The sequence below is a fragment of the Pongo abelii genome, chromosome 1 (genome assembly GCF_028885655.2).
Source record: "Pongo abelii isolate AG06213 chromosome 1, NHGRI_mPonAbe1-v2.0_pri, whole genome shotgun sequence".
Taxonomy (NCBI): Eukaryota; Metazoa; Chordata; class Mammalia; order Primates; family Hominidae; genus Pongo; species Pongo abelii.
Genome location: NC_071985.2, coordinates 169,927,305 through 169,999,393, shown reverse-complemented (window position 1 = coordinate 169,999,393; position 72,089 = coordinate 169,927,305). Strand labels below are relative to the sequence as shown.

General features: G+C 39.0%; 2 long non-coding RNA genes across 3 annotated transcripts; one reads left to right on the top strand and one right to left on the bottom strand.

Moving 5' to 3' along the window:
- Positions 1-35,691: 35,691 nt before the first annotated feature.
- Positions 35,692-38,649, bottom strand: LOC129060348 (uncharacterized). 2 transcript variants are annotated; one of them, XR_008526967.1, is made up of 3 exons: positions 38,556-38,649; positions 36,656-36,713; positions 35,692-35,973 (listed from the first exon to the last, which is right to left on the bottom strand). It is a non-coding gene; the product is annotated as an uncharacterized LOC129060348 (long non-coding RNA). The 2 variants fall into 2 exon arrangements; XR_008526968.1 differs by having other exon boundaries at positions 38,562-38,649.
- A 60-nt stretch (positions 38,650-38,709) lies between these two features.
- On the top strand, positions 38,710-70,384 carry LOC134760890 (uncharacterized). Its single transcript, XR_010138945.1, has 3 exons — positions 38,710-38,865; positions 67,951-68,262; positions 70,130-70,384. It is a non-coding gene; the product is annotated as an uncharacterized LOC134760890 (long non-coding RNA).
- Positions 70,385-72,089: the final 1,705 nt, after the last annotated feature.

Below are 72,089 nucleotides of genomic sequence, written 5' to 3'. Positions count from 1 at the left end.
GCAGTGCCCGTGTTGGTTTCCACACACCGTCAAATCTGCTACAAATGCAGGGGTGAATGGGAGAGAACTGTGATACCAGGTTTCCTGGTGGCTAATAGATTGTGACATGAAAGAAGGAAACCTTTATTTTAATTCAAAAAACAAAAGCCAAATAGCAAAACTTATGTACGTGCTGAACTTTTTTTTTCTTCCTCAAGTGGAAAACATTGACTTGCTAACAACTCTTGGCTGGCATCAAGGGAAAGTGGAGGTATTTGCAGATGTGGAGGAAGACATACAAAACATTTTTCAAATAAAAGGCTTGAATTATTGCACTGGGTTCATGAAGTTTCACAGGCATCTAGACACACCATTGTTTTCACCCTGGAACAAGCTGCCCTTTCTTTCAAGAAAGAAAACAACCCAATGTTTCTTACAATCAGATCTGTATGTATCAGGGAGCTATCTATATTTTGAAATTCTTTGCATTGTCTGTGGAAGGGTGTGCTGTTTAGACCTGACAATGGTAATATTGATTTTAAGATTTTTGAATTTTGGTTGTACAGAGCAAACAGTGAAAGAAAACTGCTGGCTTTCAGAACTACAACAGTGTTCTTACACAAACTTGCTTCTCTCCTGGCTGTTTTACATAGCCAAAGATCAATACTGCTCATTCAGCCAATGTTATTAACCCCATTTATCAGCTTCTCTTTAAAAAAAAAAAATTGAAAGGATCTTGCCGCCAAAGTTATGTCATCTTCCGCTCGTTCAGTTGCAGAGTGGATAATTCACTTTGTTGTGCACCCCCAACAATTGAGCCTTGTTTATGAACTTACATTTATTAAGTGAAAGTATTTGGAAACTGATGGTACATTCAAGCTTGGTTGCCATGGGCAGTAATCATGGCAGAAAGTCATGACCTCCCTGTTATGCAGCGAGTAACTAATTGAAATGATACAAATTACTCCGATTCTCTGTCTGCCAATTTAGAGCCTGGTTCTGGTCAAGGGTCAAATGAGCTCCTATTCATGAAACTATGTTTGAAGTAGCTGCTACCATAGCAAGGGGGTTTGGTGTAACCATTGCTGCTCCTTTAGACTTTACCACATACTGTGAGGAGGCAGTAAAGCAGTAAGTTCCAAAGCCTACCTTAGCCAATACATCAAAAGCTTGCTGTTGTCACTCGGTTTGTGCTACTTGTCAACAGCACTGGACATGGTTTGCTAAACTTTACTGGCCAGAAATAAATGTTGTATTCAGAAGCCACTTAGGGAATTCATCCTCTTTAGCCTGCATATTTCATCAGCTCTCTGATATGCCCTTGGCAGAGAAAACCAAATGCCATAAACTCAATATTGAATGATTTTCAACTTATCAATTCCCATCAAGTGTCATCCTTTCCAGCTTCTCTCAGCCCCAGCACACATACACATACCTGCCAAATAAATAAGATAAATTAAAAGCCTAAAAGGTATATAACATGCAAGTTCTTTCTTCAAAGCATAATTAGGATGATTATTTCTGTTTGAGAAATGACACTAAATGTTAATCTAATTGAATCTGGGAAATGTGGCAATAAAAAGTTAATAATTTACAGAGAAATTGTTCTTCAGAAAATTCTAAGTGAATGCCCCCTAACTGAATTTCAGGAATTTTGCTCAAAGGCTTATAGGGTATGTGGCAAATCCAATGGCTTACTTCAAATATGTTTTTTACACTACCAAAGCTATTTGCTTTAAAGAAGCATGCCAGCACATGTGTGTGCATGGAAGCACACAGACTTTGTCTGCAAAATACCTAGAAAAAACATGGAAAAATATCTCCTTAAGCCAGCTAAAAATATGGAGAGGAAGTTACCTGAGTGTTTAAACTTTAGCCTAAAGATTGCCTTCAGGGGATATACCTCACACCATTTCTAAAATCACGTGTCCCTATAATATAATTAATGCATAGAGAAAATGTCTCATTGATTCCCCTTGAATTCTGTCTTCTTTTTTTTAATAGCAGATATTTCACATATAATTTTTAAGGTGTATAAAATTTATAAAGCAAGAAAGTGCAAATTTAGGCTGGACATCCACTGTAACCAATCCATGCTAGCACCCCAGCTGATCCCACCTAACTTAAAATATCTCCCATCTCCAATCTCAGCAATCTCAGAGAAAGGCAGAACTTTGCTGAATCCACACCAACCCTGCCACTTACTATGAACTATGGGCAAATAAACATCTTAACACAATGTTTGGCACAGAGTGAGTGCCCTTATCAATGGTAGCTCTATTATTACAGAAAGAAAAGATTCTTGCTAAAAAATACAAACTGGAATAAAATCCAGAACTTAAAAAAAAAATTAGTTAAACATTCCCATCAATTGGGTAGCTTACTATTATAACAGATATAGAAATTCACAAATATTTCATTGCAAACATTCTAAATCTCAGAAACAAATTTCATTATTTATTTATTTGTTCATTAGACAAACGTAGGCCCTGGAAGTACAACAGTGAGCAAAACCAACATTTCCTGCCCTCATCTAGCTTATAACCTAGCAGGTGCAAAAGCCTCAAACCATGTAAATCACAAACACAGTGAATGTCGAAATAGAGAATGTTGAAATATGAGGTGTTATGGGAGTTCAGAGCATGGGAGCTAATCTGTTTAATTATGTTCTGAGTAGAGTTTTTACCACTATTAACTAGAAAAAAAAAAGAAAGAAAGAATTTGCGTTATGAGTTTTCCTCCAAAAAGCCTTTTTCAATTCTAGAGTAACTTTCCCCAGGAACTAAGCAAGGCAGGTACATTGAAGGTTCTTTCCACAGTGCCCAACCAACTCTCCAGTCTTATTTCAAGTTGGGCTACAGGCCATTCCCTGAACTTTTCTCCTCTGCTTTTCCTCAAGCCATCTCATTTCCTCTTCCAACCTGTGGTACTCTTCACTATTCTTCTATCCTAAAACATCCCAATCCTCCAGACTAATTTTCTATGCCACCTCCTCCTTTCCCAATTCCCCAAGCAAGATGTTGTCTTCCCTTCCTCTGGATTTCCCAGGCTCATGAATTGGGAACCACTGTCTATATCACTCCCTCATTATTTGACTTCTGAGTATCGTCCTTATATAGATAGATCCCTGTGTCTAATATCTCCAGATAGATTCATAAGCTGCCTGTGGACAGCAATCAGGTCTCATGCCCAAACACCTAGCATAGTGCCTTGAACATGGGGGAAATTTAATAAATGTTTGATAATTATGATGATACTCTCTCTTGTTTCAAACTTGGAGTTTTCAGATGACCACCTCAAGGAACTCAGCACTAAATCACCAGGAACAGTTAACAGTCAGTGATTCTCCTGATTCTGAAAGAAATAAACAGATGACTAGCATTAACAGAGCTACTTCACTCCTTCTAATAAAAACCACACATCAACCAAGTCAGTCATTCAGCAAATACATACTGAATCTCTATTATTTACCAGAAATTGTAGCAGAGCCTAGGGATGCAATAACTCATAAAGTCTATAGTCTTGGATGTAAGACACACATTTAAAAATGATTAAAACTACCACACCCCCAATTTTTTCTTTTTTCTTGTTTCTTTTTCTTTTCTTTTCTTTTTTTTTTTTTTTGACAGAGTCTTACTCTGTCACCCAAGTTGAAGTGCAGTGAAGGCTCACTGCAATCTCCACCTCCCAGGATCAAGCCATTCTCCTGCTGAGACCACCCGAGTAGCTAGAATTACAGGCACCTGCCACCACACCTAGCTAATTTTTGTATTTTTAGTAGAGATGGGGTTTCACCATGTTGGCCAGGCTGGTCTCAAACTCCTGACCTCAAGTGATCCACCTGCTTCGGCCTCCCAAAATGCTGGAATTACAGGCATGAGCCACCATGCCCAGTCCACACCCCAAATTTTTAAATAGACAAAAGACTTGAGCAGATATTTCACAAAATAAAATATACAAATGTCCAACAAGCCCAACATCATTAGACATCAGGAAAATTAAAATTAAAATTGTGATATACCACTGCACATGCATTACAATGGATAAATGATAGACAAGACCTAGTGTGGATGAGGATGTGGAAAAACTGAAACTCTTGTATACTGCTGGTGAGAATGTAAAATGGTACAACCACTTCAGAAAAGTTTGGCAGTTTCTTGTAAAGTTAACCATACTGTATGACACAGCAACTGCCCTCCTAGGTATTTACCCAAGAGAAATGAAAATATATATTTACCAAAGACTGCACTCAAATGCTTATAGAAGTTTTATTCATTTAACTAAAAACTGAAGCAAGCAATCCATATTTCCATTAGCAAATACATGGATAAACAAATTGTAGTATATCCATACAGTGGAATATTACTTATCTATAAAATGGGCAGACTACTAAAATACAACATGGATATATCTCAACGTTATGCTGAGCAAAAGCAGCAAGGCACAAAAGAATACACATAGTGGGATTTCATTTATATGAAATTCTAGAAAGAGCAAACTAACCAATAGTCCCAGAAAACACATGGAATTGCCTGTGGCCAGGTGTCAAAGGGAGGGATAAACTGCAAAGGGGTATGAAAGAACTTTGGTATTTGACATAAATGTTTTGTATCTTGATTGTGGCAGTGTATAAATTTTTCAAAACTCTGAATTGTATACTTAAAATGGGTGCAGTATGTTACATGTAAATTACATCATAAAACTTGATTTTTCATTTTATTTTATTTGATTTTTGGAGATTGAGTCTCACTCTGTTGCCCAGGCTGGAGTGCAGTGGCATGATCTTGGCTCACTGCAATCTCCGCCTCCCAGGCTCAAGCGATTCTTGTGTCTCAGCCTCCTGAGTAGCTGGGACTACAGGCGTGCACCACCATGCTCGGCTAATTTTTTGTATTTTAGTAGAGACAGGGTTTCACCATGTTGCCCAGGGTGGTCTTGAACTCCTGAGCTCAGGCAATCCACCTGCCTCAGCCTCCCAAAGTGCTGGGATTACAGGCATGAGCCACCATGCCCAGCCAAGATCTGATTTTTCAAAAACTATCATGAACATTGTCAAGAAGAAATACAGGATGCATTGGGAGATGAACTAGATCTTCAAGCGAGTAAAAAAGTCTAACTCTATCAATTACTTGGTTTTAGTCCGATATTATCTTTTAAAAAATAATTCCCCGTATGTGTTTCTTCCATAACTAAAATATCACCTCTGTGAGGGCATAAGAGGAAAGGAAATTTGTGTTTACTAAATATTTTCTATAAGGCTGGCATTGCACTAAAAAATTTATGGAGGATATCTCACTTAATGCTAACATTAATCCTGAAAGGTATTATTATCATCACTTTGTAGTTAATGAAACTAGGTTTCAGAGATTAAATTACTTACCCAGTTTGCAAATGGGGGAGCCAGAATTTGAACCCAAGTCTGTCTACCTCCCAAGGCCAAACTCTTTCCCATGAAGCTCCCTGAGTGGCCATGGTTGACATTTTTCTGTGACTGTGCTTCTTCTACTTTTCCTTCCCAGAACATCCCTCTACCTCTTCCTTTCCGTCTGATTTTTTTCCTCATCCTTCAAGATCCAGTGTAGGGACCCTATCCCCCCAAAATAGAGACCTTACCTTCTTCTGAAGTTCCAGACAAACAGCCACCTGTATGACTCATTTTAACATTTAATCCTAACATGCCTTATTTCAACATCTAATTATTTTATGGTCTTGTCTCCCCAGCCAGCCTGCATTTTTTTTTTTTTTTTTTTGCAGGCGGGAACTATACTTGCTGTAGTTACATATAGATGCTGAAGTCACAGTAGCTTAAATTAATTTCCCACTCATGCAAAGTCCAACAAGACATGGTGGAAGGAGTTCTCTGAAATGTTGGCTTAACATGGTCCCATAGGTCTAGCTCTCTTCATTGCACATATGCTATGTACTATCCCTGAGCTAGGTGTGTCACAGATATTAGTTCTTCTTTTAATTCTTTAAAAAAATATTTTAAAACGGATTTACCAAGGTATTATTTATATACCCCAAATTTGCCCATTTTAAGTGCATCATTCAGTAAGTTTTAGTAAGCATGCAGTTAATTGTGCAGCCATACTCCAGGATCCTGTTTTAAAACATTTTCATTATTTCAAAAAGATCCTTCATATCTATTTGTAGTCAATCCCTCTTCTCATGCTCAGCTCCAGACAACCACTAATTTACTTTCTCTATATATAGATTTGTCTTTTCTGGACACTTCATATAAATGGAATAATATAATATCTGGTCTTGTGTATCTCACTTCTTTCATTTAGCATAATGTTTTTGAGGTTCATCCATGCTGTAGCATGTATCAGTAATTTATTCATTTTCATTGCTGAATAATGTTTCATTTATTGCATGGGTATACCACAGTCTGTTTATCCAATTACCAGTTAATGGACATGTAGACTGTTCCCAATTTTTGGCTTTTATGGATAATATTAGTTCATCATATCTCTGAGATAGGTACTCTGATCTTCACTTTACAAATGAGAAAAATCAAGGCTTGGAAAAGTAATTATCTTGTGCACGGTCAAATAGCTGGTAAGTTATAGAATCCAATCTTTCTAACCCCAAAGTCCTTGCTCTAAGTCAGGGTTTTCAGATTTGGAAATTTTGCTGACCTAAATATTTTTTAAAAAACTATTTTTTAGAAATATGAGAATAAACCTAAACGTACCATCTTTTGTATTTTGTAAAGGGCATTTTTAAAAAACCAGTTACCCAGCATAGTGCCTATAGCTAACAATGTCATATTGTACAATTGAAATTTGCTAAGAGAGTAGATCTTATGTTAAGTGCTCTTACGACACAAAAAAATAAGGATAATAATAATACAGGGGGTGAGAGGAAATTTTGGAAGGTGATGGATATGTTTATGGTCTTCATAGTGGTGATGGTTTCACAGACATACACTCATCCCCAAACATATTGAGTTGCATACATTAAATGTGTATAGCTTTTTACATGTTGAGCATACCTCAATAAAGTGGTTTAAAAAATAAAATAAGATAAAAAATAAAAAACTACCATCTACCATCAGCGTTGCTTCATAAAAGAAAGGACATTTTTAATACCTAAAGTAGAAGAATAAATTTGGCTTTATAGAAAACTTGCTAAGTTGTATTTATTTTTCTCATTTTTCTGAAAGAGTTATTGAAAACAAGCTCTCATTTAGGAACCACCGTGCCTAGCCACTAGGCTACCTAATTAGTAGAACACAAAGAATATGTACTAAACTCAATTAGACAAAATACTTCGAGCCCCTTTAAAAAATATTAGATTACAAAGTCAAGGCCTTATTCACTTTATCTCAGTTATGCACAACAGATCCCTCCAAAAGGACACGTTGTTTTTACAACAGTGTAGCACGGTGAGATGGTCTCTCCTCTCCAGGAACAGAAGTTTTGAATCCCATCATACATCTAGCAACAATTCCAGTACCTTGGAGCAAAGAGTCCTGTTCCAGAGATCCAAAGACCAATCATTCAGTAACCATGCACCAGCCAGGTTAGCTTATATTTTGTTTCCCTGAGAACTAGAAAGTATGTAAAGGCCTTGGATGGTGATTCCATGGCAACGTATTTAAATCTAGATTTCATTGAAACCCAACCTTCATGGGTACTGAAAGAAATGTGAAGTCTTGCTGACATTCATTTCGTGGTTTCCATCCAGGTCCAGTGGAACAAATGCCATAATTAGGCCTCAGAAGAGAGGCCAGAGATTGACTATGAGGTCCCTCCAGTCATGCCTCCAGGCCTTACTAGACTGGGATGCTCACACTGTCTCTCTCTGCTTTGTAGCTGTTTGTGCAAGAACAAAAGGACTTCAGTCTCCCTTGCTATTAATCCAACTTCACAAGCATGAAATTTACAGACACACACAAGAATTCATCATTGAAACCTTTTCCCCTTGTCATGTTCAGCTGCTGAAAAGTGGGCACACTCTTGAAAATGAATGTTAATAAAAAAAGAAAAAAAAAAAGAATAGACAAGCTTTCTGAATCAGCTCCAGACACCGTCTACCCCCCGCCTAAACTACAGGTCAACATCTTGGGATGTAGTTTTGTAGGATGACCTTTTGGGGAAATATTTGAGTCTTTCCACAGCATCTAGTTTGGGAATATTTTGTTAAATTTTATTATCACTCCGAAAGTCAACTACTTTCCCTTAATAAATAAAATACATCCATAATGTAAGGCCAATAATTCAATCTGTAAAGTAAATGAAAAAAAAGAATAGCTTTAAAGAGTCATAAAATGAATACTATTTGATTAGCTCCAAACCAGTGGTATCAACTGGTTTTGCTCATTTAACCTGTCTCCTCATCATCATACACCCATCATTTAGCTGCAGGGTGGATGTGTTCACACTGAACTATTAATCTGTTTCAAAATGCCATAACATTTCCATGAAGAACTTCCTAATTTTTTTTTTCAGAAATTAAATGTCTGTTTAAAGTTCATTCCCTCCTGCTGTAACTAATTGAAATGAGATTTGGTTTATCTTTATGACATGGAAATGGGATTGAGTTTCATAATAATAACAATAATGATAACTCGATAGATTTTAGGAGTAGAAGTTAATAATTACAGTAATATGGGGGAGATTAGACTGGTCTATTGCCACCTAAACAGGCCCCCATTATTTGTGGAGAAGTGTGAATGGATGTTGCCTGATCTAACCACCCTGTTCCTGATTTTGTATTTGTTTTTAGCATACACTGAATTTTAGAGCAGCACCATAATTAAGAGGGGCCTCAAACAAGTATTTCCTTTACAAATCAAAGAAAGCATTAGCACACCCCTGAGATATATGTTGAACTATATTGCACTTATAATAGAAAAGACCTGATCTGGGGAAAATACAAAGAGGAGGCCCTTTCTTAGGATCTTTTTCCATCAGTATACCCAAGAGTAAGTAAACTGTAGCACTTCAGAAGTTAAAATTTCCCACAAATCATTTCATTTGACCCTCACATCAGCCTTTTGAGAATGAAGAGTATTATTATTCCCATTTTACAGATAAGGTCATTGAGGTCTACAGAGGCAAAAGACTTGTGCTAGGTCACAGAGTTAAGAAGTGTCAGACTTAACACTGAAAGCCAGATCTCTCTGTCTCCAATTTCAAATTCTTTTCCTTTATCACCCTACCAGGGATTGTGTATATTGGGCTGAGAAGTCAAGAAAGAAAATATCTTTTTATCTTTCCCTTAAACACCAACCCAAGTCAGCCTGCTACCACCACCATGAGGCTTACCTTACCCAGAAGATAAACCAATGACACCAACTTTCAATTGGTTTAAGGTTAGGAACTAATTGATTATTACTACTGTCATGTATACGGTTAACAGCCATCATTTATTGAGCACCTACTCAATGCAAGATGCTGTGAATCATATTTTGTCTTTATGGTGCAGATAATTTACATGGCTTCAGGCCCTGTGTGATTTAACCTCTACTTACCTCTCCAGACAACATCTACCTCATCCTCTTTGTCACATCATTAAAGGCCCCAAACTCTCCTTTGCTCAAGCTGTTTCTTCTACCTGGAACACCCTTTGTCATCCTAGCACACCCCACCTTACCTGCTATTTTTCAGGCCTCAGCTTAAATGACATTTCTTAGATGCCACGATTTGGTTAGACATTCCTTATGATCTGCTCTCATAGCACTCTAAGCTCTCCCTCTCCAAGCATCCACTGTACCTTATGAGAGTTTCCGGTTTAAAGTCTGCCTTTCTGCTAGATTGGAAAGCACCATGAGAGCAGTGATTGCGTCTGTCTTATTGATCAATATTTTTCAAAGTATAAATAAGAACATCAACATAATACAACAAATATGTGAGGCTCAGAAAACTTAAGCAATGTAGGTGGCTTAAAAGTAAGGATTCCAGGCCAAGCTGGGATCACACCTGTAATCCCAGCACTTTGGGATGCTGAGGCTGGCGAATCACATGAGTCCAGGAGTTCCAGAGCAGCCTGGGTAAAATAGTGAAACCCTGTCTCTACTAAAAATACAAAAATTAGCTGGGCACATGATATGGTTTGTCTCTGTGTCCCCACCCAAATCTCACCTTGAGTTCTAATAATCCCCACGTGTCAAGGGTGGGACCAGGTGGAGATAATTGAATCATGGGAGTGGTATCCCCCATGCTGTTTTTGTGATAGTGAGTGAGTTCTCACAAAATCTAATGGTTTTATAAGGAACTTCCCCCTTTGCTCAGCACTCATTCTCTCTCCTGCCACCCTGTGAAGAGGTGCCTTCTCCCATGATTGTAAGTTTCCTGAGGCCTCCCCAGCCATGCAGAACTGTGAGTCAATTAAACCTCTTTTCTTTATAATACCCAGTCTCAGGTATTTCTTCATAGCAACATGAGAACAAACTAATACAGAGTGGTGGCACATGCCTGTGGTTCCAGCTCCTCGGGAGGCTGAGGTGGGAGAATCACCTGAGCCTGGGAAGTCGAGGCTGCAGTGAGCCATGATTGTGCCACTGCACTCCAGCCTGGGTGATGAGAATGAGGCCCTGTCTCCAAAAAAAAAAAAAAAAAAAAAAAAAAAAGAAGAAGAAGAAGAAGTAAAGATTCCTTCATTCAAATGCATCTGAATGGAGCTTAAAGTAAAAATGAGGGCCGGGCGCAGTGGCTCACACCTGTAATCCCAGCACTTTGGGAGGCTGAGGTGGGCAGATCATGATGTCAGGAGTTTGAGACCAGCCTGACCAATATGGTGAAACCCCGTCTCTACTAAAAATACAAAAATTAGCCAGGTGTGGTGGCTTAAGCCTGTAGGCCCAGCTACTTGGGAGGCTGATGCAGGAGAATCACTTGAACCCAGGAGGCAGAGGTTGCAATGAGCTGAGCTCGTGCCACTGCTCTCCAGCCTGATGACAGAGCGACACTCCGTCTCACTCTGTCACCCAAGTTGGAGTGCAGTGGCATGATCTCGGCTCACTGCAATCTCCACCTCTCGGGTTCAAGTGATCCTCCTGCCTCAACCTCCCAAGTAGCTGGGGTTACGGGTGTCTGCCACCACGCCTGGCTAATTTTTGTATTTTTAGTAGAGACAGGGTTTCGCCATGTTGGTCAGGCTGGTCTCAAACTCCTGACGTCATGATTTGCCCACGTCAGCCTCCCAAAGTGCTGGGATTACAGGTGTGAGCCACCGCGTCCAGCAAAAATGAGATCCTTTAAGAAGCATACCATGATCTCCCTATTTAAGACTGTAAACCATGCTCTGTAGGCCTCCCAAACTCCTTTACTCAGCTTTATGCTTTATTTTTTTTCCACAAAACATATCACCTTCTAACATACTATTAGTTTATGTATGACTTCTACATGCATATAATTTTAGTTAAAATTTATTTATTATGACTATTATTTATTATTTGCTCTTCTCACTAGGATGTCAGCATCATCACTAGAGTAGACATTTTTGTCGTTATCAATCACTCACCGTGAACAATGCTTGCCATATGCCAGGTGCTTAATAAATATTAGTTGAACTGAATGGAGGGAATTCTTAGTGTCTAGATTTTCCTTAACACATATTAAATAAAATACATTTGTTTTAGATACCAAAGATGACAAGTTGATTCGTTGTATGAGATGGGATGTTGTGTAATCCAAATTTTCTTCTGGGCTTCCCTACTGGTCAGCTAGTAAGACTTCCTCCCACCCTTAGGCTGGTTTCTCAATTATTAATATAAAAAGGGTCATGATCCTTGTCCCTCCATCAGCAGCGAGGAGTCAAGAATTTGTCCTAGTCCTGAAGGAGACCAGCCCTTTTATAATTTTCTAATGGGAAAAAGAAATAGAAGCAGCTTATTCACCTCAGAAATTCTGCAAAAAGGACTGGAAACCTGGGGATTCAACTGGCTCGATTTGCAAAAATGTACAGAGGTGATATTTATTAAGTACTTGACACTCCAGAGAGAACACTGCTGTACAAATATGTCATGCTGCTTTGAACACAAGCAAAGCAGGAATCAGATTCTATCTCCTTGCTGTATCCCAAGCCAAGGTGACTGTTGTAGTTTCATCTCAATGTATTTATATCTCATCACCAATACTGATCACCAAGGGAGCCAGCCCTAAGCTGAGCTGTAAAGATTGTGTAGGGAGTATTGCTCAGATGCACTGTACACCATGCCTGACTTATACCAATGAGTTTCAAGGCTCATGCATTCCAGATGAGCATCATACTCTGTGATGAATAGTAAGAACAAGAATTCAGATTGCAATGAAGACAAAAAAAGTAAAGAAATGCTAAAATTATTGAGTGAGACTCTCATGTGGGAAGCTGTCCTTTCTTCTCCATCTCCAATGCAAAGACCACAATTCATTCTTATCATCTCTTACCTGAATTACTATAGCAGCCTCATCACTGTGCTCTATACCTATAATTGATCCTGTATATTGCAGACATAAGAACCTTTCTAAAATGCCTACCTGAACTCATGGCTCTCTTCAGTGGCTTCCCAGCTATCCCAGGAAAACTCCACAGCATGACCCATAAGTTCCTCCATGACCTGACCGCTGCCCATCTCTCCAGCCTCATCACCTTCCACTCCTCCACGCATACCCTATGCTCTAGCTATACTGAAGTAGTTGCCCTAATGTACTCAGTACTTTCATGTTTCTCTGACTTTGCATATGCTGTTCCCTCTGCCTAAATATTTTTCCTGTGCTTTTGCCTCCTCAACTCATTCATCATTTGAGATGTGTCTCCACTAGACAGTTTCCCTTCATATAATCCTATCCTAGTCTGAATTAGACAAATCTTTCACGCAACAAATGTTACTGCATACTTACTAGAGAAATAACAGTGTGGCAGTTCTTTAAAAATAATGGCTATAGATTCGTTGCCATTCCTCCCATTGAGAGGCAGGGTCCATGTCTCTGAAATCTGTGTAGGCTTGAGGCATGGACATGATGCTCTGTGACTTCCATGGTGAGATCTTAAAAGGTCCTGCTGCTTCCACCTAATTTATTGACATATTCACTTTGGGATGATCCATTTAGGGACACTTTCTCTCAGAACCAGCTTCCATGCTGTGAGAAGCCCAAGTCACATGGAGAGGCCACACATAGGGGCCTCTGTTCTTCAGTCCCAGTGAGCCTACCCTCTGAGTCCTCTCTGACCAGGGGCCAGAAAATTGAGTGAACATGCTCACAAACTATTCCAGCCGTCAGTCATTCAACTTTTTCCATCCGGGACCCCCAAGACATCATCTGAAGCAGGGATAAGACATTCCTGCTAGTGTAGCAAAATTCTAAGATTGTCCCCAGAATTCACCCCCCATTCATATCCTGTGTAATTCCTTCTCTTTTGAGTGGGGGGTGGGAGGACGATGACTATGATAAGATATCACTCCCATGGTTAGGTTATGCCATATGGCAAGGTGAAGGGATTTTGCAAATATCATTAAGGCTCAAATTAGATGGTTTTGAGTTGACAAATAGGAAGATTATTTTGGGTGGGCCTGGCTTAATCAGGTGAAAGTCCTTAAAAGAGGTACTGGCCCTTCCTGAGGAGAGAGATTCTTTTGCCAGCCATGGAGGCTGCCATGTTGTGCAAGGGCCACATGGCAATGAACTACTGGTAATCTCTGGAAGCTGAGAGGGGCCCCCTGCTTACAGCTGACAAGAAAGTACGGACCTCAGTCCTACAACCTAAAGGGCCTGAATTCCGCCAACAACCATGTGAGCTTGAAAAAGGTCCTCAGCTCCAGCAAGAAATGAAGCTCGGCTAACACCTTGATTGCAACATTGTGAGATCCTGAGCAGAGAAGTCAAACTGTGCCCAGACCCTTGACCAACTGAGATATTAGATATATGATATTTTACACTGCTAAATGTGTGGCAATTTATTACATAGCAATAGAAAAGTGATATACCTATTGGGCCCTGTCTGAATTCCTAATCCACAAAATCTGTGTGCATAATGAAATAGTTATTTTATGCCACAAAATTTAGGGTTGTTTATTTGGCAACTCAATAGATAACTGAAATAAGCAGTTATTGAAAAAGACAAAAGTCCCGTCCTCATTGCATTATTACCCTTTGTGAGGGGGAGAAAGACAATAAAATAAATAAGTAAAATATGGAGCATGTAAAATAGGGACAAGTGCTAGGAGACGAATGAAGCAGAAAAGAGGGGTGATGATTTCTGGGGGTGGTTTCAGTTTTCGACTGAAATGTTCAGTCTAGATATTCAAAATACTTAACTACAGATGGCCAAGAACCCCAATCAGGCAGAACAGATACTGACCATGGTACTAAAACAGGCCCCAGAGGTCCCCCGCTATGCTAGGCATTCATTGCTTAGTGTGAGGATCATGTATTTATATGTATATCCCTCAGTGCAATAGGAATAAAAAGTCCTGGTATGTAGCATCACACCTCATTCATTAATTCATTTAACTATAGGCTAATCCAATGTTAATTGAATGCCTGTTGTGTTAGGCCAGGCAGAGATGTGGAACTCCATGAGCACACCCTACTGAGCTCTAAGGTTTTATTGTGCAGCTGAGGAAGTGATACATACATGAAGAGTACTGAGCTGCAGCAGTGCTAAGTTTCATGTGTACTATTCTATTTCTCTGCCTCACCTACAATATGGTGGCTCCAGGAATAGGAAAGAGAGAGAAGCTGAGATATCAGAAATGCTTCCGGATGTGTTGGAAATGGAGCTGAATCTTGAAGGATGGGTATTTCCATTGGGGGCCTTATTCATCTTTGATTGCCCCCTAGTGCCCAGCACAGGGAATGTAAATGTGAGGAATGTGTGCCACCACTAGCCCCAACAGCAGACACAGCTAACTGATGATGGCTCTGTTGCCAGCTGAACCCAGACTCAGCCTGAGAGTCCTTCTCAATACATGTAGCCACTACTAAAGGATCAGAGATGACACAGGAAATAAAACCTGAAAGCCGTTTCTGGGAGCTCAATGCCTTGGGAGGGGTAGTTGCTAGTATTAATCAACAGTACACCTGGAGAAAAAAAAAAATCTCTAGAAGCAAAAGCTACCCTGGTGAGAAACAGGATAGTCTAGGAGGAAAGTTTTGTACCATATGGAAGCTCAGGTTTATCACTTCACCCATAAGCCTCCTTCATGCACAGAAAGACAGTCTTGGTTTGTGGTTTGAAGTCAGACTGAACGAGGTCCAAATCCTGATTTTTTCTTTTTGTTTATAATACGTATGATCTGAAGTAAGTTAATTCATCTTTTTGAATCTCAGTTTTCTCATTTATAAAATGGGAGTAATAATACCTATCTTGTATGGTTGTCCTAAGAATGTTTAAATCAAATAATCTATAACATATATAAATGTTTTTCTACAAATTTAGGCAAACAATAAATGACATAATATTTTATTAAAATAAATCCAGCTTCAGGCTGGAAAGAAATTCAACTTTGTCATCATAGGGACTCCACTTCACACCCCCATCTCCATAAGGGCACAGAATCACAGTAACTTGCCCTTCACAAGGACGAACCGTACAATCACAGTAACTTACCCTTCACAAGGACAAGCAGAGAACTTTTCTTCTGTCACTTTTCAGCCCTATCTCACAGCTTGAGGACAGCGAAAACCCAATAGCCACCTACTTGGAAGCAGGACCAGAAAAAATACAGTGGAAATTAAAACTAAACTAATATCTCAATGAACTGTCTTGCTACACTAAAAAACCTCCAACATACTCCTTGACACATGGCATATGCCAATTGTTTTTTCAGTTATTAAAATATACTTACAAGTCTCTATCATTTGCCAGACACTGTTTTTGAACAGAGGGTTTCTCAACATCGGAAATGTTGACATTTTGAACTCCATTCTTTATTGCTGGGGATGGGGAGGGATCCTGTCCTGTGGGCTGTCAGATGTTTAGCAGCATCCTCGGCATCTACCTACTAACAGCCAGTAGCAAGTCCCACCCCAGTCTTAGCAACCAAAAATGTCTCCGGACCTTACCAAATGTTGCCTGGAAAAAAACTGCCCCTGGTTTAGAACCCCTGAATGAAATAAATGCAAGAAAATTCCTACCTTTATGGACTTTACATTCTAGTGGGGGAGATAGACTATAAATAAATATAACAATTTCAGTATGAAGGGATGGAGGGGACTGATAGCTCCTTTCCCCTCTGCTTCTCTGGATAAATAAGAGCCAAGAACCATTCTGAAGACAGAAGCACAGGCATCAGTCCCTGATGAGAAGGAATTTCGTTGGTAAGCAAAAATCAGACAAATGGAAATTGAATTATCTGAAGTAACATTAGAAAGAAAAAGGATAATCATTTACATAACCATACTGAAGTATCAGTATTCTTCTCTTTTGGACATATTTCTGTGCATGAAAAGATAACCTCAGGATATCCACACACTAAAGGGAAAAATTTCTCCTCCCTTCTCTCCAGCTTTGGGCTATTATTTTGAACACTTAGGGAAGAATTTAAAGAGTGCCCCCATTCAATGAAGCTTTACATTATGAAATAAGGCAGGAGCACATAAGAATAAAGAGTTATTTGGAAAATCGCTGAAATAATTTTTATCATAATGTCACTTAAATGCAATAAAATTTGGTTTTAAACAACTAGATTTAAAAATCCCTTTATGTACATAGGTTTTGTACAATTTATAAAACCAGAGCAAATTTACAAATTAAATATAAGCAAACCACATGGCTAATGAAGTTCAAATTATATAGTGGCTGTAGTTTTGCTAAAACTAGCTTGCCATTTGAAACATCCCCAAGTTTTGTGTAGCATACCAGTAGCCCTCAATGCTATGAGATGATTCGGCTCTCCCACCTGTTTTTCTCTTAGAATTGCAATGAAACCTTTGCCCTTAGATGTGCAGTAATATAATTTGACCTTCCTATAGTGTCAACACATCATTTTCTTATTAGGTCTGCTTCTTCCATTCCTTCCTCATTAGCCCACTAAAGTCATCTAATTTAAACACAAATGCCTTTACAGAGAGGTACCACAGAGCAATATTAGGTTATAAGGTGGTAATTTGAGTGTTCAGAATATGCTTCTACTGCAGTTTTTCTCTTTCTTTCTAGGATTATCATTAAAATGGAAGCCCTAAATTTAAAAGCTCTTCTAGAAAACTCTAGGACCCCTATTAATACATCCATGGAACCCTAGACCCTAATTTGAAAGGTACTGCTATAATGGCTAAAGGCATCAGAATCAGAATGTCTATGACTCAAAATTCTGGCTCCATCACTTATGAGCCACATGATTTTGAGTGATAAATATACAATATCTCCTATGATTGCTGCATAAAACACTTTAAACAGTGCCCAGCACTTACCATATGCTCAATAAGTGTTAGCTATTTTGACTAGTGACTATTACTAAGGAACCACGTGTCACCCAAGATTGGCTCCCACTGAAATTTACAACTGAACAAAACAGTCCTGGAGCAAAACTGTGAAGTTGTTTGTCTCTGCTTCCCTTCCCCTGCCTTCTCAATGCCTCTCTTGCCCCCTAGATTTCTAAACATACAACCACCTGAGACACCAGTCTAACTCCCAGTTAACCATCAGCTCATCCTTCTGCCTCTCTTCATCCCACCTCTATTTCCTTCCAAAATAGGGTAGAATGGTTATTGGTAGACTTTCAAAAATCATTTATTGAGCAACTACTATGTGCTAGGCACTTTGAATACTAACTTTATTTAATCCTCTCAATAAGTCAGCAAAGTAGTCATTGCTGATCCTCAACTGCAGAAATCACTGCATCTCTAATGTCAAGCACAATCTCTTGGAAACAAGAAAATCTCAATCAATGTTCATTGAATGAAAGAATGTCACCTTGCCTGAGGTAATAGAGCTAGTAACTAGAAGAGATGGGCTTCAACCCCAAAATGGATTCCATGGTTTTTAATGCTCTTTCCTCTGCACCAGAGGTCAATACACTTTCTGTAAAGAGCTAGATAGTAAACATGTAGGCTTTTGGTGCCATATGGAATCTGTTACAACTGCTCAACTCTGCTACCTTAGCACAAAGCAGCCACAGACAATACGTAAACTAATGAATGTGACTGTGTTCCCATACAACCTTATGTATGAATACTAAAATCTGAATTTCACATGATGTTCACATCATGAAATATTACTCCTTTTGATTTTTCCCAAGTATTTAAAAGTGTAAAAACCATTCTTACCTCATGAGCTGTACAAACACAGTTGACTGGATTTGCCCTCGGGTCATAGTTTGTCAACCCCAGCTCTATATCAGGTTGCCTTCCAAGCTCCCAACTCTCATAAGTCCTCCCCTTGACCAGGTGGAATGAATGGAACTCAGTTAAATGGGATCAAATCTTTCAACCGCTTCTGGAGCTGTGCCATGCAGGCAATGGGCCACCTCCCAGAAAGCCTTCCTCACATATAGAAACCTGTGAATTCTCCTCAGTGCCCAGTATACACAGTGTCTTTTCTTTAACCAGACCTCTGCAAACCAAATAAGTTCTGGATTATTGCAGGATTAAATAAGGTGCAAAATAATAAAGTTGGTCTGTTCCAAGAGGGCAATTATCTAATCTGTTAATGAAAGAGCAGTCACATATCATAGCAAAATTTCATCTGGAATATTCATTACAGGCAAAATTAAGATAAGTGAAACTTGCTTTATCCCCTTATTAAGTCAGACAAATGACTACATATATTTTCCAGATAAGAGACTGTTTAGAAGAACGAACCTCTATATTTTACTAATGTAGTTTCCATTTTCTTTGGACCAAGGAAATTCAGAACTTGCCTTGCTGTAAATCGCAGTAGCTCTAGTTGTTTTTTCACTCTCCAAACGAGACATTGCCTGACATCTAACATGTGGCAAGATCTGAGAAAAGTTTCCACAAATTGGTAAAATTCTTTCTACATGAATATGTAATGTAATCTTCTTGTTAAATAAGAATAGATAATCTCCCCCAAAATGAATGCAATAAAGGGGCATAGAAAGAATAAATAATTCTAATACTGTTCTTTAATTCTGCTTGTAATTTTCCAAATTCCAGACTGATGGCAACATAGTGGGCCTATTCTACTAGACACTCTTTCAAATGTTCATGCTCGTTAGGGAAATCTACACGGACAGTAGTTCTAAAAAGCCCCAAAATGCAGTAAACTTGCATCATCTTATAGCAAAAGAAAAGGTCATTATTTTGTCATACTTGTCTATATTTGTCTCTGTTATCTATGCCTGTATTCAACAAACATTTATTGAGCACCAACTATGGGGCCAGGCATTGTGCTAGATGCAATAAGGGGTCCTATAAAAATATCATCATTGTCCTTCAGGAATCACAGTTTAATTGGAGAAGAGATGATAATGATGATGAGATTGATCATGTTAAGCACATAATTGTTGATTATGTGTCTGGCGTTGTGCTAAATGATCTTACATAATCTGATTTAATGTCCCCCATCCCAAGAACATATAAGATAGATGTTATTATTATTATCCCCATTTTACAGGGAAATAAACTGAGGTTTAGATAGGCTTACTCACTAGCCCACGATTGTATAGCTGATAAAAAGGTGGGTCTGAGATATGAACCCAAAAAACTGGCTCTGGAACTTGCTATACTGGAAGTTGTACATAAGTAACCATAATACAATGCTGAAAGTGATAGATGCTCTAGGAGAGGGACAGATAAAATACCACAAAAGTTAAAGAGAGGGAGAGGCAACTTTTGACTAAAACACTCGAGGGAAATTCCATGGAGCTGAGACAGCGAAAATTTGGAAATGGAGAGATGATTGGAAGGAGATTCCAGGCAGAGGTAACATCATGAGCAATGGCACAAAGGTGGAAAAACATAGGACACATTCAGGAAAAAGCAGGAAGTCCAGTTTGGTGCCAGCTGCCCATTATTGAATGAAGCAGGAGATTAGGGAGAAAGACAAGTGAGAAAATACTCACAGGAGGTCATTAAAAGCGAATATTTATGTGATACTTTAGACTGTACAAGATTCATGAGACAACTATTATTTTCATTTGACAAATGAAAAACCTGAGGTTCAGAGAGGCAAAGTTACCCACTCAGAAGCATGCAGTCAGAAGGTTTCACATCTCATTAATTGATTCAAAGAATACTTGTGGCAGGGCACACTGGCTCACGCCTGTAATCCTAGCACTTTGAGAAACCAAGATGGGAGGATTGCTTGAGCCCAGGAGTTTGAGACCAGTCTGAGCAACATAGGGAGACACCACGTCTACAAAAAACATTTAAAAACTAGCCAGGTGTGATGGCGCTTGCCTGTAGTCCTAGCCACTTGGAAGGCTGAAGCAGGAGGATTGCTTGAGCCCAGGAGGCTGGTGCTGCAGTGAGCCGTGTTTGTGCCACTGCGCTCCAGCCTGAGTGACAGAGGGAGACCTTGTCTCAAAATAAAAGAAAAGGAAACGGAAAAAAAAAAAAAAGATACTTATTAGGTCAGGTGCTGTGCTAGGCATCAAAGACAACCACGAACCAGGCAGACATAGTCATAGTCTTCACAACACCACAACTAGGTAAGAAAAGCACCATTATAAAGAAATTATTACAATCAAGTATGGTGTGTGCCACACGGAAGAAGTACAAGGTGTTTTGTGAGCCCAGCAGCCCAGGGAGACCGGGAAGATTTCAAGAATTAAGTGGCATTGAAGCCCTAAAGATGCAGAGGAGTTAGCTTGATAATGGGGGGTAGGGTGGGGATAAAATATGGTAGGGAATATTTCAAACAGAGCATTCCAAGTACATGCAAAGGCCCAGAGGAGAGAGAAAAATGGGGCATCTTCCAGGCAGTGAGGAGCTTAAAGGACACAGTCAAGAAAGCAAAAGCTGGAGAGGTTGGCGAATGCCAGGTTCTGAGAACAGAGGGTAGAATGGAGGTTGGAGGGTGCAGCAGGGGTGACATGGCTAGGTTTAGGTAGCAAAAGAACAGTAAAGCTATGAAAAAGAGATAGGATTAGATAGAATAGAAATGGGGCCAGATCGAAAGTGTTTGGAAGCCAAACCCAAGACTATTTGACTTGAAGATTATGGGCTCATCACTTTCCACTCTTTCTGGGGCAGCAGCAGGGAATCCCTGAGGTTTTGGAGGAGGTGAATGATAGCAATAGAGCTATGTATTGGGAAGATTAGCCTTGGGACTGCATGGAGGGGCAATGATGACTCATTCACTCTTTTATTTTTTTCATTCAATAAATACTTGCTGAGTACCTAGTATGTGCTAGGCACCATGCAATACTTTTAGGCTTGGAGACTGGAAGGATGGTGTGTCATTAGCAGAGCTGCAAACACATTTAAAAAGTCTCTTCTCTAACAATCCTTTAAGACCCAATTTGGAAGCCCTCATTCGTAGAGCTTTCCCTTCCAATACCACTTAAAACTTTCCTTCCCATAGCCACTTACTCTTTTCCATGACATCACGCAGCCTTGTTGCTGCTATCTCAGACTCATTCACTAATCAACACTACACATCTTATCTCAAGTGTTCCTCAGGACTCTTAACCTGCATTATTTTTAAGTTCTGGAGTGCCTCATGTAGTTCTGGACACATAACAAATAATTAGCTAAGAGGGCTGAATGACTGGACAAATGAATGGATGGACAAGATTTGCATGAGGACGATCTTTGAATGTTTGCTGCGATGTTATGTTTTACCATGTTGGATTCCATTCATTTCATCCCATGAAGACACTAATAGCAAACACTTCTTTTTAACTTATAAAAGTTTAAACATCAGTCCTTAACATACCATAATATCATCCCCTAGTCATTATAATTTTTGCCTTATATAAGGTGTATTGAAAGTCTTGTGGCCTGGTTTATAAACAACAGGATATTCAGTGTTGTAAAAGTGCAAGGTAATTTAGGCAAGAAATATATATCCCCAATATTTACAAAACACCTACTTTGCATCTCCTGATGACAAGCTACAACCAGCTACTTTCTACAGGGAATTGGGAGCATGCATTGAACACTTTTTATGTGCCAGTAAATGTCCTAGGAGTTGTATTTGCATGATTTCATTTGTAGGCTTCATAGTAAAACGGGATATACGCAGAGATTTCTTCTGTTCTAGTTTGTACTTGACTACTGGGTATAACTTGATTGATTAAGCAAGGAATATGTTTTTGCATCATGTGGACTTCAAATTGTCACGACACAGTTGTAACAGGGAATTGGCACCTCACCCTCTAAAAAGCTGGTATTCCAGTAGACCAACATCTGGCAGCTTTGTTAGGGAAGCTGGTTGACTTCTGTTTTGTTGTTAACCATTTGTAGTTATGAACTCTGACACTGTTTATTTTAAACGCCCAAGAACCCGTTGCTTTTGATCTGGTTTTATATTTTCTTCATAATTTGGGGCTTTCAGGTTTGTTTCTGCTCAGTTTTGATCCCTTAATTTACGATTTTTAGCCTATGATAACAAAATATACTTGTTATTCATTTCCTAGGGTTGCCGTAACAAATTACCAAGAATTTGGTGACTTAAAACAACAGAAATTTATTCTATCATAGTTCTGGGGACTCAAGGTTCAAAATTAAGGCATTGACAGGATTGGTTCCACGTGGAGGCTCTGAGGGAGAGCCCATGTCATACCCCTCTCCAGCTGCTGGAGGCTGGCTGCGAGCCTTGGCTTCCCTGGCTTATAGCTACATCAATCTAACCTCTGTCTCTGTCTTCACATGGACTTCTCCCCTGCGTCTGCATGTCTTTCCTCTTCTGTCTTTTATAGAAATGTGTGTCACTGGATTTAAGGCCCGCCCTGTTAGTACAGGATGACATCATCTCCAGATCCTTAACTTAATGACATCTGCATAAAACTCTTTTTTCCAAATAAGGTCATATTCACAGGTTCCTGGTGGGCGTATCTGTTGGGGGAAGGAGAAGGTACCATTCAACCCACTACAATACTTACAGCTATCTTTTTCAAAGCAAACTTTAATATTGAAAATCCCACAGGAAAAATTAAAATGGCTGTCATGACAAGTCTGAAACTTTCTAGCTTCTAACCCTTTTTTCTCCACTGCAAAAATTGCTTTGTAATGAAACTTTCATTATAAATGAAAATATAATTAATATAAATGAATAAATAAACCACACTTTCTTAGGATTGTAATTATAAGTGGGTTAGTATCTGTAAAGCAGTCAAAATAATACCTAACACACAATGCATTGTACGTTAGATAAATAATAAAATAAAAGTTATGTTCTAGAAGAGTAGACTGTACTATTGTTCCATTTTACAGATGAGGGACTAGGAAGTTCAGTGAGGTTCAGTTACCAGGCCAAAGAGTGAAAGGCCATGGTTCAAACTCGCATTGTCTGACTCCAAAGCCACGTTCTTTCACTGCACCACAGTCCCAGTGGGAAGCTGGGAGGAAACAGCCTGAAATTGCCATGGCTCTGTTCCAAACGGCCCTGAACCCTGGTCGGAGTTGGCCCACTGGAGAGGGGACGTTCATCAGAGAAAGTTCTGGGGGCCAAGTCAGAGGTCAGTTACTCAGAGGTCAGTTACTATGAGATTCGTCTGAAATTTGCTGAGGTATAGGAGAGATGATGGTCCGTGAGAAGAACATAAACAAAAAGGCTGGTGGAGTGAAAGAGGGATTCGATGCAAAAGAGAGAACCCGGTGAGGTCCTAGTAGTTGTGGGGAAGTAGGATTCCATGAAAATAGAGAATGTGCAGTAGCTGAAGCATTTGGGGGCCAGGGCTCCCTGCAGGACATACCTGATAACATATCCTTTATAAAGGCTGAGTGAGGAGACCCCCTACCATGTTTGAGGGATGGAGAAGGTGCTGTTTCTCATCACTCTCACAGTACAACACACAAGAATAAAAGTAAAGAAGAGAGGGAAATCAGAGAGGTTAGGTGTCAGAAAGAAATGCGAATGAAGGCCCCTTAAACACATCATCTAGGCAAAAGAGGATCATAAGTGCTTTTTTATAAACATGCACCCTCTTCTACTTTTCTAAATTTTCCAAATTTTCTAGGCACAATATACTCTCATTTTATAGTAGAAAAACTAACAATAACTTTTTTAGAAAATTTTATTTTGTATATATTTTTTGAGACAGTGTCTCTCTGCCACCCAGGCTGGAGTGCAGTGGTGTGATCATGCCTCACTGCGGCCTGGCCTTCCCAGGCTCAAGCAATCCTCCCACCTCAGCCTCCTGAGTAGCTGGGAATACAGATGCACCACTATGCCTGGCTAATTTTTGTATTTTTTGTAGAGACAGGGTTTTACCATGTTGCCCAGGCTGGTCTCAAACTCCAGGGCTCAAGCAATCCTCCTGCCTTGGCCTCCCAAAGTGCTGGGATTACATGCGTGAGCCACCGCACCTGGCAACAATAACTATTTTAAAGTCACTCTACTGAAAATCACACGTTCTTTGCAGGCCACACACTCTGATGGGAGCTCAAGCTGTATCAGCTGAGGACTGTTAGAGGTCAAAGAGATAATATGAAAAACATGTAGAAACATCAAGATAAATAATAATAGTAATAAAGCATCCATGGCATTTTAGTAAGGTGACTATGTCTGTTATGTTAGGGACTTTCATTAGGAGAAAGAGAATGTTAAATGGAATGATGGAGGAGAGGAGCGGCTAAATGAATACTTTGAATCAGTATTTATTGAAGAAGACAATGGGGAAATTCTTGTTCCAAGGACACATTTTATGGCAAAGCAGAGAATGGCCTTGTCAGAGATTCTTCAGTCTCTTAGGAGAAAGGTATGGAGCAACTTGAGGGACTCTGTGCAGTAAGTCACCAGGACCAGATGGTATTCATCCATGGGTTCTGAATGAGATAAAGTGGGAAATCACGAGTTCAGTGACAAGGATATATAAGAGATGCTTAAAAACAGCCAATAATCCCTGAAGATTGCAAAGTCATTAATGTGGTATCAAATATGTGTGTGGAATGCGTGTGTGCACACATGATCCTTGAGTACTCTGGAGCCTTTGGAGGGGCTGGGGTGGGGAGCAGGGTTGATTTTCTTCCTTTTTTAAAAAAAAAAAACCAAGAAAGACTCCTTAATGAAACAAAGGACAGAGGAACTTTAGGTAGCAGAAAGATTATCAAAAAATAAGAGGCCAAATTTAAGAGCTGTTTAATAACATTGAGCAGTTATTTTCCAGGCACTCAGGGAAACACTAGGATATAAAGACGAATAAACATGCCCTCTGTCTAATGCGAGAGTTTATAAGCTAATGACTTTGGTTATTTTCATGGTCCTGCTACTGGCTTTGATGGTAATTGGCAATATAGCACCTCTGGCACCACCAGTGGATGTAAGAAACATCTGGTAATTTTTTCTCACTAACAAAATCATAAAGAAAGTTTCAGTTTGTTTGGCAGAATCTGGGGACTTGGAAAGTAGAGACAGACTTTCACCTCTATCCCATAGGAGTCAATCTCTGGATCCTAAGAGTTATCCATTTGGTAATAATGGTAATAACAGAGTAGCTAACATTTATTGAGTGCTTACTAAGTACCAGGCTCTTGCTTGATTCTTTACCTGTATCTCTAATTTCATTCTCTAAACAGTTAATAAATAGAAGACCTAGAATTTGAACTGTAGTAGTACAATTCCAAAGTTCATGCCTTTAACCATGACTCTATACTACCTCTCTATATGTGTGTTTTATTCATAAAATGGAACTAAAAGTTTCACAAAACAATTCTTACCCTTATTGCAGATGATTCTCTTCTGTTTTATTAAAAGAATGATGCTCTCAAACCCCCAAACTGATTTCATGGCCCACCAACAGGTCACAATCCACAGAGTGTCTAGAGAAATAAGAGTAAGTAAGTAACCACATCCTTTTCGACACAGAGGAACGCAAAGCTAAATGAAAGCCCTGGTATTTAAATCTCAATGCATTCGTAAAGGTAATCAGACCACTTTTAAATTGTCTTGGACCATTTCGAGGTGCTTTTAACATGGGGGCAGCTGCTATGTTCCTTCCACTCTCCTTGTTTTAGAAGAAACTTAGAAAAGTGTTCATTTCTTCACATTGAATCGTTGGGAAAGAACCCTAAGAGTTAAAAAGCTATTTCTTACTTTGACCTGAAATCTGACAACCTGAAACTTCTACCCACTAATTCTGGTTCTACCAATTGGGACACACAGAATATTCTAATAATTTTTCTACCTAATATCCTTGAAATATTTGGAATGCATTAGTGTTCCTCTTGGCTGTTTTCCCCTTCAGCATAAACATTTCTAGATCTATTAACCACGGGTGAGTAAAAACTCAAAAGCCAATCCAAACTGGCCTAAGCAAAAAGGGGCTTCACCAGCTTATATAGTAGAAAAAGCCAAGGATTGTCCTAGCTGCTGGCACAGCTTGATCTGGGACCAAATTAATGACACCAGGAAAGACCAATCTCTCTCAGTATTATTGCCCACCATGTTTGTTCTGATCTCCCTTGGAATATGGCTGAAGCATATTCCCATGAATAAAGTCCAGCAGGAAAGTTAATTTCTTTCCCAGAAGTTTCAGCAAAAAATTCTGTTCCATCTCAGTGGCTCTGAAGAGGCCATGTGCTCAGTCTTCCAGCTCTTACTGTGGTCAAATGCACTGGATGCTTTGATTAGCCAAGCTTTAGTCACATGCCTAGCTCTGGGTTGAGAGGGCAGAGAGGCAGTCTCTAAGAGGGAGATTGCAGGGGAGGAGTCTGGGATAAAGAGAGGCTGGATAAGGAAAAGGCAATAGATGTCCATTAGAAACTGTTGCTCACATTTCAGTTGTAAACTACATCATCAAAGCAGCCTACCAAACATCAAAATAAAACACACCGGTTAGCCTTCAAAGTTCCCACAAGCTGTGGGGAGACAGATTGGGGCTGGGCAATAATGCCACAGGTATGCCCACCCATACACTGAAACGATGCCCCAGTAGAATAGTAACTCCTTATTCCTCACCTGCCATTTCCTCTATGTAGCTTTTCCTGTTTCACACCCTTCATAGAGCTCCTATTGGCACTTCTACTATATTGCAGTTATTTGTGTTGCAGGCTATGTTCTTCCTGACTGTGAGTTCCTTGAAGATGGGGATTATTTTATGAATCTCTATATTCCTCACACCTAGAAAATGCCTGACAAAGAGGCATATAATGATTGCCATGTGAATGAATTGCCCTGAGACTATCGAAGAGGATACTCCATAGCAGCTCTTTGAGCGTGGGATCAACCTGCATCTTTCTCAAGCTGCATAGATTTCAGTATCCACCCTGATAAAATCAACAGAAAAAAACTGCTTTCAGATTCCCTGGCATCCTGGGGCATGGGTGGGTAACACAGCAAAGCTAAGCAGGAGAAATAGGAGGAAGACAGGGACTATCAGACAGATGGGCTTGAAATTGTAGACCATGATTACAAATTAGAAAGCTGAGCCCAAAATGTCACAAATGTTAGAATTAGCAGTCCATAGGAACTGGGTTTAGGACTGACTCTCTTTACTCTGCTCCTTTTTGAACTACCAGAGGTGCTGGGAAAGGGAAGAAGGGTAGGGATGAATCTGGAGAAAACAAGCCTTAGCTATGGCCAACATGAGATCTGATTTCCTACCCTCAGTTAAAGTGGGAAGAAAAGGCTCAACATATGTATACATGTGCCATGTTGGTATACATACGTAACAAACCTGCATGTTGTGCACATGTACCCTAAAACTTAACGTATTATAATAATAATAATAATAATAATAAAAAGGCTCAACAATAGGTATTTACCAAGCACCCTGTATGGAAGGACACAAACACGGTTCCCCATCACTGGGTTCACATGCTATTGGCAAGAACTGCAAGAAGGACAAAAAACCAAACACCGCATGTTCTCACTCATAGGCGGGAATTGAACAATGAGAACACATGGACACAGGGAGGGGAACATCATACACCGGGGCCTGTTGTGGGGTGGGGAGACGGGGGAGGGATAGCATTTGGAGATATACCTAATGTTAAATGACGAGTTACTGGGTGCAGCACACCAACATGGCGCATGTATACATATGTAACTAACCTGCACATTGTGCACACGTACCCTAAAACTTAAAGTATAATAAAAAAAAGAATTACTTACCTTGTCTCACATATTATTTAGGACTGAGGCAATACTTAATGCCTCTACAAAATGGCTTAAGCTCCTCAGATAAAGGAAGCTATAGAAATGAAGAAACATTTAAAACTGATAAAACTCTTCTGTTCAAAGCATGAAGTAGGCTGAAAAAAATTTAAAAAAACTGTTATGTTGATTAATCCTTCAATGCACAATGTAATGCCAACAGGATGCTGATGATGCAGATGACATAAATGTTTTCCCTCACCTCAAACAGGGAGTCAAGTCGGAGAAGCAAGCTTGAAAACAGAAACTAACCTTAAGTCAAAGCACAGGCCCTTAGCAATATTACTATATGCTCACCAGTCACCTGCCTGTGGAAATGAAATCATAACCATTCCCCTTTGCCCCGCTTCGTCTGTCACCCATCACGGACAGTGAGTACTGTCACAGGGGTATGAAACAGCAAATAATGATGCTGATACTTTTCTTACTGCCTCTTAAAGACAATCATTATTCATGGAACAACAGTTTGTAAGCTCAAAGTAATGATGGACAAATTGATTAAGAGATGCTTAATCTAAGGTTTAGCGTTCAGCCAAATGCTGCTTAACATAGCCAACAAGGATTCAAAAGAGGAAACAAGCTGTGTTGTTCAGGAATTTGTTTGTAATAAAAGAGTAATTTTTTGCAGGAAAATTCGGCCTTAGTAAATTCTTTAGCATCTCTTTCTTGTTGGAATTCCCAAGCTGGAAACTTCCTGGGATCAATATTCTAAAGACATGGTTCCTGGGTCTGACGGGGAGGCGACAGCACTATAGAACATCAGAGAGTTCTGGGCTCCATCCCTTCGTAACAAAGAAGCTGTCTGAATTCTCTTAGCCTTGGACATCCTATCCACAAAATAGGGCTGATAAGCAATACCTTACAGGGGTTGTTGTGAACAATAAATAAGCAATCATACATAAAGTTTCTAGCACTCTACGTAGGAACTAAGAGGTTTTCAATCAATGTTTGTTCCTTGCCCTCCTTCCCTCGTCTTCTAGGACTTCCAATATACTGTTTTAAAGCTACATTTTTGGCAAGAGGAGCAAAACTCTGGCTCAAAAAAAAAAAAAAAAAAAGCTACATTTGTTAGCCACTAAACTGTTTAAGGTAAGTAAATGAAGCATTCGCTTTTTTTCAGAAAAGGAATTTTTTTTTCTTTCGTTGTGTTTCACATCATGTAAGCACCTTTACCAAAAAGCCTAAGAATGATGATGAGAAAAACAAAAAGCAGTGTGAGTATTTGTGTGGGTTCTTCCTGTAAATTAAAGTCATTCTTTTAGTAAGTTGAGGAGGGGACAAGAAGGAAGATGGAAGAGACAAAAATTTAAAAATTTAGGGATATCTATTATGTGATAGGCACTTAGTAGCCATGTTTTATAACATTATCTTTTTGTTGTTGTTTTTGTTGAGATGGAGTCTCGCTCTGTCACCCAGGATGAAGTGCAGTGGCGCAATCTCAGCTCACTGCAACCTCCACCTCCCAGGTTCAAGCGATTCTCCCACCTCAGCCTCCCGAATAGCTGGGATTACAGGCACCCGCCACCACACCCAGCTAATTTTTGTATTTTTAGTAAAGACGGAGTTTCAGCATGTTGGCCAGGCTGATCTCAAACTCCTGACCTCAGGTGATCAGTGCTGGGATTACCGGCATGAGCCACCACACCCGGCCAACATTACCTCTTTAATAAATATGACAGTATCTTGACCCCTCTATGACATCAAACCTCAGCTCTGCTCCTTGATAGTTGTGTGACTTTGGGCAAGTTACTTGACCTCTCTGTACCTTAGTCTCAACATTTGAAAATAAGGAAAATAATAGTGCATACCTCATAAGATTGTTAAAATTAGATGAGTTAAAACATATGAAACTCTTAGAACAGATCCTGGCACATAGTAAATATTGAATAAACATTAGTTGTTAATAATCATAATGATAGTGACAATATTTTAAAGCCCTTAACATCAATGATGACACATAGTAGATGCTCAAAAAATACTACCTGTTATTACTTAGATAATAAAAGTAAAAGATGATTTCTTTTACAAAAAAAGCATTCTCTTTCATTAAGTTTATTCTCTATAGGAGCTGTCTCTATACCAAGCAGAAATATATGAACATCCACTCTTATTTTATTTTATAGATAATCAAATCAGAAGATAAATTTCTTGCCTCTTTATACAAAATCTCTTTTGGAGCCCATAGTGAGTTGGATAAATGTTTTGATTATCAGGCAGAATTTCCAAGGATAGCAGTTCCTTAAGTCTCTCTCTTCCCTTATGCCCACTTACCCCCCAAAAATACCCACTCAGTGCCTAAGGGCCGCCAGGGAGGCGTCTTCTCCATTTCTCACAGCCCCATCCTCTCTGTCCCTTTCCTACCTCTCCAGCTCTTTACATGTCACTCAGTGCACACTAAAATTCAGAAAAGCAAACAACATGTGGAGCCCCACCCTCACCATGCCTTCTCTCAGGTTCACTAACGTTGCTTTGTCTCTCTGTGCCTGAATTGATCTGTCCTAGACCACAGGAGGCATTCAGTACAAGTTTACTGACTGAAGGATACTGAACTGCAAAAGAATCTGCATACCAAAGAAACTGTATGCCATTCAGACCTGGGCTCACCACAAATATTTACTCTTTAATCATTTCTGCTTGTGCCTTCAATTAGAGGAAAATAATGCATGTGTCTTAAACAATTTTCAATATATGACAGCAGAAATAGTTCCAGATCACCATATAAACAGACACAAAAGCAGCAAATCTCATGACATTGATGTGGAAGGCATAGAATTGTCTAGATACTTAGAATAATATTGAACATGGAGTCTTGATTGAAAATGGACTTTTTCAAACTATTTTAATTAATTAATTTATTTATTTATTTATTTTTGAGATGGAGTCTCACTCTGTTGCCCAGGCTAGAGTACAGTGGTGCTATCTTGGCTCATTGCGACCTCTGTCTCCTGGGTTCAAGTGATTCTCCTGCCACAGCCTCCTGAGTAGCTGGGATTACAGGCATGCACCACCATGCCTGGCTAAGTTTTGTATTTTTAGTAGAGCTGGGGTTTCGCCATGTTGGCCAGGCTGGTCTCGAACTCCTGACCTCAGGTGATCTGCCCAGCTCAGCCTCCCAAAGTGCTGAGATTACAGGCATGAGCCAATGCGCCCAGCCTTTCAAACTATTTTATAAGTAACTCATCTACCAACCGAAGTGCCCACAATCCCAGGTGCTGTGACAAATGCAAAATATATGATAGATCTGCTCTTTGCCCTCAAAGAACTTATACTACAGTTGTGGAAGGAAAAGATACATGGGAGGGCTCAGACTATTTTAATGCTAAACTGGTGGTACTGAGAAAGCATCTCTTTAATTCTGAGAAAATGATTAGTTGGAGCTAAAATGAAAAAAGAATATAATAAAAAGTTCGGGTGCTCAAAGTACAAATATACTGTAAAATTCACTTTAACCAGATTAATAACTTTCCCCCAAAATTTATAATTTTATACATTTTTCATGCAGGCTATAGAATACTTAAGCTATGCTATACTATATCCTATATTCTTATGAATACTATTAAAAAATACATATTCACATGAGCTACAAAGCTGTAATTCAACATTTCAACACCTATGACTTTCAAAAAATTCTAGAATTTTAGACCTGATCATAATCATTTCCAAACTCAAACAGAGTCAAACTCTTCTATTTCCTTTTCCAGAAAGTTAAAAATACCTAATACATTGAAAACATGATTAATTTTTAGTTATTTGGGTTATCTACCTAGTCTGTGGATTATTCAGCTTTCTTTCCTTTTTTTTTTCTTTCTTTTTTCTTTGAGACAGGGTCTCACTCTGTTGCCCAGACTGGAGTGCAGTGGCACCGCAGTGGAGTGCAGTTGGCTCACCGCAACCTGCGCCTCCCGGGTTCAAGTAATTCTCCTGCCTCACCCTCCCAAGTAGCTGGGATTACAGGTGTACACCACGACACCCGACTAACTTTTGTATTTTTAGTAGAGATGGGATTTCACCATGTTGGCCAGGATTGTCTCAAACTCCTGACCTCAAATGATCCACCCATCCCGACCTCCCAAAGTGCTGGGATTACAGGCGTGAGCCACTGCGCCCGGCCCTTCTTTCCTCTTTATAGAGAGCGTGCCTCACTTCTGCCCTTTATTTGTAAAGCACTTAGAAGAGTTCTTGGCAGGTAGTAAGTACTCAGTACCTATTACTACCATCACTACTGCTGCTATGACTATGAATGTGACTACTAGTACTACTATGGTGTCTGCTACTGCTCTTACTAGTTCTACTCTTATTACTACTATTACTATTACTGCTGCTGCTACTATTCTATCTTTGTTCACTAGCACTTCCTTTACCAGAGGATTGGCAACATAAATAAAAGAACATGAGGCTTACCCTAAACCTAAGGGTTCTTAACTTGGTATCCAAAGACCCTTGAATATGTGAACTTGAATGGGGAAAGTTTACTTCTTTAGTTTTACTATCTGCTAATGTAATCACTAACATTAACAGTATCTATGACTTTGTCACTCTTAGAAATCACAGATATTTTCATCTCACTTTATAATTAATTGTTACAGAAATAGCACTTACATTCATCAATACTTCTCACCACTAGATCTTGTTATTTAATGCATTAATAATGAAGGATATATATTACTATATCATATCTTTGAGATTTTTATCTTTTGATAGCCATATATAGAATATATAACTGGTTCCCTTCATAGTCTTATGTATTTCATTTTATTCATTTAAAAACATTACGTTGAGAAGGGTTCAGTGGGCTTCACTAGATGGCCGAAGGGGTTCTAGCACAAAAAAGGTTAGGAACCCCTGACCTAACCATTCACTCACAAAGCTTTGATTCATCCTATCCCTCTGCCCCAAATGCCCTACCCTCCTTTTCCTATTGATTCCCCCTTCACAGCTTGTACAATTTTGCCTTCTTTATGAAATATTTTTCTCCCTCTCTATCATTCCAAAGAAATTGTTCATTACACTTACTTCCTGAGTTTGAAGCTCTCTCTTACTAGTTATATGATCTTGGACAAGTTTTTTAACTTTCTCAAACTCATTTTCCTCAATTGTAGAATGAAAATAATAGTAGTAGATATAATACTTAGAGCGGTTGTGAGGATGAAGAAAGATTATATACATCAAATGATTACTAGGACATCTAGAATAGCAAATCTCAAACTTTTTTAGTTTCAGAACCCTTTTATTCTCTTAAAAATTTGTAAGAACTCCAAAGAGCTTTTACGTGGGTTGTAGCTATAGATAGTTACAATATTCATATTTTAATATTTCTTTACTAATTTATTTTAAAATAACAATAATAAATATTGTTATATGTTATACAAATTGTGTATTAACATAAATAACATTTTTATGAAAAACTTTATCTTTTAAAAAAGGCAAGAGGACTGACTTTGTTTTCCGTATTTGTATGTCTCCTTAGTGTCTGTCTGGCTTTAATATCTATTGCAGTATCTTGTTTTTATTTAAGAATCAGAAGAAAATTGAGCCTCACATAGTTATGTAGTTGAAAAAGAGAGGAGTATTTTAATAGTCTTTTCAGGTAACTGTGGATATTTTTCTTGAATACTCTATCAATCTGACAAGTAATATCTGGTTAGTTAGATAAGTTGAGATGTGGAATCTGAAACAATATCAATCAACTTTTCATATTCTGTTGTATTAAAATACAGTGGCTATCTCGCACTTTGAGTGGGCCTTTCATTCACATACAATTTTACACCATCACGCCTTGGTCATTTCGAATAGTGTTGGTTCACTGGGTTATGCAGATCTACAAAACATTGACATGTTTCATTATGCAACATGGAAAAAAATCGCACTCATTAATAGCATCACGTCTCATCAGAAAACTCTTTAGATTTGGGGAAGCTGACAATTTCACAGTGATGCATAAAAGTCCTCCAGAATTCTAATTTTCATATGAAAGTTCAAATTTTATCATTGGTAACAAACATTGTCAGTCATTTTTCCTCAAAGTGACAGGCTCCCTTCATTCATTTTTGAGAAAACATCAGCCAAAATTCCCATGTCTAAATAAATGTAGTCTGCCTGTCAGTTGTTCTTTTCAAGTGAAAATGTGTTCCATGAAAAAAAGTGGCTACTCACTCATGCAAGTGTTTTTCCTCAAGACAATCCTCATGCTTTGGTGTGTATCAGAGTGCTTTATGCATATTTCCATGGTGTCATATAGAAGATTGAATGGGTGTGGACTCAAGGGTCTATATTTATTAAAATTAATAATTTTTACTGCTTCATCAAAGCATTCTTAAGTGAAACTGGCTTTTTCCCCCTGAGTGCGCACGGCAGTGATAAATACAACAATGTATTAGTGGCAGATTCTGCTGCCATGCTTCAATTCATGTTAAGTCAACAACAGTTTTGCTCACCATTGCTTTTACGCTATTGGAGCAAATGCTAACACAGTAAAAATGCAAATAGTGTCTTAGTATTATTGTGAAAATTGTTTTGACATTGTGGACTTACCAAAAAAGTCTTGGGGAACCCAGGGGACACATGAACTTCAATTTGAGAACGGCTTGTCTACAGCGTAGTATGTGCTTAATCAATGATGGACTGATCACATATAAAACAGGGGTCCCATGAGATTTTAATGGAGCTGAAAAATTCCTACCGCCTGTTGACATGGTAGCTGTCATCTGTCATCATGTCATAACACAATACATTACGTTTTCTTTCTATGTTAAGATATGTTTAAATACAGAAACACCTACCACTGTGTTACAACTGCATACAGTATTCAGTACAGTAGCATGCTATACAGGATTGTAGCCTAGGAGCAATAGACTACACCATGTAGCCTATGTGTGTAGTCGGCTACACCATCTAGGTTTGTGTAAGTACAAACTGTGATGTTCACACAACAAAACTGCCTAACATATTCCCGTTGTTATGCAACATGTGACTGCAATTAGCTATGAGGACTATGCTTTCCTAATAAAAATGTGAATTATAATACCCAAGATGATCTACATATAAATAGGTAATAGGAAAAGGAGACTATCCCCCCTCAAATCATTTTTGCTCTTTTTTTCATTTTACCTCATTTTATAGTTAGATGTATACACAGTATCCAAACATTATGGCCCAGGAGTCAGGCCTAAGTCAGAATCCCATTACTATCACATTTACCTAAGCCAGTATTCCAATACCAGCACAGTACTTTCTACAGAGCAAGTGTTTAATAAATACTTGTTAAATAAATGAATGAATGAACAACTAAGCAAATTCCAATCAGTCCATTCTGGGCTGATCAGCAACTCTGGTGAAAGGACAGAGACTGAAGTGGAAGATGGTTAGTTTATTTATTTATGTTCGTTTGCTTTCAAGGTAGGCAATTTACCTGTCCGTACTCTTGTTTAGAAAATTAAATTTGTTTAATAACCAAACAACATTACTTTTTCAGGGAAATAACATTGACTTTTCTTCTTACTAAGAAGATAACATATGATTATGGTGGAAAGTGCAGACAAAAAAAAAGGAAGAAAATAAATTACTGGTCATTCCAGCATCTGGAGATAATCTTTATTGGCAGGGCATGGTGGCTCAAGCCTGTAATCCCAGCACTTTGGGAGGCCGAGGCGGGTGGATTACTTGAGCCCAGGAGTTCCAGACCAGCCTGGATAACACGGGGAAACCCCATCTCTACAAATGCGTGCCTGTAGTACCAGCTACCTGGGAGGCTGAGGCAGGAGAATCACTTGAACCTGGGAGGCAGAGGTCGCAGAGAGCCAAGATCGCACCACTGCACTCCAGCCTGGGCGACACAGTGAGACTCTGTTTCAAAAAGAAAAAAGAGAGATAATATTTATTGAAATTTTATTATCCTTTTTCTAGGCATATAGGTGAATTTTTTTTTTTTACCTCCTGTTTGTTGCCTCCTGTTTTCATCTCATATCATATAATGAATGTCCTTCTAAATTATTATATGTCTTTCTCTAACATATTTCTTTTCTTTTTTTTCTTTCTTTCTTTTTTTTTTTTGAGACAGAATCTTTCTCTGTCGTCCAGTCTGGAGTTCAGTGCTAGGATCTCAGTTCACTGCAACCTCCGCCTCCTGGATTCAAGCAATTCTTTGGCCCCAGCCTCCCAAATAGCTGGGGCTACAGGTGCATGCCACCACGCTCAGCTGATTTTTTGTATTTTGGTAGAGATGGGGTTTCACCATGTTGCCCAGGCTGGTCTCAAATTCCTGAGCTCAGGCAATCCACCCGCTTTGGCCTCCCAAAGTGCTAGGATTACAGCCATGAGCCACCACGCCCAGCCTCTAACATATTTCTTAATATATACATATTTTATATTATTCGAATGTACACAGAAATAGAGTTTTTAAATAAATATTATTTTTTATTCGCACTATTCCTGTCCCATCTCATCATCAGCCAGAAAAACTATGAATCAGAAATAATATAGAAGGAAACAGTAAGTAAATTCGAAGGATCTACCAAAGCACTTTTACCTTTCCTTCACTGTCACAAGCACCATGGCAATGAGTAACATGCATGGCAGAAACAGTCCTGAAAACAAGAAAGACATAGAAACTTAGAATGCGGCCGGGAGCGGTGGCTCACGCCTGTAATCCCCGCACTTTGGATGCTGAGGCGGGGGGATCATCTGAGGTCAGGAGTTTGAGACTAGCCTGGCCAAGATGGCAAAACCCCATCTCCACTAAAAATACAAAAACTAGCCAGGGATGGTGGCAGGCACCTGTAATCCCAGCTACTCGGGAGGCTGAGGCAAGAGAATCCCTTGAGCCCGGGAGGCAGAGGTTGCATTGAGCCGAGATGGCACCACTGCACTCCAGCCTGGACGACAGAGTGAGATTCCGTCTCAAAATAAATAAATAAATAAATAAATAAATAAATCTAGAATGCCCACAAATAAGATATTTTAAGATGTGTCTAGAAAGAAATAAACCTAGATCACGTAGCCAGGGAGAAAGAATTTCCCTCTTGGGAAGCTGCACAGGAAAAGTGCTCAAGGATGGGATGTATGTAAACAGTTCGGATGGTCCATTGAAAGTTAACTCAGAAGCTGCAGGAAATGAATGCGGAGAGACATAAAGCAAAAAATAAGTAAGGGCTGAAGAATAAAGAACTCTGCTACTGCCTAGCTAAAAGGGACTTTTAGGTGGAGGTTAAGGGCACTTCATTCTAAATTCCCTGCTTCAGTTCTTCGAAAGTCATGTCTCTATTTTGAACTTCCTTCTTAACTTCAAAGATAGTATAGTCTGTTGAATAAAAAGGAAACATCCAATTGAGAAGAACACTGCCAAAGAGAGAGAAGAAGTCAACAGGCAACAGAGCAAGATTACAAATAAGAGGGAGATGAAGTGGAACTGGATGGTCTCAAAGATGTAGTCTTTCACTCTCCCCTGCCTCTCAGAATATCTCCTATAACCTAATGTACGTACTAAATCAGGAGTCTGGGAACAGCAAGTAATTTCTGAATTTTAGTAAGATTGGAAAGGTCATTTTTACTCAACATGGTTCAGTGGCTTAACTAAGATTCAGAGAGTTCCAAGTTCTAGTCTCAGCTCTTTCAATAACATATTGAAAAAAACCTAAGCTCCTCAGACCAGCGTTCTATATCCTTAGTTTACACTTAATTTAAACTCCTCAACATCGTTATTCCTTCAATGTCATTCATCCAGTGAAATATGTCCACTCCATCCAAGCCAATCTCACTACAAATCTTTGAATATATCTTGCTAAAAAAGCCTGCCTCCAAGTACTTACTTATGTAATTCCTTCTTTCTCCCATTTGTTCCTTCAATCAGATCAAAATGCCCCTGCCACCCCTGCAATGTTCCTTAAATAATCCCCCTCTGTTTTGATCATCCGGTTATTCCACTCGTTTTAAAGAACACTGGAAGTGTGGACAAAAAAAGAATTAGAAAAGCTTATTCACACTATCATTGGCATATTGCTCTCAAACTGTTTAATTTGGGCCTTTTTTATTCCTTGATCGGATTGTAAATTTCCTGAGGGGAGGCACTATGGCATCTAATTTTTTTTTTTCAAGACAATGGAAAATAGAAAAAAGAAAAAAGGAAGGAAGGGAAAAGAAAGAAAAAAGGAAAATGGAGAAGGGACAAGAAAAGAAAGTAGAGAAACAAAAGATAAATCTGAGAAGTTCTATTTTCTAACATATAAAATGAAAATAATGACATGGAGCTGCTTTGTGAAAGTCATATTGACATAAGTAGATCTAATTCTAATGACCAGTCAATTTAAGGTTGAAATCAAACTCCCCCAACCCCCACAACCTGCTTACTTTTTCTTTTATACACTTATCACCTTTTAACACACTATATAATTCATTTACTTATTATTTATATTTTATTATTATCTCTGTACCCCTACCAACTTGAAGCAAGCTCTATGGTGGCAGGGATCTTCATGTTTTCCTCATTCATGTTTCCCTCCAGCCCCTGGTAAACTCTCACTGAATGAAGAGAGTTCTCTGAAAACGTCATATATAAGCTCTGGAATGTTCGCAAATGCCCACAACAGAGTCACAATGATCAATGGAAAAATACTCCCTCATTAATGCCACATACCAGCATTATCAACCACCTAAAAGATGAATGATTTAGACCCCAACTAGATTAAACACCATGAAAAGCATATGTCACAGAGAATCAAGCAGAACTTAACAGAGAATGTGGTAAGTGTGGACTTCAACACAGGCCCCCTAAGGGGGTAGGTGTTAACCAAATGAAATGGTGATAAGGGTAACCGGAGTCCAGTCTGACTTAGGGACCTTAAATGCTCCCTCCTCACTCTTAGTGAAAGCCACAAAGTGCCTATAAAAGGGCCTGGCTGTCTCCAGAAATCTCTCCAGGCAAGTCTCATATTTCCCCTCCAGAATCTCACTCCAGCTGGTTGACTTGATATAGGCTCTCTGCTTCCAGCTCAGTTGTCATCCCCTGCCCTGGCTCTTTGGATGAAGCCCTGGATTCAGTAGACCTATTTGATTCTAAACTAATTGATTATAGTTTCCCCTGGTTCAACTCCAGTCCTTTGTTTGTTGAGGGGAGAAGTTTATAAAACCTTTAAAAGACATTTCAGGAAGAAAGAATATGAAAAACACAGCCTTGCCTCAACCTCAGTAATTGTTTTCAGTGTAGCCAGAACAGTCAAGTCAGCAGACAGGGATTCAAATACTGGTTCTACCACCTCCTATTTGATTGATCTATGAAAAATGCATGACTTTCTCACACTAGGTTTCCTAATCTTCAAAACAGGTGATGGCGTTCAGGACACACCACCCCAAATATGGCACCTTGGTATTTGAGAAAACAGCAGAAGCAAGAGGGTCGCTCTCCTCTTCTCCCACCTTTCTCCCATGAAACAGGCTATAAAAGAATTATGTGGCTTTCCTTTAAAGTAAGACACAAGGGCCAGGCACAGTGGCTCACGCGTGTAATCCCAGCACTTTGGGAGGCCAAGGCAGGCAGATCACTTGAGGTCAGGAGTTCTCAACCAGCCTAGCCAACATGGTGAAACCCTGCCTCTACTAAAAACACAAAAATTAGCAGGGCGTGGTGGTGTGCACCTGTAACCCCAGCTACTTAGGAGGCTGAGGCAGGAGAATAGCTTGAACCTGGGTGGCAGAGGTTGCAGTGAGCCAAGATAGTGCCACTGCACTCCAGCCTGGGTGACAGAGCGAGACTCCATTTCAAAAAAAAAAAAAAAAGTAGGACACAAGGACCTCACTCCAAAGGTATCCTCGCTTACCCAGAGGAAAGGAATGCTGTTATCCCTGAAGATATGGAGACACAGAAAAAAATCTGAGCAAATGAGCCTTGCTAAGTTCCCCCAGTTTATTACAATTATATCATAGTCTTTGTCCTCCAATCATACTGCATGGCTCTCCATAAAAATACAGTTTTCCCAGTTTCTTTGGGTCTTCATTTCTGAAAGCAGCCATGTCATATAAAATTTATATAGGCATGCCTCAGAGATACTGTGGGTTTTGTTCCAGATCGCTGCAACAAAGCAAGTATCACAATAAAGAGAGTCATGAGAATTTTTTGGTTTCCTGGTGCATATAAAAGTTATGTTTACACTATACTGTAATCTATTAAGTATGCTATAACATTATATCTAAAAAATGTACAACATACCTTCATTTGAAAATACTTTATTGCTAAAAAATGCTAATGATCATATCCGCCTTCAGCAAGTCATCATCTTTCTGCTGTGGAGGATCTTGTCTTGATGTTGATGGCTGCTAACTGATCAGGGTAGTGGTTGCTGAAGGCTGAGGTGATTGTGGCAATTTCTTAAAATAAGACAACAATGAAGTTTGCCTCATCATTTAACTCTTCTTTCATGAAAGAGTTCACTGTAGCATGTGATACTGTTGATAGCATTTTACCTGCAGTAGAACTTCTTTTAAAATTGGAGTTAATCCTCTCAAGACCTGTTGCTGCTCTATCAACTAAGTTTATGGAATCTAAATCCTTTGTTGCCCTTTCAACAATTTTCACAGCGTCTTCACAAGAAATAGACTCCATTCCATCTCAGAAACCACTTTCTTTGCTCATCCATAAGAAGCAACTCCTAGTTCATTCAAGTTTTATCATGAGATTGCAGCAATTCAGTCATACCTTCAGGCTCCACTTCTAATTCTACTTCTCTTGCTATTTCTACCACATCTTCAGTTCCTTCCTCCACTGAAGTCTTGAACCCCTCTAAGTCATCCATGAGGGTTAGAATCAACTTCTTCCAAACTCTTATTAATGTTGATATTTTGACCTCCTTTCATGAATCACAAATGTTCTCATGGCATCTAGAATGGTGAATTCTTTCCTGGAGGTTTTCAGTTTACTTTGCCCAGATCCATCACATGATTCACTATCCATGGTAGCTATAACCTTATGAAATGTGTTTCTGAAATCATAAGACTTGAAGGTTGGAAATCACTACATGATTGATAGGCTGCAGAATGGATGTTGTGTTAGCAGGCATGAACACATTTATCTCCTAGTACATCTCCATCCGAGCTCTTGGGTGACCAGGTGCATTGTCGATGAGCAGTAATCTTTTGAAAGGAATCTTTGTTTCTGAGCAGTAGGTCTCAACAGGGGGCTTAAAATATTCAGTAAACCACGCCATAAACTGATGTGCTGTAATCCAGGCTTTATTGTTCTATTTCTAAGAGCACAGGCAGAGTAGATTTAGCATAATTCTTAAGGGCCCTAGGATCTTTGGAATGGTAAATAAGCATTGGCTTCAACTTAAGGTCACCAGCTACATTAGCCCCTAACAAGAGAGTCAGCCTGTCCTTTGAAACTCTGAAGCCAGGTATTGATTTTTCTCTATGAAAGTCCTAGATGACATCTTCTAATAGAAGGTTGTTTCATCTACGTTGAAAATCTGTTGTTTAGTGTAGCCACCTTCATCGATTATCTTAGCTAGATCTTCTGGATAACTTGCTGCAGATTCTAAATTATCATTTGCTGCTGCATCTTGCATTTTTATATTATGGATATGGCTTCTTTCCTTAAGCCTCATTAACCAACCTCTGCTAACTTCCAACTTTTCTTCTGTAGCTTCTTCACCTCTCTCAGCCTTTACAGAATGGAAAAGAGTCAGGGCTTTGCTTTGGATTAGGCTTTGGCTCAAGGGAAGGTTGTGGCTGGTTTGATCTTCTATTCAAACCACTCAATCTTTCTGCATATCAACAATAATTCTGCTTTGGCTGTTTTGCTTTCTTATCATTCTTGTGTTCACTGGAATAGCACTTTTAGTTTCTTTGAAGAACTTTTCCTTTAAATTCACAACTTGGCTAACTGTTTGGCTCAAAAGACCTAGCTTTTGGCTTATTTTGGCTTTTGACATGCCTTCCTCACTAAGCTTAATCATTTCTAACTTTTGACTTAACTTGACTTATCTTGAATGCTTAGAGGCCATTGTAGGGTTATTAATTGGCCTAATTTCAATATCGTTGTGTCTCAGGAAATAGGGAGACCCAAGGAGACAGAGAGATGGGAGAATAGCTAGTTAGTGGAGCAGTCAGAACACACACAATATTTCTTGAATAACTTCACTGTCTTATATGGATGCTGTTCATGGAGACCAAAATAATTACAATAGTAACATCAAAGACTACTGATCACAGATCACCATAATAGATATAATCATGATGACAATGTTTGAAATACTGTGAGAATTACCAAAATGTGGTATAGAGACGTGAAGTGAACACATGCTATTGGAAAAAAAAAATAGGGTTGCCACAAACTAATTTTTTAAAAACGCAGTATCTGTGAAGTGCAATATAATAAAGTATGCCTGTATTAAATAAGTCTGTATGCTTGCTTTTTTTTTTCCTGTTAACCTGTCTTTTGCTATAGGGGTCTCAACCATGAACCTAGCAATGGGGGAGGAAAGAAATCTTTCCTCCACTACACAGGCAAACTTTCTTCTCCGTGTTAGTATGCACACAGTCTCCTTTCTCTCATCTCTAGAGCTAGACTAATTTAACTTGAACTTAAAAACGTTGATTCTGTGTCCTACATAATATATAGTCTCAAAAAGCTTACAATATTCATAAAATATGTTTATAAGTCCCAAAGAAAATGTTTTGGCAAGGTGCAGTGGTTCATGCCTGTAATCCCAGGACTTTAGGAGGCCAAGGTGAGAGGATCATTTGAGATCAGGAGTTCAAGACAGCCTGGGTGACATAACAAGACTCCGCCTCTAAAAAAGAGAAAGAAAGAACAAACGAACGAAAGAAAGAAAGAAAAGAAAAGAAGGAAGAAAGAGAAAGAAAGAAAGAATGAGAGAGAGAGAGAAAGAAAGAAAGGAAGGAAGGAGAAAGAAAGAAAGAAAAAGAGAAAGAAAGGAAGGAAGGAAGGAGAAAGAAAGGAAGGAAGGAAGAAAGGAAGAAAGAAGGAAAGAAAGAAAGAAAGGAAATTTCTATTACACCTGGAAACACCTGGGCATTGCAGTCAAGTCTGAATTAGCACAGCTACTTTCTAAGATGATCTTTGTTAAGATACTTTTCCTCATCTATAAAACAAGTATACAATTAATATTCACAAACTTGTTGTAAGGATCAAAACTGATAATGTACATAGAGTGCTTGGCACAGCTTGGTATATTTTGGGGGCTTAAAGTCTAATCACTATTATTATTAATATTAATACTACAGCAGGGCATGTTGGCTCACATTTGTAATCCCAGCGCTTTTGGGAGGCCGAGGCAGGCGGATCGCCTGAGGTCGGGGTTCAAGACCAGCCTCACCAACATGGAGAAACCCCGTCTCTACTAAAAATACCAAATTAGCCAGGCGTGGTGGTGCATGCCTGTAATCCTAGCTACCTGGGAGGCTGAGGCAGGAATCTCTTGAACCAGGGAGGCAGAGGTTGTGGTGAGCCAAGATCACGCCATTTCGCTCCACCCTGGGCAACAAGAGCGAAACTCTGTCTCAAAACAAAACAAACAAACGAATATATATGTACACTAGATATGGCCTAATATATTTTCTAATGAGACTAGTGCTGGGATAAAAGAGACCTGGGATGCTTTCCTCGAAAGCTAGGTCTGAGTCTTTCTTTCTCTGAGAACACGGTACATGGTAGGTGCTCAATTTTTACAGAGTAAGTCAATGAATGAATGAACAACATAATAGAAAGAACACTACAAAGGAATTCTAGAGTCCTAGCTACTTGACTTACTTCAACCACTAATTAAATAATTGAGGACTTGTGGATTTTAGATCCCCACTATCGTCCCTTTTGTCTTTCACACTGCTTGATTCTGATGTGATTTGAAAAGACCAAAATAAACATGAGAAAAGAAAATAAAACTCTCATTCTGTCCCTGAAAATTGTTCCTATGGACTGAATTTTGTCCCCTCAATATCCATATGTTGAAGCCCCAACTTCCAATTTGGCTATATTGGGAAACTGGGCCCTTGTGGAAATTATTAAGGTTAAATTAGGTCATAAGGATATGTCTCTGATCCAATAAAATTAATTACTTACAATTGCAAAAATATGGAACCAGCCCAAATGCCCATCAATCGAGTGGATAAAGAAAATGTGAGATATATCTATATCTACATCTATATCTATATCTATCTATATCTATATCTATATCTATATCTACATCTATATACACACACACACACACCATGGAATATTACTCAGTCATAAAAAGAAACAAAATAATGGCATTTGCAGCAACATGGATGGAATTGGAGACTATCATTCTAAGTGAAGTAACTCAGGAATAGAAAACCAAACATCACATACTCTTACACATAAGTGGGAGTTAAGCTATGAGGATGCAAAGGCATAAGAATGATACAATGGGCTTTGGGGACTTGGGGGGAAAGGTGGGAGGGCTGAGGGATAAAAGACTACACATTGGGTACAGTGTACTCTGTTAGGTACACATTGGGTACAGTGTACACATCTTCTTTAAAAAAAAAAAAAAGAAGGAGAAGAAGAGACACTAGCACCTACAGCCTCAGCTACTCAGGAGCATGAAGCAGGAAGGATCCCTTGAGCCCAGGATTTCAAGGTTGCAGTAAGCTATGATCACGCCACTTCACTCCAGCCTGGGAGACAAAGCAAGACCCCATCTCTAAGAAAAAAAAGAGAGAGAGAGAGAGACCAAAGAGCTTACTCTCTCTCCACCATGCAAGGACACAATGAAGAGGTGGCCAACTGCAAGCCAGGAAACGAGCCCCTAGCCAGATGCCAAATCTGCTGGTACCTTGATCTTGGATTTCCCAGGCTCCACAACTGTGAGAAAATAAATTTCTGTTGTTTAAGCTGCCCAGTCTGTGATGTTTTGTTATGGTGGCCCACACTGAGACACCTGTTATATACCATATCCATTAGAAATATCCAATTCTATATTCAGAGTTCTCTAAGAATATCATTTTTAATCTCCACATTGCTCCTCATTCCAAACCCCTGTAAGTTTTATATCCAGTTGTTCCTTAAATGAAATTACTGCATCACAACAACAGATAGGAAATTCTAATAAACTACTCATTGAGTTGAATTTATAAACACTTAGGTACTACACTTCAGAACATTATCATATTTGTAAAGCTGACATTCTTTACTCCTTTGTTTACTTGACACATCGAACAAATTCATGTTTGTTAAAGAAGTTTAAAGAAGTATTCGATGCAAAGTTTCTAAGGTACTAAAGTAAATTTAATCATCAATTTATCCTAACAAATTGAATTCTGTCATAGCTAAAAGAATGGGGAAATTCCCGGCTGGGCGCAGTGGCTCACGCCTGTAATCCCAGCACTTGGGGAGGCCGAGGTGGGCGGATCACGAGGTCAGGAGATCGAGACCATCCTGGCCAACACGGTGAAACCCTGTCTCTACTAAAAATACAAAAAAAAAAAAAACAGCTGGGCCTGGTAGCAGGCGCCTGTAGTCCCAGCTACTCAGGAGGCTGAGGCAGGAGAATGGCATGAACCCGGGAGGCGGAGCTTGCAGTGAGCCTAGATCTGGCCACTGCACTCCAGCCTGGGCGACAGTGCAGACTCTGTCTCAAAAAAAAAAAAAAAAAATGGGAAATTCCCTTTCATTTACCAAAGGAAAAATGAGGCTTTTGACAAATTCTAAGACCAGCTAAAGTAGAGCATGGCTTCCTGGTGAAGTTGAAATTTCTGAATAAACAGGTCCCACCTGGGAGATATTTATAGCTTCCAAACCTATGCTGCTCCATATGGTAGCTACTAGCCAAATGTGACTATGGAGCACTAGAAATATTGCTAGGACAAATTGAGGTGTTCTATAAGTGATATGTCTCATTAATAATCTTTATATTTATTGTATGTTAAAATAATAACATCTTGGATATATTGGGATAAATACAACACATTATTAAAATTAATTTTACCCTTTTTAAAACTTTTTAGTATAGCTACTAGAAAATTTAAAATTATATATGTGGATGGCATTATATTTATATTGAATAGAACTGTTCTAATTAATTCCTTATCACATCTGAAAGTCTGTAGTTAAAGTGAAGTATAAGGCAAGGACTAAATACAACCAACAAATATGTTTTATTTGGCCCACACAATTAAAACAATTTGTAATTGATTGGCAGCATTTAAACATTGACAGATTTCACATCAAAATGCAGGCTCTCACCTTCCTTTGAAAAGTCAGATCAAGAAACACTGGACCTACATTTCTGAATGGCAACAGAAGGAGCAATGGCTGAAACTGATTAGTAGCTGTCCTCTTTGAGAAAGACATGAGCTTTGCAGTTCACCCTGGCCTATTCCCCTTTTCTGTCAGGTTCCTGTGGAATTTTGATGTTTGGCTATAGAGAAAGGGGCTTTAAACATGAGTGGAGTGAAGGGGAAAGTGCATTTTTCAGCCTTGTACGGATCTCTGACTGAACTCCAGTTCAACCACGCAAATGGCCCTGTGACTTTGGACAAGGTACTCCATTGATTTCTTCATCAGTAAAATGGGAATGATAATAGCTACATTGTAGAAACTACTAACAATTAAATAAAGTAAAATATATTTGGGAGTTGCCTCACAGTAGTTGTTTAATGAATTATTATTTCTCTCCTTTGGCTTACTCAATATTTTTTGGGGAACTGGGGGTGTTGATGCAGTCAGATATAGCAAGATCCTAAGTGGTTTTTACAATGCCCAGTATCTACAAAAGTGTAGATGCTATTTTCCTAGAGTGCAAGGCAAAGATCTTGGGAGAAAGGAGATCTTTCAACCTTTTTCTTAGGAGCCACACATAATTGAAATGCTCTTATTAACTGAAGATGAATTTTTATTTCTCAATTAGAAATGAAGACTTTGGATGTTTGACATCTATGCAGGTTTATCAAGTCACACCGAACCCCAATAAGGGCAGGTTTGGGATGCCATGGTTCAGCTTTGTTTCACATCCCCAGTAGCACACATAAATTGCACAAGCCAAACTTTTCATACCTGTAGATACTATAATTTACTATGACCAAAAGACAAGGAGAAAAAACACAATGAAAAGGATGCAAAAGATTAGAGAGCCAGGCATCTGATAAGGGATTAATATCCAAAATATATAAGAAACTCAAACAACTCAATAGTAAGAAAACAGATAATCCGATTTTAAAATGGGCCAAGGATCTGAACAGACATTTCTGTAAAAAAGACATGCAATGGCCAAGAGGTATATTAAAAAATGCTCCACATCACTAATCATCAGAGAAATGCAAAATAAAACCACAATGAGATATCACCACACACCTGTTACAGCAGCTATAATCAAAAAGGCAAAAGACAAGTGTTGGAGAGGATGTGGAAAAGAAGGAACTCTTGCACATTGTTGGTGGAAATAGAAACTAGTACAGCCATTATGAAAAACAATATGGAGGTTGCTCCAAAAATTTAAAAAAGAACTATCATGATTTAGCAATCCCATTACTGGGTATACATCCAAAGAATATGAAATCAGTATGTCAAAGAGATAGCTGTGCTCTCATGTTCGTTGCGGCATTATTCACAATAGCTAAGAGGTAAAATCAACCTACATACATACATACTATGTATGCGTTTTTGGCCTTGTATGTATACGTATATGTCATATATGTATATATACATACATACATAGTATGTATACGTATATACATATGTATGTACGTATACATACTATGTATGTGCGTATACATACTGGACGCTTCTTTGGCCTTGTATGTATATGTACATGTCATATATGTATACGTATATGACATATACGTATACATATAGGTAGAATCAACCTAAGAGTCCAGTATGTATATACACATATATACACATATGGGTATATACACATATATATAGACAGAGAGAGAGAGAGAGGAAGAAGAAGAGAAAGAGTGAGAGAGAAGCATATCGGAATGGAATACAATAGTATATACACAAACGATGGAATACTATCCACCCTTTAAAAAGAAGAAACTCCTGTCATTTGGAATAACATGGATGAACTTGGAGGACATTATGGTAAGTGAAATAAACTAGGCATGGAAAGATGAACACTGCATGATCTCATTTATAAGTGGAGTATAAAAAAGTTGAATTCCTAAAAATAGAGAGTAAAATGGTGGTTAGAGGGGCTCAGGGCATGAAGGACTGGGGAGATGTGGGCAAAGGATACAAAATTTCAATTAGATGGGAGAAATAAAGAGATCTATTGTGCAACACGGTGACTATAGTTAATAACAATGTATTATATTCTTGAGAATTGCTAAAATAATAGACTTTTGTAATGTTCTCATTACAAAAAGGATAAATGTGAAGTAATGCACATTAATTAGTTCGACTTAGACATTTCACATATAGTATACATATTTCAAAACAACATGTATACAATAAATATACACAATTTTTGTCAATTTAAAAATAAATTTAAAAAATTAAAGAAACTCAAATGAACTATGGACTATAGTTAATTTTTTAAATGAGAGAGCAAAAACTGATGAAAAAATTTCCTATTTTACAGAAGCTGGGGCACAAACCAGAATGATTTGTTCTGTAGACTTGCCGCTCTTGGCATAAAATTTGTATCTCATTTGAGTACCATCCTGTTCAATAATAGCCGCTGACTGGACTCAAATGCCTGCCCTTCACAGTTCTTACGTCGTGATTCATATACTCACCCAGCTCTTTTTGACTGCCCGCAATTACTTGCGACAAATGATTCTTCAGTGTATTGTCTCCTTTACCTTTTCCAAATGTTTCCATGGTTCACAGATAAGTCATCTGGTGTATATTGTACTGTCTCTCCAACAGTAAATCCAGGCATCGAGGGGCTCCTCCCAAAATTCTATTGTATTCTGCAAGTTGGCTACTCAAACTAAGAATCCTTGTAGAACACACAAATAAATTTCATTTGAATACTTTAGTTAACTATAAGCAAACAGATAAAAACTAGAAGAAAATATAAGTTATTAGTTACCTGTCTCAGATTGGGCAGGACTATCCAAAGTAATGGTAAAAATTCCAAATAATAGGTCAAAATATTTGATGACACAAACATGTTGTAATTTAATTTTTTACAGCTTAAATAGGAATCTGGAAAAAATAAATGAATAAACTGGAAAAATATGTTACAAATATGAGAAAGAATAATTATCTTTCATATGTGATGAACGCATAGATATTGATAATGGAAAAAACTAAAGATCTATTAGAAAAATGAATAGGCCTGGCACGGTGGCTCACGCCTGTAATCTCAGCACTTTGGGAGGCCAAGGTGGGCAGATCACAAGGTCAGGAGTTTGAGACCAGCCTGTCCAATATGGTGAAACCCCGTCTCTACTAAAAAATACAATAATTGGCTGGGCATGGTGGCATGCACTTGTAGTCCCAGCTGCTCAGGAGGCTGAGACAGGAGAATCACTGGAACCTGGGAGGTGGAGGTTGCAGTGAGCCGAGACTGCGTCACTACACTCCAGCTTGGGTGACAGAGTGAGACTCCATCTCAAAAAAAAAAAAAAAAGAAAAGAAAAATGAATAAAGAAAATGAACAATTAATAGAATCAAGGGTAAGAAATGGCTAATAAAGCACTAGAAGTACTCTCAACCTTGCCCGTAACCAAATAATTTTGAATTAAAATAAGAAATATTTTTTTTTACCCATCAGATAGATCAAGTTTTGTCTAAATGTTAATACTCACTTTGGTACAGGATATGGTAAAATGAACAAACTCATTCACTGCTATATTAGTAACTTTCTGGAAAGCAAAGTCTTTAAAAATTTCCAACATCTTTCAACTTTCCTGTAAAACTGAAATTTTTCAAAATAAAAAATTGAAAGATAAAAAGAGGAAAGACTCCTCTTAGCAAAACCAATGCATATTTTCTTTCTTTTCTTTTCTTTTTTTTTTTTTTTTTGAGACGGAGTCTTGCTCTGTCACCAGGCTGGGGTGCAGTGGCACGATCTCGGCTCACTGCAACCTCCGCCTCCCGAGTTCAAGCGATTCTCCTGCCTCAGTCTCCCAAGTAGCTGGGAATACATACAGGCGCACCATCACACCCGGCTAATTTTTGTATTTTTAGTAGAGATGGGGTTTCACCATGTTGGCCAGGATGGTGTCGATTTCTTGACCTCGTGATCTGCCTGCTTCAGCCTCTCGAAATGCTGGGATTACAGGCATCAGCCACCATGCCCGGCCTATATTTTCTTAAGAAAATACTTCGAACATATTGTATGGGAGAAAAGATATCTTACACCTCGCTAGTTATGGCTGAGTCACCCTTAACAAATGACAGATTAACAACAGAACAGCATACATATATAAGTTTTACATGATGCAGAAGTCTTCAAAAATGAAGACCCAAAGAAACAAGGAAACCTGTGCGATTTTGTGCTAAGTTTGATGAAGAAGTGTATAGCTGTGGAGAAATATGATTGCACAAAGCAGGTATGACCTAATGGTGATAAACTAGGGGGAACTTAGAAAGGCCTATTTATTCAGATTCTTCTCTGTGTCCTTGTGTCTTCAGAGATAAAGATGCCCCTCTCCTCCAGGTATAGGCAGGGTACTTCTCCAATGAGAGTTTTACAACCTGCTTCAGAGGAGAAGGATGGCATAAGGTCAGAGTGACCTTCCTGTTTCTGGTGTTTCCTTAAATGCTAGGGTGCCTTATTTGGGGGCAGCATGCTTTGAATCCCGTCTTATATGTCATATATATGTAATTTTAAAAATTATAAATCTAACCATTCTTTTAAAGGGATCTAATTTTTTCTCTAAAGTGGTAATTCTCAAAGTGTGGTCTTTGGACCGCCGGCAAAAGCATCACCAGGAAATATGTTAGAAATGCAAATTCTCGCACTCACCCAGCTTTACTGATCCAGAAATTCTGGGGGTGTGGCCCAGCAATACGTGTTTTCACAAGCCCTCCAGGTGATTCTGATGCACACTGAGGTCTGAGAACCACTGCTGTAAAGTTACAAAAAATACAATGGATAGGATAATGTATTAAATAATTATATGAGAATGCAACCAAACAAAACTAGAGTGTGGGAAATTCTATGCAATCAATTCTCCATTTTCTTCAACAAATAAATGACTTGAGAGAGGAAAAAAAAGAAAAGGAAAATACTAAAGGTTGAAGGAAGCTTAAGAGATATAACAACCAAATAAATGTGTGGGTCTTATTTAATCCTGTTTCAATTTTTTTAAAAAGATGTTTTGAGACAATTAGGAAAAATTAAACATGATTTTAAAGAATTATTATTTGTTTTACTGTGTGTGAACATTATAATATGATTATGACTTTTAAACGGTCCTTTTAAAGTTCTTACCAGTTCAAGATTTTAAGACTAGTTTTCTTAAATTGATTTTTTTAATTTTAAAACTAGTTTTAAAAATAAATGAAGTAAATATAGCAAAATATTAAAAACTATAAAACCTAGGTTATTAAAAATTGGAAGTTGAGTTCTTTCTACTTTTCTGTTCTTTTAAAAATTTTCATAGTAAAAAATAGAAAGAAACAAAAACTTCAGATTGTTTAGCCAATAATTTCAATTTTAGAAATTTACCTTAAGAAAATATTCAGTCTCAGAAAATGTTTTATTTTTATTTTATTTTATTTTATATATTTTAAAGCCTGTAGCACCTGATATTCCCAGATGTTCTCCCATTCAAGTACTAACCAGGCTTAAACTCTGCCTCATCTCCAAGATCAGATGAGATCAAGAGAAAAGATTTACTTATAAAGACCTTTACGGGTCTGACGCAGTGGTTCATGCCTGTAATCCCAGCAATTTGGGAGGCCGAGGAGGGCAGATCACTTGAGATCAGGTGTTCAAGACCAGCCTGGCCAACATGGTGAAACCCTGTCTCTATTAAAAATACAAAAATTAGCCGGCCGTGATGCGCTCCTGTAATCCCAGCTACTCGGGAGGCTGAAGCAGGAGAATCGCTTGAACCCAGGAGGCGGAGGTTGCAGTGAGCCGAGATTGTGCCACCGCACTCCAGCCTGGGCAATAGAGTGAGATTCAATCTCAAAAAAAAAAAGAAAGAAAGAAAGAAAAAACTAAGACCTTTATGACAGCATTACTTATACTAGCAAATAATTGTTAGAACAAACATAAACAGCCAAAAACAGTAGAAAGGTATAATAAATTATGAGACTTTCATGTAATATAAATATAATACAGTATCTTTAGTAACATACTAAAGATGTTTTTTCTTTAAAAAAAGTGAGATACAACAAAACACATACAATATGATTCTTGTTTCGTTAAAGTAAAAAACATATCCAAGAAAAAAAGGAGAGATGGATTTTCAGGGGCCAATTTAAAAAAAAAAATTTTTTTTTTTTTTTATTTTTAAAATTCAGTTTAATTAAAGTGTTTATAAGTAATACATGTTGGTGTTTGGCTAATTCTTTTTCTGCACATAAAAACAAAATCGCTTGAATTTTAAAATTCTATTAAGGTAACTAAACACACTGATTGGTTTTGAAATGTTGAACAAACCTACCATTAATGGAATGATCTCATCCTGACTGGAACACTTTACTGTTGTTATATTTTGTTAGATTCTGTTTGTACATCTTTTCTTTAGAATTTTCACATTGTGGTTTTTATGTTTTTTTTTTTTACTATTATACTTTAGGTTTTATGGTACATGTGCACAATGTGCAGGTTAGTTACATATGTATACATGTGCCATGCTGGTGCGCTGCACCGACCAACTCGTCATCTAGCATTAGGTATATCTCCCAATGCTATCCCTCCCCCCTCCCCCCACCCCACAACAGTCCCCGAAGTGTGATGTTCCCCTTCCTGTGTCCATGTGTTCTCATTGTTCAATTCCCACCTATGAGTGAGAATATGCGGTGTTTGGTTTTTTGTTCTTGCGATAGTTTACTGAGAATGATGATTTCCAATTTCATCCATGTCCCTACAAAGGACATGAACTCATCATTTTTTATGGCTGCATAGTATTCCATGGTGTATATGTGCCACATTTTCTTAATCCAGTCTATCATTTTGGACATTTGGGTTGGTTCCAAGTCTTTGCTATTGTGAATAATGCCGCAATAAACATACGTGTGCATGTGTCTTTATAGCAGCATGATTTATAGTCCTTTGGGCATATACCCAGTAATGGGATGGCTGGGTCAGCTGGTATTTCTAGTTCTAGATCCCTGAGGAATCGCCACACTGACTTCCACAATGGTTGAACTAGTTTACAGTCCCACCAACAGTGTAAAAGTGTTCCTATTTCTCCACATCCTCTCCAGCACCTGTTGTTTCCTGACTTTTTAATGATTGCCATTCTAACTGGTGTGAGATGGTATCTCATTGTGGTTTTGATTTGCATTTCTCTGATGGCCAGTGATGGAGAGCATTTTTTCATGTGTTTTTTGGCTGCATAAATGTCTTCTTTTGAGAAGTGTCTGTTCATGTCCTTTGCCCACTTTTTGATGGGGTTGTTTGTTTTTTTCTTGTAAATTTGTTGGAGTTCATTGTAGATTCTGGATATTAGCCCTTTGTCAGATGAGTAGGTTGCGAAAATTTTCTCCCATTTTGTAGGTTGCCTGTTCACTCTGATGGTAGTTTCCTTTGCTGTGCAGAAGCTCTTTAGTTTAATTAGATTCCATTTGTCAATTCTGGCTTTTGTTGCCATTGCTTTTGGTGTTTTAGACATGAAGTCCTTGCCCATGCCTATGTCCTGAATGGTAATGCCTAGGTTTTCTTCTAGGGTTTTTATGGTTTTAGGTCTAACATTTAAGTCTTTAACCCATCTTGAATTGATTTTTGTATGAGGTGTAAGGAAGGGATCCAGTTTCAGCTTTCTACATAGGGCTAGCCAGTTTTCCCAGCACCATTTATTAAATAGGGAATCCTTTACCCATTTCTTGTTTTTCTCAGGTTTGTCAAAGATCAGATAGTTGTAGATATGTGGCATTATTTCTGACGGCTCTGTTCTGTTCCATTGATCTATATCTCTGTTTTGGTACCAGTACCATGCTGTTTTGGTTACTGTAGCCTTGTAGTATAGTTTGAAGTCAGGTAGTGTGATGCCTCCAGCTTTGTTCTTTTGGCTTAGGATTGACTTGGCGATGTAGGCTCTCTTTTGGTTCCATATGAACTTTGAAGTAGTTTTTTCCAATTCTGTGAAGAAAGTCATTGGTAGCTTGATGGGGATGGCATTGAATCTGTAAATTACCTTGGGAAGGATGGCCATTTTCATGATATTGATTCTTCCTACCCATGAGCATGGAATGTTCTTCCATTTGTTTGTATCCTCTTTTATTTCCTTGAGCAGTGGTTTGTAGTTCTCCTTGAAGAGGTCCTTCACGTCCCTTGTAAGTTGGATTCCTAGGTATTTTATTCTCTTTGAAGCAATTGTGAATGGGAGTTCACTCATGATTTGGCTCTCTGTTTGTCTGTTATTGATGTATAAGAATGCTTGTGATTTTTGTACATTGATTTTGTATCCTGAGACTTTGCTGAAGTTGCTTATCAGCTTAAGGAGATTTTGGGCTGAGACAATGGGGTTTTCTAGATATACAATCATGTCATCTGCAAACAGGGACAATTTGACTTCCTCTTTTCCTAATTGAATACCCTTTATTTCCTTCTCCTGCCTAACTGCCCTGGCCAGAACTTCCAACACTATGTTGAATAGAAATGGTGAGAGAGGGCATCCCTGTCTTGTGCCAGTTTTCAAAGGGAATGCTTCCAGTTTTTGCCCATTCAGTATGATATTGGCTGTGGGTTTGTCATAGATAGCTCTTATTATTTTGAGATACGTCCCATCAATACCTAATTTACTGAGAGTTTTTAGCATGAAGCGTTGTTGAATTTTGTCAAAGGCCTTTTCTGCATCTATTGAGATAATCATGTGGTTTTTGTCATTGGTTCTGTTTATATGCTGGATTACATTTATTGATTTGCGTATATTGAACCAGCCTTGCATCCCAGGGATGAAGCCCACTTGATCATGGTGGATAAGCTTTTTGATGTGCTGCTGGATTCTGTTTGCCAGTATTTTATTGAGGATTTTTGCATCAATGTTCATCAAGGATATTGGTCTAAAATTCTCTTTTTTTGTTGTGTCTCTGCCAGGCTTTGGTATCAGGATGATGCTGGCCTCATAAAATGAGTTAGGGAGGATTCCCTCTTTTTCTATTGATTGGAATAGTTTCAGAAGGAATGGTACCAGCTCCTCCTTGTACCTCTGGTAGAATTCGGCTGTGAACCCATCTGGTCCTGGACTTTTTTTGGTTGGTAAGCTATTGATTATTGCCACAATTTCAGCTCCTGTTATTGGTCTATTCAGAGATTCAACTTCTTCCTGGTTTAGTCTTGGGAGGGTGTATGTGTTGAGGAATTTATCCATTTCTTCTAGATTTTCTAGTTTATTTGCGTAGAGGTGTTTGTAATATTCTCTGATGGTAGTTTGTATTTCTGTAGGATTGGTGGTGATATCCCCTTTATCATTTTTTATTGCATCTATTTGATTCTTCTCTCTTTTTTTCTTTATTAATCTTGCTAGCGGTCTATCAATTTTGTTGATCCTTTCAAAAAACCAGCTCCTGGATTCATTAATTTTTTGAAGGGTTTTTTGTGTCTCTATTTCCTTCAGTTCTGCTCTGATTTTAGTTATTTCTTGCCTTCTGCTAGCTTTAGAATGTGTTTTCTCTTGCTTTTCTAGGTCTTTTAATTGTGATGTTAGGATGTCAATTTTGGATCTTTCCTGCTTTCTCTTGTGGGCATTTAGTGCTATAAATTTCCCTCTACACACTGCTTTGAATGCATCCCAGAGATTCTGGTATGTTGTGTCTTGGTTCTCATTGGTTTCAAAGAACATCTTTATTTCTGCCTTCATTTCGTTATGTACCCAGTAGTCATTCAGGAGCAGGTTGTTCAGTTTCCATGTAGTTGAGCGGTTTTGAGTGAGATTCTTAATCCTGAATTCTAGCTTGATTGCACTGTGATCTGAGAGACAGTTTGTTATAATTTCTGTTCTTTTACATTTATTGAGGAGAGCTTTACTTCCAAGTATGTGGTCAATTTTGGAATAGGTGTGGTGTGGTGCTTTAAAAAATGTATATTCTGTTGATTTGGGGTGGAGAGTTCTGTAGATGTCTATTAGGTCCGCTTGGTGCAGAGCTGAGTTCAATTCCTGGGTATCCTTGTTGACTTTCTGTCTCATTGATCTGTCTAATGTTGACAGTGGGGTGTTAAAGTCTCCCATTATTAATGTGTGGGAGTCTAAGTCTCTTTGTAGGTCACTCAGGACTTGTTTTATGAATCTGGGTGCTCCTGTATTGGGTGCATATATATTTAGGATAGTTAGCTCTTCTTGTTGAATTAATCCCTTTACCATTATGTAATGGCCTTCTTTGTCTCTTTTGATCTTTGTTGGTTTAAAGTCTGTTTTATCAGAGACTAGGATTGCAACCCCTGCCTGTTTTTGTTTTCCATTTGCTTGGTAGATCTTCCTCCATCCTTTTATTTTGAGCCTATGTGTGTCTCTGCACATGAGATGGGTTTCCTGAATACAGCACACTGATGGGTCTTGAGTCTTTATCCAATTTGCCAGTCTGTGTCTTTTAATTGGAGCATTTAGTCCATTTACATTTAAAGTTAATATTGTTATGTGTGAATTTGATCCTGTCATTATGATGTTAGCTGGTTATTTTGCTCGTTAGTTGATGCAGTCTCTTCCTAGTCTCAATGGTCTTTACATTTTGGCATGATTTTGCAGTGGCTGGTACCGGTTGTGCCTTTCCATGTTTAGCGCTTCCTTCAGGAGCTCTTTTAGGGCAGGCCTGGTGGTGACAAAATCTCTCAGCATTTGCTTCTCTGTAAAGTATTTTATTTCTCCTTCACTTATGAAGCTTAGTTTGGCTGGGTATGAAATTCTGGGTTGAAAATTCTTTTCTTTAAGAATGTTGAATATTGGCCCCCACTCTCTTCTGGCTTGTAGGGTTTCTGCCGAGAGATCCGCTGTTAGTCTGATGGGCTTCCCTTTGATGGTAACCCAACCTTTCTCTCTGGCTGCCCTTAACATTTTTTCCTTCATTTCAACTTTGGTGAATCTGACAATTATGTGTCTTGGAGTTGCTCTTCTCGAGGAATATCTTTGTGGCGTTCTCTGTATTTCCTGAATCTGAATGTTGGCCTGCCTTGCTAGATTGGGGAAGTTCTCCTGGATAATATCCTGCAGAGTGTTTTCCAACTTGTTTCCATTCTCTCCGTCACTTTCAGGTACACCAATCAGACGTAGATTTGGTCTTTTCACATAGTCCCACATTTCTTGGAGGCTTTGCTCATTTCTTTTTATTCTTTTTTCTCTAAACTTCCCTTCTCGCTTCATTTCATTCATTTCATCTTCCAGGGCTGACACCCTTTCTTCCATTTGATCGCATCGGCTCCTGAGGCTTCTGCATTCTTCACGTAGTTCTCGAGCCTTGGTTTTCAGCTCCATCAGCTCCTTTAAGCACTTCTCTGTATTGGTTATTCTAGTTATACATTCTTCTAAATTTTTTTCAAAGTTTTCAACTTCTTTGACTTTGGTTTGAATATCCTCTCGTAGCTCGGAGTAATTTGATCGTCTGAAGCCTTCTTCTCTCAGCTTGTCAAAGTCATTCTCTGTCCAGCTTTGTTCCGTTGCTGGTGAGGAACTGCGTTCCTTTGGAGGAGGAGAGGTACTCTGCTTTTTAGAGTTTCCAGTTTTTCTGCTCTGTTTTTTCCCCATCTTTGTGGTTTTATCTACTTTTTGTCTTTGATGATGGTGATGTACAGATGGGTTTTTGGTATGGATGTCCTTTCTGTTAGTTTTCCTTCTAACAGACAGGACCTTCAGCTGCAGGTCTGTTGGAGTACCTGGCCAGCCGTGTGAGGTGTCAGTCTGCCCCTGCTGGGGGTTGCCTCCCAGTTAGGCTGCTCGGGGGTCAGGAGTCAGGGACCCACTTGAGGAGGCAGTCAGCCCGTTCTCAGATCTCCAGCTGCGTGCTGGGAGAACCACTGCTCTCCTCAAAGCTGTCAGACAGGGACATTTAAGTCTGCAGAGGTTACTGCTGTCTTTTTGTTTGTCTGTGCCCTGCCCCCAGAGGTGGAGCCTACAGAGACAGGCAGGCCTCCTTGAGCTGTGGTGGGCTCCACCCAGTTCAAGCTTCCAGGCTGCTTTGTTTACCTAAGCGAGCCTGGGCAATGGCGGGCGCCCCTCCCCCAGCCTCGCTGCCGACTTGCTGTTTGATCTCAGACTGCTGTGCTAGCAATCAGCGAGACTCCGTGGGCGTAGGACCCTCTGAGCCAGGTGCGGGATGTAATCTCCTGGGGCACCGTTTCTGTCGGAAAAACACAGTATTCAGCTGGGAGTGGCCCGATTTTCCAGGTGCCATCTGTCACCCCTGGAAAGGGAACTCCCTGACCCCTTGCGCTTCCCGAGTGAGGCAATGCCTCGCCCCTGCTTAGGCTGGCGCACGGTGCACTCACCCACTGACCTGCGCCCACTGTCTGGCACTCCCTAGTGAGATGAACGCGGTACCTCAGATGGAAATGCAGAAATCTCCCGTCTTCTGCGTCGCTCACGCTGGGAGCTGTAGACCAGAGCTGTTCCTATTCGGCCATCTTGGCTCCTCCTCTCCAAAAATTTTTTTTTTAAAGACTAGAAGGAACTATATGAAAATGTTAAGTGGAGTTGTCTCTTAACATTGGAGTCACAGATCATGTATATCTTCTTCTCTGAAACTTTCCACATTTTCCAAATGATCTATAATGTGTATGCACTCTTCAGTAATATAAAAATATTTTTAATAAAAGCAAAAGAACTGGGTGCAGTGACTTATTTCTGTAATCCCAGCACTTTGGAAGACTGAGGTGGGAGGATTGCTTGAGCCTAGGAGCTCAAGACCAGCCTGAGCAACATAGTGATACCCCTCATCTCTACAAAAAACTTTAAAAAATCAGGGCTGGGCGTGGTGGCTCATGCCTTTAATCCCAGCACTTTGGGAGGCCGAGGCGGGCGGATCATGAGGTCAGGAGTTCCAAGACTAGCCTTACCAACATGGTGAAACCCTGTCTTTACTAAAAATACCAAAAAAAAAAAAAAAGAAAAAGAAAAAAAATTAGCCCGTTTCTTTATAAAGATGAACTTTTTAACATTAGATCTGTTCAAAGTTGCATTTGCCTCAGGAGGCAAAGATGCTTCCTTCTCCAGAAATATTCAAACACAATGAACTACCAGAGGGCAAGGATGCTCCAAAGGGAGTACAAGTGTCAGATGGTGAGTGAGGTAGATGACCTGTTATAGCCCCTTACATCATTTAATATTCAACAAATACTATTGAGTAATGAACAAGACCAAAATCCCTGCTCTTCTGAATTCACAATCTTGTCAGCACCTGAATAGCTACTACAAACCTACTAGATTGCCAAATAGTAGATGCTAATTAAAAAGCCAGGAACCCCCCTTCTTTAGAAGTGAGCAATTTATAAAGTCATTCATATGTTCCTCTACTTCTTAGGAGACTTTCGTATTCATATTTAATCTCCATTATCTGGTATAAAGATCTTTACTAATTGTTGACAAATACATTATCTTGAATAAACTCCATATTCTCTGGTATTTCTTCAGCCCCTAACCTGGCATTTAGTAGTTAATTATGTTGTTAATAGAAAACTGAGTAATGCATAACCACAAACAACAATCACAAACCGAAAACGTATTTACAATTAATTTGGTCCTTTTTTTTACAATAAACATGATCCTGAGACAATGGCATTGATTTCAAGTTAAATATTGCCTGTATTGAAATTGCCAAAAGGAATATCAATCTTTATTTGCTCATATATTCCTTTTTTTAAGGTTAATCATGTGTTCTTAGTAGGAGTCTCCACTGGTTAAACAGGAGATCTTTTAAGTCATAGTATCTACAAACAATAGCATAGAGTTAACCAATTGAATATTAATATTCAAAGAGTAAACAGACCACATACCCGTGGGGAAAAAAAAATCAATGTTTACCATGGATGTATTTGCTAGAATGAGAGGACTTTTTAAAGAAAGTTGATCTTTTTTCACATAACAGTCCAGTGAAGGGATTCAGGTCAGGGGTAGCTCTCCTCTACATGGTCATTCAATGGCTCAGCTGATAACAGCTCTGCCATCTTCAACACACAGCTTCCAAGGTTACCCTGGGCATCACTACTCCAGTCAGCCAGAAAGAGGAAAGGGTATGAGGATCATAGCTGGAAGGTTTTAAGGGCCAGACTTGAAAGTGTTACAAAGCACTTCCCCTCACAGTCCACATCACAAAACCATGTCTAACTTCAAGAGAAACCAGAAAATATAGTCAAGCTCTGGATCCAGGAAGAGAAGACTGTATTTTATAGACTATAGGTTATCACTGACATAGTAGAATTGTAAATGAAACCTTAATTCTCTAAAATATTCTTCTCCCTAGAATATTTGCCAGTGGTTAGCCTCCAAGTTAAATGTGCATACTAGAGAAGACTCTTACAGAACATGGCCTCATAGTCCACAATTTATGAAGGGTTTGTGTTGCGCAAGTTCACTTGTGAGTTTACTAAAATATATTTTCTGATAGAAGAATAATAATAGACCAACTCACTTCATAAGATAAATTATTTATACTACGTAATTTATCTTATGTAGACAAACACTATGAAACCTGCTGAGTTTTGGACACAGTATAGAAGAATGAAATTTCCTCCTCTACTCATGGGGAAAACAAAAAGGTTGACCTTAAAAAGCAAGTATTTTAATTCAACACCTTATTATTTTGTTACTCTCCTTTCCCGAGGTGCCTATCCCTTTCATACTATGCCAAACGTCTCATGCAAGCTTATCCTAGTTTCCATTTCCCAGTCATTACTCTCATCAATGTTGCCATCGTTTTTGTTTGTTTTTTTTTTTAAGGCTAGTCAAGTGAAGCAGTGGGAGTGGAGAAAAAAATGCTGCCATTCTTATCTGAATGCTAAAGTAGAGGATTTGTATTTTTAAAAGTACTTTCACAGATAAGCTTATAATAGTTAACATTTATTGAATATTTATCCTATACCAAAACTATGTTCTCCAAACTTCATTTTGCTCATTTACAAAATGGAGATAATAATGTTAACACTGATCTCATGAAGTTATTGTAAGGATGAAATGAGATAATGCCTGTAAAGTGCCTAGCACCTTGCCTGATGTTAATAAATTTACAAAATAAATGTTAGCTATTATTTTCCTAATTAGTTTATTATTACTCAGTGAGAGGGTGAAAGTGTGAAGAGCTCATTATCATTCAGCTCTGCTCCCTTCTGCCCCAGCAATCTCCTATCCTTCCAACTTACAAAGGAAATGACAGTCACACTTTTTTCAATGTTGACATTGGTTCTCGATGCTAATGTACCTGAAGTGCTTGCTAAAAATGTAAATTCCCAGGCCTCACAGTCAGAATTCCCCATTCAGTCAGAGGTAAGCACTGCTGCCACATTGAACAACACCAGGGGGCATCATTCACATGGTATTGCATATAAATGGTGCTTCCTGAAGTTTTGCAAATTTGTAGTTCTGAAGTTGAAGGCCAGGAAATTATATTTTTAACAAACACACCGGTGATACAGACAATTCTCCTGGGATTGAGACTTTGAGAAAGACTGTTCTAGAGTGACTGTTTAAAGTTCAGGGACCTGAGAAAGAACTTGTTCCACTGGCTAGTTCAGTGTCTAAAAGTAGCTGTAACCAAATATCAACAAAATAACGTTTTAAAAGCCTGATCACAGCTTTGTTATTCAGAACTCTTATCAGTAGCCGAATTCACTGGAACTAGACTTTTATCTGTAATCTCCTTCCAAAGGCTTCACATGGCTCTCCAGACATTATCTCATTAATCCTCAGGACAGATCTATGAGACAGGTGGCAGACTTTTCATTACAGGTAGCTTGAGGCATGAGTAGGGTTCCTGGTCCCAGAAGACCGCATCGGTACCTGGATGGGTCTTTTGCAATCTCCCCAGTCTTCATCTATGAAACACTGAGCTTCTACTTTTTGCTGGGGAAATCTTCACCAGTTCCTACATAAGAAAGATTGTTAAGAAGGTAAATTTCATACATCTGTCGATTCCATTAATTCACACATATTTAATAGCTACTACTCAACAGACCTAATACTTTCTGGACATAGATGGATGTTGAATCATAAATGCACAAGTAAGCAACTATATACTGAGCAAATCTCTGTGGGACCCTAATGGATAAAGAAAACACATTAATTGGGCATTAACTAATGAAGAAACCCACTACTGTCACAAGAAGAGGCTCTTGGCTCGTTCTACAAGACTCCAAGAAGTATATATTTGAGACCAATTGTCAGAAGCTTCAGAGAGACAGATTTTGGTTGGAAATAAAGAAGATCTTAAGAAGAGAGTGATCCAAGTGTTGCCTCTGGAGGAAGAGAATTTTTCTTCTTAGGAGATGTGTAAACATAGGCTAATTGCCACTTCAAAGAGACACTATAGATATTATTCCCTTATGCCAAGAATGTTCTCTTGTTCTTTGCTAAACATCTCATTTCTGCTTTGACTTCAGATTTCAACCTAAATATCACTTCCTCAGAGACATCCTTTCAGATGCTCCACACTAAGAACCCCCCATTTACGTATTGCCTTAGCTCCTGTATACTCTTTCGTAGTGCTTATAACTTTAATTAAATAACTAACTATGAAATTAATAATGGAATGTAAGTTTTTACAGGGCAGAGACCTTGTGAGTTTTTTTTTATCCCACCTGGTGCCCACCAGCGTCTGTCATGTGTTAGATGCTCAATAAATATTTGTTGAGTGAGTGAATGAATGTTGATGGATGATTGGACCAGATGTGGGTTCTCAGAACAAATCCAGCTGAAGATATAAACTTCACCTGCTAAACTGACTTGAAAATTTTAGAGCTAACCATGTTATTGGGGCCTTTCATCCACCTGTTAAAGCATCCACTTTGTTGCAAACTCATTCTCACTTTACCTATTCCTTTGTTACCAAGCAGCTCAGTGTCAAAACTTCAACCATGCTGGTCCATCCTTATGCTGGAAACTGCACAGCAAGGACTAGCATTCATTTCCAACACGCTTGGCTTCTCTGCACCAATTCATTTCATGTTCATCCATGGGCTTTGGCCTACCTATCTCCCTTGTCCATCTGTTTGGACAGCAATGTGTCTGCTTGTGGGTGGTTAGATCCTTGGCAAGGGATAGAGACTCCAAACAATGCAAGAGGTTTACATGGGCAAGCTCCACTGCATAGTCAGAGACATCTGTCTTATGAGGAGGGTCTTCTATCTGAAAGCCCGGGTGACACATGCCCCCTTTATACTTGCTTATACCAATAGACATGTAGATGCCCAAACCAGAAGGAAATCAAAATTCAAAAGGAAAATAAAAAATAAACACAAAACATTCATTTGACAAACATGACTGACAGCCTATTCTGGGCTGGGCAGTGTGGTTAAGATGCTAGGGGTATATGACTTACAAACCAAGAAAGAGCAATGTGTTCAATGTGGCATAGAGGAAGTTATGAGAGCACAGAGAAGGGATGAGGATGGTTGATATACCTAAATAGTCACTGGAAAAACTTAATACATATAAACAGAAAACTGAGTTTTCTGCATGTTGTATTCTATTAGGCAGCAGAGGAGAAAAATGAACTATGAGAGAAAACAGCTGAACCCAGAACCCAAGATGTAGCCATGCCAATCAGTGGCAAGCAGGCAAATGGGCAGGACTTAGTGAGAGCTATGCCAAGGAGATGCAGCCTCTTTCATTGAAGAGAAAAATAAACATTTTCATTCTAGTTATTTGGGATAAAAGAAATGTGGCAACGTGGGTATGAGGAGAGGTGAAGTGCTCTGAGTAGGCATGGCTGCTTCCAAGAATAATGTCAATACCTACACACATTCCCAGATGAGTGCACACACACAACCCCTACATGGCAAAGCAGCACTGTCTGCCATGGGCAATGTTCATAGAATTCTAAGATGGGAATGAGCCAATTAGTATGGCATGTATAATTTTGGCCAAAAAAAAATTGTTATTTCAATGGGGTTTTTGAATGAGCCAGGGGCTTTCAGAATGTGAAATCCTGTGTATAAAATCACACAGCGCTTTTAGAATGACCAAGACAGCAGGGCCCTATGAACTCCACAATGAATTAAATCATAAGGTGGTAAATGAAAATGGGAATGAAGAAAGTTTAAATTAAAAATCATAAAGGAGCAAGAAAAAGGAGAACATTACGATGAAGACTAGAAAAACAGAAGCTGAGATAAAGAGAAAATAATGCCCCGACTTTCATATGCTTTTATTCATCAGAGGGAGACAAGCAACAATTACAATAAATAAGTAAATTAACAAATGAATTGTATAATTTTCAGAAGGTGGTCAAATTGGAGTATGGGGAGGCAATCTTAGGCAGATGGCCAGGGAGTCCCTATCTGTGGAGGCGACGTTTGAGCTGAGATCTGAATGATGAGAGAGCCATGCAAGTACGTAGGGAAAGAGCAGAACAGGCAGAAAGAAGCGAAAGTGCAAAGGCCCTGAGGCAGGAAAATACTTGGTCTGTTCAGAGAACAGCAAGACCAATGTAGCTGGAGCACAGTGAACAAGGAGGATGTGGCAAAAGGCAAAGCTGGAGTGAGGTAGGCAGGGGCCAGGCCACAGAGGGCTGGGCAAGCCATAGAGAGAAGCTTGGATTTTATTACCAGTAAAATGGAAAGCCACTGGAGGATTTTAAGTAAGGGAGTAATGTGATAGGATGTGCATTTTTGAGAGACTATGCTGTCTGTGACGTGAAAAATAAACTGTAGGAAGGCAAGAGTAGAATCAAAGAGACCTATTAGAAATGTATTGCAACAGTCCAGGCAAAGGTTGGTGGACGGTGGTGAGAGATGGTCAGATTTAGAACATATGATGTATAAAGAAATACATTTTATATCCTTAACCACGATGCCACATTTTTTACTTACTTCACATTATTTTATACTCTCTATCATGCTTTTTGGCCTGATCTCCTTAGACTGTGGAAATCATAACTTATTTATAAAATTCTATGTATTATGATTAATTCATTTAGTTAGCATTTATGTGCACCCCAAGTGCTACAGTAGTTCTTAGGTAGACAAAAATTACAAAGCACTTTTTCACAAAATGCATCATCTAATACAACAATCTTATAAGGTAGCTAATGAGGATAATATTAATGCTTTTTTTTTTTTAAACAGAGTCTTGCTCTGACACCCCGGCTGGAGTGCAGCGGCACAATCTCGGCTCACTGCAACCTCCACCTCCTGGGCGCAAGCGATTCTTCTGCCTCAGCCTCCCCAGTAGCTGGGACTACAGGCGTGCGCCACCACACCCAGCTATTTTTTGTGTTTTTAGTTGAGATGGGGTTTTACCATGTTAGCCAGGCTGGTCTTTCACTCCTGACTTCAGGCAATCCACCTGCCTCGGCCTCCCAAAGTGCTGGGATTACAGGCGTGAGCCACCGCACCCAGCCTATTAATGTTTTTTTACAGATAAGAAAAGTGAGGCTCAGAGAGGTTAAACAATTTGCCCAAAGCCATAAGGGTAGTCAGAGGACAAAGCTAGAACAAAGCCAAGGTTCCCTGACCCCTAAATCAATGTCTTTCTACCATACCATGTATCCTGTGTCTTCCCTGCTTTGAGCCCACAGCATTGTACCATAGATAACAAGTGTTTATGCAAAGTAGATGATCAATAACTGTGAAGATGAGGATGACGATGCTATCTCTCTGCCTTCGATGTGTTGATTTGTCTATTTGTGTAGTTAATGTATTTCTCACCATGCCAAAATTTACCTTAGACTTATCCTACGTAGATTTTACCAAGAAATTAAAAGTTATAAAAGACTAGGGCTCAATTTTTTGCATTTGGACAGGTTAGTCAAGATTTAATTAAAAGCTATCTTACTGAGTACCTACCATGTGCCATAAATTTTTACTGGAAGAATGAATAATCTTATGTAGAATTATATAAAATAATAATCTTGTGTAGAATAGTCCTGATAATAATCTTATTTAGAATTATATAAAAGTAAGCTGCTGGCCGGGCGCGGTGGCTCACGCCTGTAATCCCAGCACTTTGGGAGGCTGAGGCAGGTGGATCACGAGGTCAGGAGATCAAGACCATCCTGGCCAACATGGTAAAACCCTGTCTTTACTAGAATACAAAAAATTAGCCGGGCGTGGTGGTGCACACCTGTGGTCCCAGCTACTCTGGAGGCTGAGGCAGGGGAATCACCTGAACCTGGGAAGCAGAGGTTACAGTGAGCTGAGATCACGCCATTGCACTCCAGCCTGGGGACAGAGCAAGACTCTGTCTCAAAAAAAAAAAAAAAAAAAGTAAGTTGCTATTATCACAATCCAGTTGGAGAAAAAAGGTCTTATTTTATGAGACCATAAAATAATATGTAATAAGTGCAGCACTCTGGCATAGTGGTTAAGAGCACAATATGCATTCACCTTTTTAAGGTTCAGGGGATAGAAGTGAAGAAGACAAAATGATTCCTGCTGTCATGAAGCTTCTACTCTGGCCTTCTCTCATAACTGTGACTCTTACCTTAAAAGCCTTGGACACTTCCTAAGGTTCTCCATAACTAATAATAACTGCTATCACTTACAGTATGCTTACTAAGATTAGTGTGTTTGATCCTCTCAACAACCCTATGAAGAAGGTAGCATTACTGTCAACCCCATTTTCCAGCTAAGAAAACTAAGGCACAGAGAAGATCACACAGCTAATAAGTAGTAGAACTGGCTTTGTACCCAGGCAGTCTGTCTACAAAGCTCACATGCTTAGCCAATATGTGGGAGGATATCCAGGTCTTGTGGGACATAAAGCTTATATAATTCTAGAAGCTCTCTTTGAGAAAAAAGAATACAACACTACAAACACAAAATTAGGTACAGGGCCTTGGAAGGGGCCCATGAAAGATTTACATTTTATAAGATTCACAGTAAATCTGCCTTTAGCTTCACGGTAAACCCATCTGTGCCTCTATGCAATACCCTAAGCATGAGCTCTGTTGTTATAATAAAGACTGCCCTAACCCAAATACCTAGAAGATGGCTGAGTGAAGACAGCATGAACATAAGCATTATCATTTTCCAAATGTGAAACTGTAGATAGGACTTTCTGGTGCTCCACGCCAAGTCAGTGAGCATTCATAAAGCACCAGCTGTATGCTAAGCATTATGCTAATATGCTAACCTGCAGAAATTACAAAAGCCTATAATCCCAGCATCCTGGCAGGCCGAGGCCGGTGGATCACCTGAGGTCAGGAGCTCGAGACCAGCCTGACTAATATGGTGAAACCTCATCTCTACTAAAAATAGAAAAAAAAAAAATTAGCCGGGTGTGCTGGCGTGCACCTGTAGTGCCAGCTACTCAGGAGGCTAATACAGGAGAATCGCTTAACCCAGGAGGCAGAGGTTGCCGTGAGCCAAGATTGCACCACTGCACTCCAGCCTGGGTGACAGAGCGAGACTCCATCTCAAAAAATATATATATATACATATCTGTAGATATACTCTCAAAGAGCTAGTTTATGTATCCAGCACTATATAAATGCAAAATGAGACTAATACAACAGTAGCTGCCCTTGAGAAATTGAAATAACAAATAAGCCCTTAATGTTTATTATGTAAATGGAATTCCTATAAGCGGATTATAATTTGTGAGTTAGATACTAATATTACCATCATCCTTATTTTACAGATGGAGAAACAGATCAAGCAGTGGAAAAGCTTGGATCTGAATTCAGATGCACTCATTCTCAAGCCATATTCTTAACCACTCTGCTACTCTTCTCCAATTGTTTTGAAAACATGAAACAATTGGAGATCTGAAGCTTCAAAACTCCTACCAAGCAACATCTCCTTCATGAAGCCTTCCGTGCCCACCCCAGATGGGTCAGGTTTCTCTCCACATAGCTTTCCACATTCTCCTCTCTCATAGCTGTGTTAATAAGTCCCTGTTGCCTCCTTTCTTAGACCATAGGCTTCTTGAAGGCTATGTCCCAAGAACCTGGTAGGTAACCAACAAATATGTGAGAAATCAATGAATAAATGAGCAACACATATTAGGGTATGGTTAAGTGGTCTGTTGGTTCTATGGTAAATAATTTACCTGCTGCAGGTTTTAAGTGAGACTTGAGCATGAAAGTAAGATTAGAAAAGTGGAAGGGAAAGGAAAATATTTCAGGGGATGGAAACAGCCTGAGCACAAGAGCAGCAATGGGAACGATCGTGCCATGAGAAATGCATTTGTTTCCCACTGCTTCTGTAATGAACTACCACCAAATGAGTGGTTTAAAACAACACATATTTAGTCTCTGATAGCTCTGGAGGTTAGAAGTCTAAAATCAAAGTATCAGCAGGACTGTGTTCATTCTGCAGACTTCAGTGGATAATCTGTTTCCTCACCTCTTTCAGCTTCTGAGGCCACTCGCATACCCAGACTTGCGGCCCCTTCCCCCCATCACTCCAACTCCTTGCTTCCGTAGTCTCATCTTCTACGACTGCCTCTGACTCTCCAGCCTCCCTCTTAAAAGGACTCTTGTTATTATTACTATTGGGCCCACTCAGACAACCTAAGATAACCTTACCGTCTCAGGATCCTTAACCACATCCTCAAAGTTCCTTTTCCTATGTTAGGCGATGTATTCACAGGTTCCCTAGGTTCTGGGGATTAAGACGTAGACATCTTTGGAAGGCCATTATTCAGCCAACCACAAAAGGGAACAGTAAAAGCACAGTGCAGGCTCGGCAAAGGTTCTGTCTCTGTGAGGCCACAGGGTAAATGGATAGAACGTGGGCCAGGCTTCTTTCCAGGCTTAAGCGTCTGGACCTGTTCTAATAGACAACAGAGAGCACCATAGAGTGTTAAGAAGGATCAAGTCACTAAGAAAATGATGTTTTTAAAAGATTTATTTGGCAACTGTGTTGTTACTTGCTTCAATTGAAGCCATCTTTTTTCAACATGGTAATAATAACTGATTGCATATAGGGTTTTATTTTTATAAAAGTGTCACATATAAACCTATCTAGGAGGTATTATTATCTCTATTTTAAAGATGAGGAAACTGAGCTCAGAGCAGTTGAGTGACTTTTTACAGAAGATTTTATATACATACCCTACACTTGACAGAACAGAGCTAGATAATTTGAGGAGGCAGTGTTGTGCCTGCGGTAAGTTTCTGCTTACCCCTGTAAGTACAAAAGGCTTTGGAAACTGACCAGAGTCCAAATATTAATTCTGCCCTTTACTCACTATGTGACTTTGACCAAGTTATATCACTTCTCTAAATTTCATTTCCCTTATCTATAAAATGTGACTAATAATAGTGCCTGCCTCACAGGTTTTATGAGGATTAAATAAGATAATGCTAGTAAAGAAAGTACTTGGCATAGAGCAATCAATAAACAGTAGCTACTATTATTATAAATACCACCTCCTTTCTATAACATCTCTCTCAGATGAGACCATCTAAGATCATACTTTAGATCAGCTTATATTTCAACACAGGAAGATTCAAAACTGAATTTAAAAGAAGCTACTGAAGATAGGTTTCACAGTACCATCTAATACATGAGCTTTCTAGTTCCTCTCAATTAAAAAAAAGTAAATGTCTTCATAATATGTATTAGACAATGCCCTAAAGGTATGTTAATAATTTAAATTCCAACCTTCTGTTGTTTTCAATGTAATATTCTGTAAACCATAGTTATTCTTCAATCAAGGTCTGATTTTGTTTGGATGGGTTACATTGTGAAAGACCAAATAAGGTACATAGAGTTTTGCGGTCAACCTGCATGAATTGGTTTGTAAACTTCAGTGGACAAGCAAGCACTTGCCAAGTGGTCTGAATTAACCTTTACTTTGTGCCCATCTCTAGGAGGAATGAATGAACACCAGTAGTCTGCTGGCCTGCCTGGTCTGCCTGGTGTCTGGCATCCAGAGACTTTTCCTGGCTGACCTTTTGGAGAATGTCCAACACTGAGAAAATGGAATCCAAAAGAAGACACAGAACCAGGCTCCATGTTTTCAGAGACTGCACCACATTGGTCATTGGAGTTAAATGTGTTCATATCCATCGGCTCGGCGCTCTGTCATGCAAAATATTAAAATGAAATGCTAGGAGAACAGTTTGAAGCAATCCTTCCTGTTCTTGAAAATCACCTTTAGCTGCTGAGAACGCTGGTAATCCCTTTGTAGCTTACTGGGGGCACATTTATCAGTGAGGCAGCTAAACCAATTGTAGCTGCATTCACAGGTGACCGTGTTGTCTGCCTGCCTTCCCAGAGATACAAGAAACAAAACCAAACTGATAGAAAGGATCTGGCACTGCAAATTCACCCAGGAGAGGAGCCCAGGCCAGACTTCTGTTTTTATGGACAGGAACATTCGGTCCTCAGCAGACTTGCCTCTGAATTCACAGGCTCCTCTTACAATGCAAGCCACAATTCTGAAAAATAAAAGGGGATCTCAAGCAGAAAAAGAGATTACAAATAAGGATCATTCAACAACAATAACCAAAAAATAAACCCTGGCAGCCACTGTGCTAAGCAGCCCTGGCGGATGCCAGTCTTGCCTTCTCAGTTCCTGCTCTGATCGGTAGCACAACAAATTATCTAGTTTCCTAAATCCAGTGGGCTCTGACCGCAGACACAGGAGAGCAAGCTGCATTTAAATGTGAAAAGCTGTTACTGATAGAGCCCTCCTGGCAGTTACAAAAAGTACTTTTTACATATAAAAAGCATGTTTGGCAAATTCCGCTGTTTTTGCTGCTAAGTTATACAACGTTGTAACAGATAACAAAAAGCAACAAATTAACACCCATCTTCCCATTAACAAATGACCCCATCCATCCCTTCATAGTTTTTAGATTTCCTTTAGAAATCAGAGAATTTGAAATGAAAAAAAAAAAAAAAATCCCATTACTGTTCTGTTGCTCTTAAAACACCTCTTTTTTAAAAAGCAATAACTAAAAGCATTTTTTAAAAGTCAAAATCACAATAAACTGTTAGGCTCAGATCACATGTATAGTAATGTGAGTTATTTCCCTTCTCTTAAGACGTTTACCTTTTTCCCCCCATTTAGTCTGTTTTTTTTACAGTTCAATACATATTTTTCCAAGCTCCACTTGCCAAACAAAAGAGTTTAGCCTCAGTGTTACTCCTCTGACAAATATCCTTATGGTCTTGCACATGTGAGAGCCATTGATAAACAAATTAAAATTCTGTCCCAGCTCAGAGCTCAGCTGGCCCATTTTATCTTGCAGTATGGGTTTGTAAAGGTCTGGGTGTCTGTCATCCTCCCCTAACCTTGTCTTTGTCAAAGGGATACAAAAGCCTGCCCGCTCGGGGCCCTTACGATACTGATTAGTGTGAGTGACAAAGTGGTGCTGCAAGTCCACTCAGCCTTTCATAATAAATCTATCAAAGAGTAATAGAATTCCATCAATCCTGCATCATCCCCGAGGGTCGCTGGGCTGGGATGGAAAGTGTGTTCCGTTGGGATTGTACAACTGTTATTATTCAATTACACTCTTTTCTTCCTAGTTAAAGACCATGATATCATTATCACTTAATGAATACATATAATTGGATCTGGACTCTATGTTTGGCTGATGAATACCACTCACTATTCATTCAGTCTCAGCTCATCTTCTGACCATTTATTATAGACTTTTGGCTGAAAACCATGATGACAAAGGGAATTTGAAATTAGCTGCGATTTTATTCAATGCTCAGTTAGACACAAAGACAAAATAAAATTTTGATGCCTAAATGAGTTGAGAATGAATTAAGAAGTTTTGCCTAAGTCAGCAGTCTCTGATTTACTCATACTTAATA